This window comes from Aotus nancymaae, unplaced genomic scaffold, assembly GCF_030222135.1.
Source record: "Aotus nancymaae isolate 86718 unplaced genomic scaffold, 86718_ANA_hifiasm-v0.15.2.pri h1tg000028l, whole genome shotgun sequence".
Taxonomy (NCBI): domain Eukaryota; kingdom Metazoa; phylum Chordata; class Mammalia; order Primates; family Aotidae; genus Aotus; species Aotus nancymaae.
Genome location: NW_026988441.1, coordinates 27,327,447 through 27,381,579, shown reverse-complemented (window position 1 = coordinate 27,381,579; position 54,133 = coordinate 27,327,447). Strand labels below are relative to the sequence as shown.

Below are 54,133 nucleotides of genomic sequence, written 5' to 3'. Positions count from 1 at the left end.
TTTTTGTTTGTTCTTTGAGACAAAGTCTCGCTCTGTAACCCAGGCTGGAGGGCAGTGGCTCGATCACGACCATCTGCAGCCTCGATCCTGGGCGTCCTGAGCTATGCTAATAAAATAAATAAGCAGCCGGGTGCGGTGGCTCACGCCTGGAAACCCAGCACTTTGGGAGGCCGGGGCGGGCACATCACCTGAGGTCGGGAGTTCGAGAGCAACCCCGTCCTACTAAAAAATACAAAATTAGCCGGGTGTGGTGGCGCATGCCTGTAATCCCAGCTACACGGGAGGCTGAGGCAGGAGAATCGTTTGGACCCGGGCGGCGGAGTTGCAGTGAGCCGAGATCGCGCCATTGCACTCCAGCCTGGGCAACAAAAGCGAAACTCCGTCTCAAAGTAAATAAATAAAATAAATACGCAATCGTCGTGTCTTTCTGTGCCATAAAATTCCCTCTAGTCGAACCCAGCCCAGCCCTAGAGCAATCCGTTACTTCCGGGGCGCTCAGCCGGCTTGCAAATTCTCGGCTACGTCCCGATCTCCGAGTGCGTTCGGTTATTTCCGGAAACAGTCGGCAACTGGGCTCAAGTCCTACTCCTGGCTCTTCTCGGACCTAGGCTTTCTGCCGCAGGCCCTATCCCCACTCTACTGCCACCCTGTTTGCTGAGCTTGAGAACTCCTCACTCGCCCCGCGGAACCATCTATGCTTCAGCAATTTCCATAAGCTGGCGGTCGCCTCTGGGTCTGAACTCCCATGGCCTCCATTGGGCACTGAGCGCATTCGGTTCTTTCCTGAAACGCTCCGCGGTCTCGGGGATCAGCCTCAGTTGTGTCTGCAGCCCGAGAGTGTTCGGCCATTTCCGGGACCGCTCGGGCGTCTCTAAGCCCAGCAGAGCCCAGCCTGGGCGCTCTCGCTCGGCTACCTCCGGAAATGCTCGGCTGTCTCGGGGCGCCCTCTAGTCCGCCAGTCCCGCGGGATTACGTTCGGCTACTTCCGGAACACTCGGGTGTCCCCTCCCCTCAGGCTCCGCCTCTGCCTTGTTTCGCCCGCCCGGCCCGAATACGCTCGGGCATTTCCGCCGGGGGCGGGCCAGGCCGCTCGGAACCGTGGCGGCGGCGGAGGCGGGGATCCCGCGGCTGCGGCGACGGTGGCCGCGGTGGAGCCACGGGGCGGGCTCGGCTTGGTGTGACGGCGGCTGCGGCGGCGGTGGCGGCCGCGACCAGGTGAGTCCTGACTGGCCCTCTTGGCGGGAGGGGCTGGGAGTGTGCTTAAATGCGGGGCGCCCAGGGCCAGTGCGGGGCCCCGCTGGAAACCTGAAAGCAACCGCCAGGCTGCGTCGGGCCCCGCGGGAACTGGGGGGCCGCAGGGAGGGGGTGTCTCGAGCTCGGCTCCGCAGCGGTGCAGCCTCCCCAGGACGATCGGGGCACAATGGGGGGACTCCGTGCGTTCAAGATACCGGACCGGAGCCGCGGCCCCAAATGCAGGGAGGCCCTGCCTGGAGTGGGGCGTCGAATAGTATCGAGGGGCGCCCAGGCATTGTGCGGGGCAGAATGGGGTGCAGGAGAGCCGGGGGTCGATCTCACTTCCGGTCGCCTGGCCGGGCTGCCGGGTCCACGCAGATCCGAGTGCGCGTCCGTGTGAGCGCGGAGGCCCTGCGTTCACCCGGGGAGCCCCGAGCCCTGCCTGCCCCGCCCCTCCCGCCTCCCGTATTCGGGGAGCGCTGCTCCCGGGGCGCGCACACCGGGGCGCGGAGGCGGGTTTGCAGGCAGATGCAGGCGGTTTCCTGGGCATCCCCTCCCGGGCCTCAGTTTCCCCACCTGTAGAACGAGGGTAGCAGGGGCCTGGGAGTGGGTAAGTTGGGCACCCGAGTATGTGGAGCCCCTTCTCCCTGCTCGGACACCTCTTGGGGCTCCCCATGGCTGAAGGGTGCTCAGAGCCTCCACCTGACACCCGGGCCCCTTGGTGGCTGGTACCTATCCTTATAGTCACCCTGAATCTTTGACAGGCACCTTACCTGCTGCCAAGCCTTTGCATGTGCTGTACCCTCTCCCTAAGGCACCTTCCTATCCACTGTGATGACCCATTCAGAAAAGCACATCCGTCCTCCACCCTAGCCCCTTCGTCACAGGAGGACTGAACCCGCAGGGCTAGGCTGGGAATGTGTGCCCATCTCTGCCTCCCCAGGCTAGGGCTCCTGGGGAATGATCGGTGCCCTGCAGCGGGCAGCCTCCCCTCCTTCTCAGCTGCAGTACCCCCACCTTCTCCTAGTTCCCTGTCCCTCCCTGGGGCTAAGGCTTCTTTTGAGCACCTCTCCATCTGCAATTTTTTTTTTTTTTTTTTTTTTTTTTTTTTTTTTTTTGAGACAGAGTCTCTGCTCTGCCACCCAGGCTGGAGCGCAGTGGCACCATCTCGGCTCACTGCAACTTCCAGCTCCCAGGTTCCAGCGATTCTCCTGCCTCAGCCTCCCAAGTAGCTGGGATTACAGGCGCACACCACCACACCCAGCTAATTTTTGTATTTTTAGTAGAGTTGGGGTTTCACCGTGTTAGTCAGGCTGGTCTCGAACTCCTGACCTTAGGTGATCTGCCCATCTCGGCCTCCCAAAGTGCTGAGATTACAGGCGTGAGCCACCACGCCCGGCCTCTCCCATCTGCATTTTGCACCTACTCTGGGCCCCAGGCTGGAGCTCCCTGCCCCCGCCCACTCTCCCTCTGGACACGAGGTCCGCTTGCTTGGAGTTACCTCTAGGTCTTTGCTTGTGCAGGGGCCTCTCCCTGGACTTCCTTCCCTATCTCTTAGTTCAGCTGGCCTGACCCCTCCATGGAGCTCCCAAAGCAGCCGGAGGGGCCCCCATTTCATCCTCCCTGCCCTGGGTATATAGCCACCTGGCTCCTTCCCCGTCATGTCCATCTGGGTCTTGGAGTCCGAGGATCTGAGTATAAGTCCTGCCTTCCTCCTGGCCTACTGCAAGGCCCTAGATACGTCCCTGCTCTGAGCCTCAGTTTCCCCATCTGTAACAGGGGTGATGAAAAGCTTGTTTACTTTCTGGGTGCAGTGGCTCACACCTAGAATCCCAACACTTTGGAAGGTCAAGGCGGGAGGGTCACTTCAGCCCAGGAGTTTGGGAACAGCCTGGGCAACATAGCAAGACCCCACCTCTATTGAGGGGAGGTGGCTCATGCCTGTAATCCCAGCATTTTGGAAGGCCAAGGTGAGCGGATCACTTGAGGTCAGGAGTTTGAGACCAGCCTGGCCAACATGGAGAAACCTCATCTCTATTAAAAATACAAAAATTAGCCGGCCTGTAATCCCAGCTACTCAGGAGGCTGAAGCAGGAGAATCATTTGAACCTGGGAGACAGAGGTTGCAATTAGCTGAGATGGCACCACTGCACTCCAGCCTGGGCGACAGAGCAAAACTCCATCTCAAAAAACAAAACAAGAAAAAACCGGTTTACTGAGCATGTAGTATACCTGGGGCAGGTTCTTGGGAGCTCTACTCCCAGCAGCTCCAAGGGAAGGCTGGCAGCATACCCATTTTACAGATGGAGAAGCTGAGGCCCTGAGAGGGACCGGCCCCAGGATCAACCAGTGTGATTCAGGGAATTCCACATCAGGATTTGGGCCTGTGTCTGTGTTGGGGTGAGAGGAATCGGCCTGGCTAGCGCCACCCTATCCCTGTCTCCCTAGGTCGGCGTCCTCGGCAGGCCCAGCATGGTGGCAGTCTGCTCCCTTGGCTCCCTCGTCTGGCGCAGCCAGCAGAGCCGCCAGCCGTGGGTGCTGATGGCCCCCCGTGTGAGGGCGTGAGCGGCCTGCCCCAGCCCCACCCACCGATGGAGGACTTAGTGGCCCAGTGACCTGAGACCCCGCCACCAACCTCCTCCCACAAGTTGACGAATGGTGGACCCAGCAACCAGTGGCCCTTGTCAGGGTCATGGAATAATTTGAAGAGAGACATGAGCGGCCCCCGTGGTCGCCTGTGACTGCTGGAAGTAGAGGTCCGAGCACCCCAAGCCAACCCGGCGGACCCTCCCAGGCCCCGCTCTGGCCAATGGGGCCAGTGGGACTCCAAGCAGCCGCCTAAGCATCCAGACCCCACCCCACCCACGTGGCCATGGCAGGCCCTGAGGGCTTCCAGTACCGCGCTCTGTACCCGTTCCGCCGGGAGCGGCCAGAGGACCTGGAGCTGCTGCCTGGCGACGTGCTGGTGGTGAGCCGGGCGGCCTTGCAGGCACTGGGCGTGGCCGAGGGTGGCGAGCGCTGCCCACAGAGCGTGGGCTGGATGCCCGGCCTCAATGAACGCACACGGCAGCGAGGTGACTTCCCTGGCACCTACGTCGAGTTCCTGGGGCCTGTGGCCCTGGCCCGGCCCGGCCCTCGCCCACGGGGCCCCCGCCCAGTGCCTGCCAGGCCCCGTGATGGGGCCTCTGAGCCAGGTAAGCAGGAAGCCAGGGCCCTGGAAAATGGGGGTGGTCCCCTCAGACCCTTGGTCTCCTCTTCTGTCCAGTCAGGCAGTGGGACCTCTCCAAGGAAGGAGGAAAAAGGACATGCGATCATGTGACAAGTGTCGTTGCTACTGTCAAGTGCTAGGCTCAGCAGTGGACACAGGCCTGGTCCTGCCCTCATGACCTTCTGGTTCAGGAAGGGATGAGTGTGTTTAGGAGGTACCACCCGCCGTGAGGAAGGGGGCTTGCGTGGGAAGACCCGAGGGTGGAGGCTCCAGACAGTGGGCACAGCGAGGGCAGGGGCTGTGGGTGGAACTCTAATGGCGGGAACAGCCACCAGGCGGACCAGAGGGAGGAAGACGAGGGCAATGTGCGCTGCCCGGGAGGACCTGCTGGGGTTGATTTTGAGGCCAATGGAGAGTGTTCAGTAGGATTCAGAGGCTCAGCCTAGCTTCAGCCTACATTTTGCAGGTAGGGTCCCTTGAGGAACCCCTTTGGTGACCCCGATTTCCAAAATGAAGAAAGCCACAAAGCCCAAGGAGGTTGGGATGTGGGGTTGCTCAGCTGAGGCCACACAGCACAGAGGGGTGTGAGGACCCCACGTCCCTCCCCAAAGACCTTTGGCCGTCACCACTTGCCAGGGGTGTGCCAGGAGTGGAGAATTGGGCACCCTGAGCCCACTCAGCAATTGCTGTGTGATGGGCAGGGGGTGTGGGCTCTGGCCAGGGAAACCGAGGCTTGGGTTGCAAGGAGGAAGCCAAGGGGTGCCGCATGCCCAGCGCTGTCTGCTCCGACCCTCCCAGCAGCCCAGCAAGGCCGTATGTGCAGACTGGGAGGCCTGAGTGCAAGGCGGTCAAATGCCTCACCTGGAACCAGTCGGTCACCCAGGGAGCCCAAAGCCCTGGGAGGTGCCAGGCCTGCTTGGTGCCAGGCCTGCTTAATGCCAGGGTGACACTGCCCAAAGGCAAGCCAGAGTCCCCCAGCGCAGGGCAGAATAAGGGGGTGCTGAGGTGGTACGACGCTGGCCCGGGCCTCTGGCATCTGGTGTCTCCAGGACCCAGGCCTGTGTCCCGCCTTGGCCGAAGGAGCGGGAGGCGGCCCCGTCCAGGCTCCCAGCCAGAATCTGCCTCTCCCCCTGGTAACAGCCGCCTCCCTCCTCTGCCTGGCCTCTGTCCAGCCACCGTACACGGCCCCACCCTCTGAATCTTCAGAGTTCTGTGACTTCAGCCAGAACCCACCCCCTCAAGGCCTCAGTTTCCTCATCTGGAAACAAAAGGGTTGGCCCCTGGGGACGCTGGGACCCAACCCCTCGGGAATGTCCCGAAGTCACCTGAGCCCCACCTGGCTGTGCACCCACAGGGGAGGCTGCAGCCCCCCTCAGCCACAAATCATCACCTGTGAAGTGGGAGGGATGCGGTCCTGATGGGAACTCCCTCCCCGTTGTGCAATCCGATCCCAGGCGACTCTCAGGGCTGTGTCCCAACTCACCGGCCAGAGTGTCACCCACTTCCTCACCCCTCGGCCTTTATCATTTTTTTCTTTGGCCTTTTCGCTGCAGCTGGGCCTTTCTCCAGCTTGAGGCTCCACCTGGCCCATCACTCAGGGAGGCCCCGCAAGCCCCGGCTTGCCCCTGCTGTGTGCCAGGGCGTCCCCGCCGAGGGCCAGAGCTGCGTCCAACGGTGGCAGACAGTGAGCTGCTGAGGCCAGGATGCGGCGCACTAAAGGCCCTGTGGAGCCGGGAAGCCAGGGCTGGGAGGGGTCTGGGCTCGGAGGGGTTTTGGCTTTTCCAAAAGGGGAGAAAGGATTTTCTTTCTTTTCTACATTTTAACTGGGGGAGGAAAGAATTTTTTAGGAGCACAGTGATTGAGAAAATGGAGCACGGTCCTTGGAAGGAGGCTTTTCTGACCCGGGCGGGGATAGTTTCCTTTCCTTTCAGCCACTTTTGTGTTTGCATCAAGAAGGGAGAGGTGGACCGGGCGCGGTCGCTCACGCCTGTAACCCCAGCACTTTGGGAGGCCGAGGCGGGTGGATCACTTAAGGTCAGGAGTTCGAGACGAGCCTGGCCAACATGGTGAAACCCCATCTCTACTAAAATAATACAAAAATGAGCCGGGCATGGTGGCGCACACCTGTAATCCCAGCTCCTCAGGAAGCTGAGGCACAAGAATCATTTGAACCCAGGAGGTGGAGGTTGCAGCGAGCCGAGATCATGCCACTGCACTTAAGCCTGGAAAACAGAGGGAGATTCCATCTAAAAAAAAAACGGGGGGAGGCCGAGGCAGGAGGATCACTTGGGGCCAGGAGTTCAAGGCTGCAGTGAGCTAGGATTGCCTACTGCACTCCAACCTGGGTGACAGAGCAAGAACCTGTCCCAAAAAAAATAAAATTAGAGACAATGTTATTGGCCCATTTTTTATTTGAAAGAACTGAGGCTGTGGGGTGTGGTGACTCACACCTGTAATCCCAGAACTTTGGGAGGCTGAGGCGGGCGGATCACCTGAGGTCAGGAGTTCGAGACCAGCCTGGCCAACGTGGTGAAACCCCATCTCTACTAAAAATACAAAAAGTTAGCTGGGAGTGGTGGTGGATGCCTGTAATCCCAGCTACCCGGGAGGATGAGGCAGGAGAATCACTTGAACCCCAGAGGTGGAGGTTGCAGTGAACCAAGATTGCACCACTGCACTCCAGCCTGGGAGAGAAAGCGAGACTCCACCTCAAAAAAAGAAAGAAAGAAAGGAAAAAAGAGCTGAGGCCCAGAGAGGGCAGCTCCTGTGGCCAAGTTTGCGCAGTGGGCTGTGGTGAAGCCCAAACGTGCTGTTTGACTTTTAGTGGCTGCCGTAAAAAAAAAAAAAGTTACCACAAACTCAGTGGCATCAAACAATGGAAACTTATTTATTTATTTATTTAGAGACAGAGTCTCACTCTGTCGCCAGGTGCCAGGCTGGAGTGCAGTGGCATGATCTCAGCTCACTGCAACCTCTGCTTCCCAGATTCAAGCAAGTCTCCTGCCTCAGCCTCCCAAATAGCTGGGACTACAGGCGCCCGCCACCATGCCCAGCTGGTTTTTGTATTTTTAGTAGAGATGGGGTTTAACTGTGTTGACCAGGATGGTCTCGATCTCTTGACCTCGTGATCCACCCGCCTTGGCCTCCCAAAGTGCTGGGATTACAGGCGTGAGCCACCGCGCCCAGCCTCGGAAATTTACTAATTAATTATTATTTTATATATATATATATTTGAGCCAGGGTCTCTCTCTGTCACCCAGGCTGGAGTGCACTGATGCAATCACAACTCACTGCAGCCTGGAACTCCTGGGCTCAAGTGATCCTCCTCCTTCAGCTTCTGGAGTCCCGCCACCTAGGCTCACAGGCGGCACCACTACACCTGGCTTTTTTTTTTTTTTTTTTTTTTTTTTTTAAGACATGGGGTCTCGTTAAAGACCCAGGCTGGTCTTGAACTCGTAGTCCCAAACAATCTTCCAGCCTTGGCCTCCCAAAGTGTTGGGATTACAGGTGTGAGCCGCCACGCCCGGCCACAACAGAAACTTATCCTGTCATGTTTCTGCAGGCCGGAAGTCCAAAATCAGGGTCGTGCCCCCTGTGAAGTTTCCTTGCTTCCAGCTTCTGGTGTCTCCAGGCATTCATTTCTCTCGTGCATGGGTTGATTATTCCAACTCTGCCTTGGCTTTCTCTTCTTTTTTTTGAGACGGACTCTCGCTCTGTCACCAGGCTGGAGTACAATGGCGCAATCTTGGCTCACTGCAACCTCTGCCTCCCAGGTTCAAGTGATTCTCCTGCCTCAGCCTCCTGAGTAGTTGGGGTTACAGGCATCCGCCATCATGCCCGGGTTAATTTTTTTGTATTTTTAGTACAGATGAGGTTTCACCATGTTGGCCAGGCTGGTCTTTGCCAGTCTCAGCCTCCCAAAGCACTGGGGTTACAGTAGTGAGCCACTGTGCCCGGCCTATTCATTTATTTTTGAGATGGAGTCTTGCTCTGTCACCCAGGCTGGAGTGCAGTGGCATGATCTCGGCTCACTGCAACCTTTGCCTCCCGGGTTCAAGCGATTCTCCTGCCTCAGCCTCCTAAGTAACTGGGATTACAGGCGTCTGCCACCACGCCCAACTAATTGTTCTATTTTTAGTAGTGATGGGGGTTTCCCCATGTTGGCCAGGCTAGTCTCCAACTCCTGGTCTCAGGTGATCTGCCCACCTCGGCCTCCCAAAGTGCCGGGATTACAGGCGTGAGCTGCTGTCCTGGCCGGCTTTCTCTTCTTAGAAGGACATCAGCCAGTGGGTTTAGGGCCCACCGTGACACCAGGCTGGTCTCATGTGACATCTTTGCTTTCCTTACACCTGCAAAGACCTATTTCCAAATAACGTCACAGTCACAGGCACCAAGGCTGAGGACTTGAACATCGCATTTTGGGGACATTATTTAGTGCACTCCACCTGGTCTGTGAAGTTGTGTGAACTGGTATTTTAACCCAGAAAACTGTGTCCCATCAGTTCCGCCTCCCAGCCCCTCCAGCCAAGGTCATGTGGCCTCCTGAGGAAGGGAGTCCAAGGTGCCAGGCACTTGCCTGAGGTCCCTGCCTCACACTGCCCTGGCCGAGGTTCAGCAGACAGAGAGGGGCTGGACTCCTTCCAGGAACCCCACCAACATGTAACACCGCCACCACCCCCCGCCCCCGCTTCCTCCACCAGGCCTCACACTCCCCGACTTGCCCGAGCAGTTCTCCCCACCTGATGCGGCGCCCCCTCTTCTGGTGAAGCTTGTAGAGGCCATTGAACGGACGGGTGAGTTCCAGCCTGGCTGCAGCCCCCTGGATTCTGCTTGCTTACCTCTAGTGACAGGCAACTCATCCCCTCACAGGACCTCCAAGGTCACGCCGCACGGAAACGGGCTGAGCCTGGATGCCCTGGGCCTCTCTGTTGACTAGGGCAGAGTGACTCCCAGGGGAAGATGGGAAGGTGGACACGACCAGGCCACTGCATGTGCTGTGCCCTCTGCGAGACCTCCCTCCCCACCCCTCCCATGCCCTTATCTCTGGGCGTCAAAGAGAGACCTCAGGGGGCTTTGAGCGGCCAGCCCAGGCCTCACAGGGGGTTGGGGCAGCATTTGAGAGCTGACTTGCCTGTCCCCTCACCCCCAGGGCTGGACAGCGAATCTTACTACCGGCCGGAGCTCCCCGCACTGCGTACAGGTGAGGGGCAGCCTCAATGGGCAGTGGGTTGGGGGGAAACCTGGGGGCCCTAGTACACATCTGCTGGACATGTACCCCCTGCACCCGCAGACTGGTCCCTGAGCGACGTGGATCAGTGGGACGCGGCAGCCCTGGCTGATGGCATTAAGAGCTTCCTGCTGGCACTGCCCGCGCCGCTGGTGACCCCCGAGGCCTCGGCCGAGGCGCGCCGGGCCCTGTGGGGTGAGCCTGGAGGGGAGCCCGGGGGACGGAGGGGGCTGCAGCGGGCGGGTGGGCGCCGGGCCCGGCTCACCCTACCCTGGCCATCTGTCCGCAGAGGCCGGGGGGCCCGTGGGGCCGGCGCTGGAGCCCCCGATGCTGCCGCTGCACCGCGCGCTCACGCTGCGCTTCCTGCTCCAGCACCTGGGCCGCGTGGCCCGCCGCGCCCCGGTTCTGGGTCCCGCAGTCCGGGCCCTGGGCGCCACCTTCGGGCCGCTGCTGCTGCGCCTGCCGCCGCCGTCCTCACCGCCACCAGGGGGCGCGCCCGACGGGTGAGGGGCGGGGCCTTGGGTCCTTGCCAGCGGGGTGGGACCGGGCGGAGTTAGAGCGCGCAGGGGTGGAGTTAAGGGTGGAGTTTGGGGTGGGGTGGGCGGGGCTTGGCCAGAGCGAGCGGAGTCTAGACCCTAAGAAGGGAGGGGACGGGGTCCAGAGTGAAAAGCTGCATTCTCGTGATGATGAAGGAGAGGGGACCTGGGGCTCTTGAGTCGTGGGACAGAGGGCGAGGGGGCCTAGTCCTGAGGCATGTGGGTGGCGCCTGTACCTTCCCTTCTGCTCATGGCATCTCCGGTACTGCTCTCTTGCTCGCCTTTGTGTGAGGATTTATGGAGCACTTACTGCGTACACCTATGAGGGAGCTGGCCTCGCACATCTGCCTGTATCATCTCCCCCCGCCCTGCACGTACCTGCACATACCGCCTCGTATATACCCCGCATGCGTGCAAGCGCACGCTCAGTCCTGTGCACATGCGTGGGTGGACCGGCCCTACCCAGCCCTCACCGCACTCCCTTCTCCCTCAGGAGTGAGCCCAGCCCTGACTTCTCGGCGCTGCTCGTGGAGAAGCTGCTTCAGGAACACTTGGAAGAGCAGGAGGTTGCGCCCCCAGGTGAGTCCTCTGTATTGCTGCTCATTTCTTCCTGTTGGGGGACCGTGAACGTGGATCTCTGGGTGCTGCTGGCATCAGCAGGCGGGCTGCAGTGGGAGGCAGCCGCAGCACACAGTCGGTGCTCAGGACGCATTTGTTTTCCTGTCCCCCAGCGCTGCCACCTAAACCCCCCAAGGCAAAGCCGGTCCCCGCAGGCCTGGCCAATGGGGGGAGCCCACTGTCCCTGCAAGATGCTGAGTGGTACTGGGGGGACATCTCGAGGTAGGTTGCTGGCAGAGGGCCAGGGGCCAAGGAGGTGTGACAAGGCGGGCGGGGTCTCCAGGTGGCTCAGCAGCCCCAATTCGAGATGTCCCCACAGGGAGGAGGTGAACGAGAAACTCCGGGACACTCCCGATGGCACTTTCCTAGTCCGAGATGCTTCCAGCAAGATCCAGGGCGAGTACACGCTGACCCTCAGGTGGGGGCCTGTCCCTGCAGGGATGGCCGGGGGTCACAGATCACAGAGACTGGGAGCTCAGAGGGGGTGGGAATGTGTGGTGTCAAGGGTGGGTGGCTGGGCGCGGTGGCTTATGTCTATAATCACAGCATTTTGGGAGGCTGAGGCGGGCAGATCACCTGAGGTCAGGAGTTCAAGACCAGCCTGGCCAACATGGTGAAACCCTGTCTTTACTAAAAAATACAAAAATAAGCCGGGTGTGGTGGTGGGTGCCGGTAGTCCCAGCTACTCGGGAGGCTGTGGCAGGAGAATCGCTTGAACCCAACAGGCAGAGGTTGCAGTGAGCTGAGATGGCGCCACTGAACTCCAGCCTGGGCATCAAAGGGAGACTCCATCTCAAAAAAAAAGGGACAGGAGGATTGAGGGTCAGGTGCGGGGTCCCACCAGGTGCCAACACCCCTCTCCTCCCCCAGGAAAGGCGGGAACAATAAGCTAATCAAGGTCTTCCACCGAGACGGGCACTATGGCTTCTCGGAGCCGCTCACCTTCTGCTCCGTTGTGGACCTCATCAATCACTACCGTCACGAGTCCCTGGCCCAGTACAACGCCAAGCTGGACACGCGGCTCCTCTACCCTGTGTCCAAATACCAGCAGGTCCGTGCCAGCCTGGGAGCCAGGGAGGGTAGCACCTGGCCGGCCCCAGGCCTCAGTTTCCCAGGCAGGCCCGACCAGGCCATGCAGCTCCCCTGATTCCCCCATGTTTCTCCAGGACCAGATCGTCAAGGAGGACAGCGTGGAGGCGGTGGGCGCCCAGCTCAAGGTCTATCACCAGCAGTACCAGGACAAGAGCCGCGAGTACGACCAGCTTTATGAGGAGTACACACGGACCTCCCAGGTACTCCGGGCCTCGCACATGCGGGAAACCAAAGCTGGGAGCAGGACGACCAACCCCAGTGGCCCTGAGGATAAACATCCGGTTCCAGGTCACAGAGCAGGCACTTAGCAGCAAGGGTCCTTCTGAAAACGTAGAAATAAGGCCAGGCACAGTGACTCACGTCCGTGCAGCGGGAGGCTGAGGCAGGAGGATCAGTTGAGCCCAGGAGTTCAAGATCATTCTAAGCAACATAGGGAGACCCCTCAAGAAAAAAATTTAAAAATTAACCAGGTGTGGTGGTACGTGCTTCTAGACCCAGCTACTCGGGAGGCTGAGGTGGGAGGATCACTTGAACCTGGGAGTTTGAGGCTGCAGTGAGCTGTGATCATGCCACTGCACTCTAGCCTGGGTGACAGAGCAAGACCTTGTCTCTAAAAACAAATAAATAAAAACAGAAATAGGTGTATGAGGCCGGGTGCGGTGGCTGACGCCTGCAATGCCAGCACTTTGGGAGGCTGAGGCGGGCACATCATCTGAGGTCAGGAGTTTGAGACCAGCCTGGTCAACATGGTGAAACCCCGTCTCTACCAAAAATACAAAAAAATGAGCCGGGCATGGTGCCACACACCTGTAAATCTCAGCTACTCGGGAGGCTGAGGCAGGAGAATCACTTGAACCCAGAAGGTGGAGGTTGCAGTGAGCCAGGATCATGCCACTGCTCCAGCCTGGGTGACAAGAGCCAGACTCCGTCTTAAAAAAAAATAAGCTGGCCGGGCGCGGTGGCTCACGCCTATAATCCCAGCACTTTGGGAGGCTGAGACGGGTGGATCACAAGGTCAAGAGATCGAGACCATCCTGGTCAACATGGTGAAACCCCGTCTCTACTAAAAATACAAACATTAGCTGGGCATGGTGGCGCCCACCTGTAGTCCCAGCTACTCAGGTGGCTGAGGCAGGAGAATTGCCTGAACCCAGGAGGCAAAGGTTGCGGTGAGCCGAGATCGCGCCATTGCACTCCAGCCTGGGTAACAAGAGTGAAACTCCGTCTCAAAAAAATAAAATAAACTTTTTTTTTTGAGGTTTGTGGTCTCACCACGTTGCCCAGGCTGGCCTCAGACTCCTGGATTCAAACAAATCCCAGCCTCCTGAGTAGCTGGGATTACAGGCAACGGCACCACCCCGGCCTCTGTCCCCTTTTACTGATGTGTTAGCTGAGACTCTAAATGTCCAGAATCAGTTAGGAGCACTGTAGCCTCCAGTGACTTTGGCCGTGAGCCTCAGTTTCCCTGTTAATAGTTGTTACTTTGTTGGGGGTTGTTGGAAAGGTCCGTGGGACAATGCAGGGAAAGTCCCAGTGCAGCGTCTACGCCAAGAAGAAGCCTGTGAGCAGTAGCAACTAGATCTCTCATTCATTTTCAGTGGTGTTAATGGGTCCAGGTCTTTGTGGATACCTATAGGAAGATGTAAAGAAGGAGAGGGTTGGGGCGTGGGGTTTTGAAAGCTGAATAGGAGTTCATTTAGTGCAGCAGGAGTTAGAAGAATGACACTCCAGCTAGGCGCAGTGGCTCATGCCTGTAATCCCAGCACTTTGGGAGGCCAAGGCAGGCGGATCACAAGGTCAGGAGTTCAAGACCAGCCTGGCCAGTGTGGTGAAACCCCGTCTTAACTAAAAATACAAAACTTAGCCGGGCATGGTGGCATATGCCTGTAGTCCCAGCTACTCTGGAGGCTGAGGCAGGAGAATTGCTTGAACCTAGCAGGCGGAGGTGGCAGTGAGCCGAGATCGCACCACTGCACTCCAGCCTGGGCAACACAGTGAGACTCCGTCTCAGAAAAAAGAAAAAAAGAATGACACTCCAATAGAGGGAACAGCTTGAGCAGCCTCCATATCACAGTTGAGATGTGCCTTCACCCCTCACGAGGGCCTTTTGGGGAGTCCCAGGAGGTGCTGAGATGCACCCCTCCTCCAGGAGCTGCAGATGAAGCGTACGGCAATTGAGGCCTTCAATGAGACTATCAAGATCTTCGAAGAGCAGGGCCAGACTCAGGAGAAGTGCAGCAAGGAATACCTGGAGCGCTTCCGGCGTGAGGGCAACGAGAAGGAGATGCAGAGGTGAGTCTGGCGCCTCTGCCCCGCCCCACCCCACCCTGATCTGGTACGGTACCAGCGGGAAGGGAGGGAGGTAAAAGGAGGCCAGCCACCTGGAGGCGGGCGTGGTGGCTCACGCCTGTAATCCCAGCATTTTGGGAGGCCAAGGTGGGAGGATCGCCATGTTGGCCAGTTTCGAGACCAGCCCAGCCAACATGGCGAAACCCCATCTCTACTAAAAATACAAAAATTAGCCGGCGTGGTGGCAGTTGCCTGTAGTCCCAGCTACTAGGGGGACTGAGGCAGGAGAATCACTTGACCCCGGGAGGTGGAGGTTGCAGTGAGCCGAGATCACAGCACTCCAGACTAGGCAACAGAGCAAGACTGTCTCAAAAAAAAAAAAAGAAAGAAAGAAAGAAATGGGATTTGAAGGATGAATAGGAGTTTGCCAGAAAGAGAAATCAGAGGAAACAGCAGGGGCACAGGCTCAGAGGCTGGATGCACATAGTCTGGTGCAAAGTAGGTCCTTGAGAAAACCCTAGAAGCCAGGTGCAGCTCGGTGCTTCCCTGTGGCTCATTTTGGCAATCCCAGCACTTTGGGAGGCTGAGGCTGGAGGATTGCCTGAGCCCAGGAGCTTGAGACTAGCCTGGGCAACATGGTGAAACCTCATCTCTACAAAAAATATTAAAATATTAGCCAGTCATGGTGGTGCACACCTGTGGTCCTAGCTACTCCAGAGGCTGAGGTGGGAGGGTCACCTGAGCCAGGAATTTGAGGCTGCAGTGCCCTATGATAAAACCCTGAGGTCGGCCGAGGGCCGAGGCTCACTCCTGTAATCCCAGCACTTTGAGAGGCCGAGGTGGGTGGAATCACCTGAGGCCGGGAGTTCGAGACCAGCCTGATCAACATGGAGAAACCCCTCCTCTACTAAAAATACAAAATTAGCCTGGCGTGGTTGCACATGCCTGTAATCCCAAGCTACTCTGGAGGCTGAGGCAGGAGAATCGCTTGAACCTGGTGGCGGAGGTTGCGGTGAGCCGAGATCGCGCCATTGCACTCCAGCCTGGGCAACAAGAACGAAACTCTGCCTCAAAAAAAAAAACAGCCAAAAAATCCCGGAGGTCTCCTTGCCACCCCGCCCCTCCCACAGGATCCTGCTGAACTCTGAGCGGCTCAAGTCCCGCATTGCTGAGATCCACGAGAGCCGCACGAAGCTGGAGCAGCAGCTGCGGGCCCAGGCCTCGGACATCCGGGAAATCGACAAGCGCATGAACAGCCTCAAGCCGGACCTCATGCAGCTGCGCAAGATCCGAGACCAGTACCTCGTGTGAGTGGCAGCTCCGTGCTTCCCTGCGGCTCCCCACCACTGCAGCGGCACCTGGAGGTCTCTGCAGGGCCTCAGGCTCTCTCTCTCCACCAAGTGGAGACCCCTCCTCTGTCCACAAGCCCTCTTGCTCTGAACCAGGCCCAAAACGCGATTCCTCCCGGGCCCCTCCAAGGGTCTCCCGTAGGTCAGCCTCAGCTTAGTCAGACATAGGTGCAGTGGGAGTGTCACTCCCGTCCCATCCCATTTTGTGGAAAGTTGGAGGCCTTCCACAAAATTTCCTTCTAGGTCAGACGCGGTGGCTCACACCTGTAATCCCAGCACTTTGGGAGGCCAAGGCGGGCGGATGGATCACTTTAGACCATGAGTTCGAAACCAGCCTGGCCAAAACATGGTGAAACCTCGTCTCTACTAAAAAAAAAAAAAAAAAATTACAAAACTAGCCAGGCATGATGGCGGGTGCCTGTCATCCCAGTTACTCGGGAGGCTGAGGCAGGAGAATCACTTGAACCCGCGAGGCAGAGGTTGCGGTGAGCCGAGATTGCACCACTGCACTCCAGCATGGGCAACAGAGTGAGGCTCTGTCTCAAAAAATAATAATAAATAATAAATAAAAAAGCATGCTATGCAACCTCCCATGCTTGGTGGCTGCAGCAGCCCTGTCCTGGGTTCAAATCAGTTCAAATCCTGTCTCCACCCACCAACCTCCTAAGAAGCTCAGCCAGAGCCTCTGCCTCCCTCCTGGGCTTCAGGAAGGGTGCTGTCACATGCCAGGTGCCATGCTAGGCACCGTGCTCATCAGCTCATTTAGTCCTTCCCAAGCCCTTTGTAAAGTTTGCCCTTTGCAGCTGGGGAGACTGAGGCACGGAACCGACAGCTGCCCGGTGAAAAGGCCAGCGGTGCTGGAGTGTCACTGGTGATGATGAGGTGCTTGGGCTGGCACCTTTTGGGGGGCTCCACAGCTTTAACAGAGACAGAAAAATGGGGGGTATGGGGCAGGGTTCCCCCCAGAACTGGGGAGCCATCCTGGGTTCAGGCTGCCCTGAGCCAGGTCAGGCTGCCCTCTTGTGGCAACCGGGGATGTTGTACCCAGAACCCGCTCTCCTCAGCCAGATCCTGCCTCCCACTGGGCAGGCCCACTGTGGACTCAACAGTCACAGAACACCTTTCTTGTTCCTTCCCAGGTGGCTCACCCAGAAAGGTGCCCGGCAGAAGAAAATCAATGAGTGGCTGGGGATCAAAAATGAGACTGAGGAGTGAGTGACCACCTGGAGGGAGGCAGGGAGGGCTTCCCAGAGGAGGGGATCATTTGGGGTGGGTTTTGAAGAATGAATAGGAGTTTGCCAGGGAGGAAGAGTTGTCCGGGCAGCTGGGGAGCCTCGGAGGCTGGCAAGTGAGTGACCAGGGCTCCCCATGCTGCCCCCACCACAGCCAGTACGCACTGATGGAGGATGAGGATGATCTTCCCCACCACGAGGAGCGCACTTGGTACGTGGGCAAGATCAACCGCACGCAGGCGGAGGAGATGCTGAGCGGCAAGCGGGACGGCACTTTCCTCATCCGGGAGAGCAGCCAGCGGGGCTGCTACGCCTGCTCCGTGGTGTGAGTGGACCCGCGCTGGGGATCCCCGCGTCCCTCCCGGAGCTCTCATTGAATGCCTGCTGCGTGCCAGGCACGGAGGAAGGAGTCCCCAGTGGGGTCACTGGGGCCAGGGGAGTCTGGCGGGGAGGGAGGCCAGCCTCGTGACCCGCCCTCTCGTCTGCCCCCACAGGGTAGATGGCGACACCAAGCACTGCGTCATCTACCGCACGGCCACCGGCTTCGGCTTCGCGGAGCCCTACAACCTGTACGGGTCGCTGAAGGAGCTGGTGCTGCACTACCAGCACGCCTCGCTCGTGCAGCACAACGATGCGCTCACGGTCACCCTGGCGCACCCGGTGCGCGCCCCGGGCCCCGGCCCGCCGCCTGCCGCCCGCTGAGCGCCGAGGACCCGCCCCCAGCAGAGCCGCCCCCTGGTCCCGTCTGCAACGGAGGCTGCGGCGGCGGGGAGCCACAGAACGGACCAGCCATAGCCAGGGGTCCTCACTTCTCCGGCTCTGGCTCTTGTTTGGGGGTCCTCTCACCCTCTTTCTCTTTCCTTTTCTCTCTCACTCCCGCCCCCAATCTCCAGATCTCCCTCTGTCTCCTTCTCTCTCCCGCTCCCTCTCTCTCTCTCTCTCTCTCTCTCTCTCTCTCTCTCTCTCTCTCCCTCTCTCTCTCTCTCTCTCTCTGTCTTTCTTGGCCTCTGTCTCTCTGTCTCCATGTTGGGGGTCCTGCCTCCCCCACCCCGTATCTCCTCATCCCCCCAGGCATTGCCCTCTCCATGGCTCTGGTCACCCTGACCCTCTGCCCTGCCCACAGCAGGTTCCCCGGGGTCCCGGAAGCCCTTTCTGGCTGTACCTGCCATGTTTACAGAGGGCCCCTGGGCTGCGCGGCCCCAGCCTGGGCACCCCGATTTTTAAGCCATAGACCTGGGGTCAGGGCAGGAAGGAACTTGACTCCGCTGCTTCCGAGAACCTCGGCCATGACATTCGGGGCCGGGCGGGACCCGCCCCACAGACTCCAACTTCCCCTCCAAACCCTGAAGTGAAACCCGCCACCGGGTTATCCCCACCATGGGCCCGCTGCGAGTTCCCCAACCCCCGAAAAATAATTTAAAATAAACTCTTAGGCCGGGCGCCGTGGCTCACGCCTGTAATCCCAGCACTTTGGGAGGCCAAGGCAGGCAGATCTCTTGAGGTCAGGAGTTGGAGACCAGCCTGGCCAACATGGCGAAACCCCGTCTCTACTAAAATACAAAAAGTAGCCGAGTAGTGGCGCGTGCCTGTAATCCCAGCTACTCCAGAGGCTGAGCCGCGCGCAAGAATCACTTGAACCCGGGAGATGGAGGTTGCAGTGAGCCGAGATTGCGCCACTGCACTCTAGCCTGGACGACAGAGTAACCCTCCTCCATCTCAAAAAATAAATAGACTCGTGAGCCGGCCCCAACCCCCTCTTATCCCCCCGGAATCGTAGCTCCCCGTACTGGTGCCGCTGCAGTGGCCGAGTTGCGCCACTGCCCGCGGCCCCTCCGTCTACGCAGATTCAGGGCTTCTCTTCCATCACGCTGGGTTTTGATTCTATTTTTCCTTGACTGCAAAACCCTCTTTTCTCTCTTTTGGGACGAGAGCCCTGGTTTTCTACGCCGCCCTTGGCTGCCACACTGCCTGCCCGGCGAGCTGGGAGGCAGGTTTTGTACGGTACGTTGTTATTGATATGATATAAAACATCAAACGTCGTGGATGATTCTCTTGTCAGTGACTGGGCTTCACTGCCACCTCTGCGTGCGGGGGACCCTGGCATTTACGGGATTAATTAATGCCAAGCCACCTCTGAGGCCCGACAACCCCTTCCCTCCCCCAGTTTAGCTGCTCAAGCCCAGAGAAGTTGAGGCACTGCCCAAGGCGACAGGAAAGAGATTGGGACCCCAGACCCCATCCAGCCCCTCAAGTGCTTCCAAGCTGCCTCCCCGCCCCCAACTCCAAATACGAATCCCGTGGCAGCCACAGGCTACGTCCTTGGGAAAGTCATACCCCCTCCCTGATCTACAGCTTCCTCATTCATTCCCAAGTGACGTCAAAAGTCACAACCTTCCCATGCCACGTGGACGGGTCTCCCATGTCTTGAGATCCTCAAATTGTCAGCACCTCCGTCCAGCATTTGAGGTTCTCGTCTGACCTCTCCTGCCCCCATGCTCAGCCCGCCAGGTCCCAGGGGATGCTGAGCAGAGGCCCCGTGAGGGGGTTTTTTGTTTCTTTTTAAAGAGTCATGGTCTCGCTCTGTCACCCAGGCTGGAGCGCAGTGGCGTGATCACAGCTCATGGCTCACAGCCTCAAACTGCTGGTTTCCAGGCTCAGGCAATCCTCCCATCTCAGCCTCCTGAGTCACTGGATTACCGGTGCGAGTCACCACGTCCAGCTAATTGTTTTAAAATGTTTTTAGAAACAAGATCTTGCCGAGTGCAGTGGCTCACACCTGTCATTCCAGCAATTTGGGAAAAGCCAAGGCAGGCAGATCAGTTGAGATCGGGAGTTTGAGACCAGCCCGGCCAACATGGCAAAACCTTGTTTCTACTAAAAAGACAAAAAAAAAAAAAAAAAAAAATTAGCCAGGCATGGTGGCCCACGCCTGTAATCCAGCTACTTGGGAGGCTGAGACAGGAGAATTGCTTGAACCTGGGAGGTCGACGCTGCAGTGAGCCAAGATTGTGCCACTGCACCCCAGGCTGGGTGACAGAGTGAGACTCTGTCTCAAGAAAAAAACAAAGGTCTTTCCCTTTTCCAGATGGGTCTCAAACTCCTGGCCTCCAGCAGTCCTCCCACCACAGCCTCCCCAAATTGTGTAAGCCACCACAGGTAGCCGCATAGTGTCTTTAACCTGGACTCCTGTTTACCACCCTCCCCATCACACCCAGAATGCCATACCCTTGTCCCTTCAGCCCTCCCCACCCCTGGGGCCTCCCTGTCCTCTGTTCCTGTCCAGCCACCTCTCAGGGCCCAAGAAGGCTGAGCCTGGGACAAGTGCATGAACAAACCTCCCTTCTGACCTAGTCTACTGCCGGGACCTTGGGATGGGAGCTGCTTCCCTTACCTCAGGGGCCCCTAGCCTTGCGAGGCACTGTCCCTGCCATGCATCCTGCCTGGAGATGCCCCATAAATCACTCCAGCCCAGATAGTGCCTCTCACTGCGTAGGTGATCACAGGAGAAAGATCGCCATCTTCATGGCCCCAGCTATGCTGAGCTGGGGGTGGAAAAGAATATCCCGTGTGGCCTTTAAAATCACTCAACCACTGGCTGTGTGTCCTTGGCAAAATAGCCTTCCCTCTCTGATCAGCCATTTCTTTGTTACCAACTGGAGTCCATAGCCCCTACCCCCAGTCTCAACTAGATGCTTCTGAGGGTTCAATGATAAAATCGGTTGTGGGGATGGGTGTGGTGGCTCATGACTGTAATCCCAGCACTTTGGGAGGCCAAGGCAAGCGGACCACAAGGTCAGGGGTTCGAGACCAGCTTGGCCAGCATGGTGAAACCCCGTAAAAATACAAAAAATTAGCCAAGCATGGTGGCACGCGCTACTCTGGAGGCTGAGGCAGAAGAATTGCTTGAACCTAGGAGGCAGAGGTTGCAGTGAGCCAAGATCGTGCCCCTGGACTCCAGCCTGGGTGGCAGAGCAAGACTCTGTCTCAAAATAAATAAAATAAAATAAAATGGGTTGTGGGCCCACTCTGTGCCTGGCACCAAGCCAGAGAGCAATATATTGTGAGGTTACATTTATGATTTCTTCTGATAGGGCTGGTGCCCGGTAACTACTGGAAAAATTGTAGCAATTATATTTATTGTTATTTCTTCAATCCCACCTGGCATAGGGTAAGCATGAAAGTTGAGGCAGTGAGTCTTGGGGAGCCTTTGAGAAGGAAAAGGGCTTTGCCAAGGGTTTGGTCATCTGAGGGATGGGCTGGGGGACCATCCAGCCACTGGGACTTCAGGGAAACTCTGGCTCCCAAATCAGCCACTGTGTGTGGGTCTTCCCCACAACTAGAGGGGGGCACAGCTGGGACTCACCTGTATCTCCCCGCCAGGTTTGGGACATTTTCTTCTGTAGGATCTGGTGTGTCTTGCCCTGAATGAGGCCCTGCAGGGTCTGAATGTCTTAATCATTCCCCCAACACTCCTGCCTCCATCTGGGCCTTTTTTCTGGGGTACCGTCTCTGCCTTCACTGCCGGGGCCACTGTTCTATGCAGGCACCAATGCCCGATCATGCCATCAGGAAGCCCCAGCCTAGGACAACTCTCCCCCACCTGCCTCTGAGCCCTCCACGGTGATTCTGTCTCCCAAACCTTATCCTTCTCCCCATTACACAGAAGGGAAAGCTGAGGCTCCAACACTAAAATCCAAAGCCATGAGGAGTCCAAGCCACCCACCCCTACCCCAAACAGCACAGGCTGCCGCTCTCCCCCATGGGCACCCCTTGAAAGCCAGGTTGACCCCCACCGCCCACAAGCGTTGGACAGTGAAAAGAAGGAAGGCCAGTTGTCTTCACCCCAAGCCAGAAGTAGGGCTTGCGGGGTGGGGGCGGCTAGAGAAGTGATGTGCCACTCCCTGTGTCGGCTTCTGCTTTTCTGGCACAGCTGTAGCCAAGCCTGAGTCAGTCCCACGGGACTGCAGTGGGGGAGTCTGGAGTATTGGGGTTGGGAAGTTCGAGGGCGAAGGGGCCGGGGGGTTGGGGGTGGGTGTGAGGGAGGTCAGGGGCCAGGCTGGAGGGAGGGGACCTGGCCACACAGGCCTTGCCCACACCCAGACACGGTGGTGAACATTCAGTTACTCCCCCAACAGCCCAGCCTCCATCCCATCCCCGGCCTCCATCCGACGCCACCCCTGTTAGAGCACAGACTCCTCCGAGAGTGGGCCCTGGGCCTCAAGTCCCCTGGCCGCCCCCAGAAGGAATAGGGGTGTGAGGAGCGGAGACACCCCCATTTCTCTCGGCCTCTGTGTCTGTCTCAAAGGCCTCACCTCACCTCCCCTAAATTTACTCTTTCTCAGGGCTCACATGACTGGGCCGGGCTGACTGCCAAGGGGCCCCATGACCTCGTGACCGGGGACCCAGCACCTGGAGGGGTTGGGGTGAGATACCTAGAGGGAGGCGTGGAGAAGGGAGAGACGCTGGCCCGGGACCCGAGGGGAGGGGCACCGGGAGGCGGGGTCGGGCTAGGGGCGGGGCCGCCGCCTGCTTAAAGGCGCTCATTTCCCAGGCAGCCGCTCCCGCTGCCACACCTGCCCCCGCCGCGATGGCCCTGCCGCCGCTCCTGCTGCTCCTGCCCCCGCTGCTGCTGCTGCTGCTGGGCGTCCCCACGGCGGCGGTGCAGGCGTCCCCTCTGCAAGCGTTAGACGTCTCTGGGAACGGGCCACCCGTCAACCACAAGGTAGGGACGGCGACAGGGCGGGCCGGCTGGAGGGGACAGGCGCCCTGGCGGGACAGGCGGCTCCTCCTATGTCCCCAGACTTCACGGGGGAAGACCAGGGCCCCGAGGGGACGCTGTCCCCGCCGGGGTCCTGGAAAAACCGCGTTCAGTCCCCTGGCACGGCGGCCACACTCTCCGTGCCGTTTCGCTTTCTCATCCCGCTTCTGAGACGCGCAGCTGCCCCCACCCGCCTTGTCCCACTCAAGAGTTCATTGAGCGCCTACTGTGTACTTTCGGGGCAGGAGCTGGGGTCTCCTTCTGGGGCCCAGGGCACAGCCAGATGAGTTCAGCGGCGGGTCGAGGCCCCCGGCGTGCGTTCCTGCTGCTACCCCCGGTGCGCTCACTCCAGCCGGGCAGGGCTCGCGTGTCTCCGGGGCCTATTAGGCAGATTCCCTGGAGGCCGAGGGACTTGCTCACGGCTCCCGCCACCCGGGCCGCCTGCCACCCCTCCGCTGAAGCCGGAAGTTAGCACAGATTAGGTGCCGCCTCTATTCGGTGGGACTTGGAAAGGGTTCAAATGGGTCCCTCACTCCGCTCAAGGCCAAGGTCTTCGGGTAAAGTGGCAAGAGATGAGCATGCCCCGGCGCGGCGGCTCGTGTGTAATCCCAGCACTTTGGGAGGGTGAGGTGGGTGGATCACTTGAGGTCAAGAGTTCAAGCCTGGCCAGCCTGGCCAACATGGTGAAACCCTGTCTCTACTAAAAATACAAAAATTAGCCGGGTGTGGTGGTGGGCATCTGTAATCCCAGCTACTTGGGAGGCTGAGGCAGGAGAGTCACTTGAACTCAAAAGGTGGAAATTGCAGTGAGCTGAAATCACGCCACTGCACTCCAGCCTGGGCGGCAGAGCAAGACTCCCTCTCAAAAAAAAAAAAAAAAAAAAAACAAGGCTCGCCAGGCTCAGTGGCTCACACCTGTAACCCCAGCACTTTTGGAGGCCAAGGCGGGTGGATCACCTGAGGTCAAGAGTTTGAGGCCAGCCTGGCCAACATGGAGAAACCCCATCTCTACTAAAAATACAAAAAACAAGCAAACAAGGCCGGGCGCGGTGGCTCACGCCTGTAATCCAAGCACTTTGGGAGGTTGAGGCGGATGGATCACGAAGTCAAGAGATCGAGACCATCCTGGTCAACATGGTGAAACCCCGTCTCTACTAAAAAATGCAAAAATTAGCCGGGCATGGTGGCATTCGCCTGTAGTCCCAGCTACTCGGGAGGCTGAGACAGGAGAATCGCTTGAACCCGGGAGGTGGATGTTGCCGTGAGCCGAGAACGCACCACTGCACTCCAGCCTGGGCAACAAGAGTGAAACTCTGTCTCAAAAAAAAATGAATACCAAGTGGGGTTTAGAGAAGTAGGGAATTGCCCAGGGCTACACGTGCCTCACACCCCTTCCTAATCCCCAGATGGGCAGTCAATATCTGCGGAAGCGCCTCAAGGAATCCGAGGCGCAGCTCGTCAACGTGACCCTCTACTACGAATCCCTGTGTGGCGGCTGCCGCGCCTTCCTGATCCGGGAGCTCTTCCCAACGTGGCTGATGGTCATGGAGATCCTCAACGTCACACTGGTGCCCTACGGAAACGCGCAGGTGCGCGGGCACTGGGGAAACTGAGGCACGTGGGCAGGGGAGCAGGGAACCCAGTCTGCCAGCCAGCTCTCACCCTGCTGCCTTGCAGGAACAAAATGTCAGCGGTAGGTGGGAGTTCAAGTGCCAGCATGGGGAAGAGGAGTGCAAATTCAACAAGGTGGAGGTAAGCGGCGCCAGGGGCCCCTCGCCAGGGTGGGGGAAACGACGCAGTGCACAGGAGGCAACTGCGAGGGTGCCAGCTCTGTCTTCTGCCTCGTGGGTTCCCATGTAATCACATCTTTATTCCCTATCTCCTGGGTGGGCACCGGTGATTATTATGATTGGGTGTCAGGGTACCCTGGGCCCGCCTCATGCCCTCTCCTGCCCCCTCTCCGAACCCCAGGCCTGCCTGTTGGATGAACTTGAGATGGAGTCAGCCTTCCTGACTATCGTCTGCATGGAAGAGTTTGACAACATGGAGGAAAGTCTGCCACTAGTGAGTGACGCCCCTCACTCCGCACCAGGAGAGGGACGGGGGTGGTAGCCTTCCCTGCACCCAGGCAGACCCAGATTCAAGTCCTAGCCCTGACCATTGCTCTCTGTGCAGCCAGGAGAACAACCTCCCTTCTTTTTTTTTTGAGACAGGGTCTTGCTCTGCAGGCTGGAGTGCAAGTGGTGCGATCTCGGCTCACTGCAACCTCTGTCTCCTGGGTTTAAGTGATCCTCTCGCCTCAGCCTCCCTAGTAGCTGGGAAGAGGAGTGCAAATCACCACCATGCCTGGCTAATTTTTGTATTTTTAGTAGAGGCAGGGTTCACCATGCTGGCCAGGCTGGTCTCAAACTCCTGACCTCAAGTGATCCGCCTGCCCTGGCCTCCCAAAGGGCTGGGATCATAGGTGTGAGCTGCCGCACCCAGTCCCAGCCTCCCCTCTTGAAGCCTCCATCTTTGAATCAGAGGAGCATGAGTGATCATGGAGGACTTACTGGAGGAGGCATCTCTGAGCTGAGCATGGAAGGATGAGCAGGAATATGCAGAGACACAGAAGATGGGATATGGAGATGGTATAGGACAGGCCCCACCTACTTCCCCAGGGGATTGTGAAGAATGACTCCCAGAGGAGTGGCTCATCAGCTCTAATCAGTGTTCATTCCCCAAACATCTGAACCACCCAAGAGGCCCCACCCAGCGACACCCTAGTCCTGCAGGGTTAGATTGGGGCCGGAAGAGCGGCAAGGAGGAGAGGGCACTGAGGAGAAACTGCGGAAGGAGGAGGAAAGGTGTTTCCGGCAGAGGGATCAGCATGCATGGAGGCCCTGAGGAAAGTGAGATGCCATGGGGGTCAGAGGCAGCGGATCTGGTCTTAGGAATGAAACAAGTGGGCTAGGAGCAGCCCCAGCCCTGCTCCCAGGCCTCCACTAAAGCGTGCATTGAGCACTTGATGTTTGTGGCATTGTTGAGTGGCTGTGATGCCAACTGTACCCTCTTCTCAGTGACGAAACAGGCTTGGCTTAGGGCTGGTGGGGGACTGTTGAGGAGATAACAGGGAGGAAGCTGAGGCAACCCCCCTGCTCCTCCACCCCGCCCAGTGCATGCAGCTCTATGCCCCAGACCTGTCGCCAGACACTGTCATGAAGTGTGCGACGGGGGACCGTGGCATGCAGCTCATGCACGCCAACGCCCAGCGGACAGATGCTCTCCAGCCACCCCACGAGTATGTGCCCTGGGTCACCGTCAATGGGGTAAGGATCTTCTTAGCCCTCAGCTTGACACCCCTAGTCCCATGGAGTCAGGGATGGACCAGACAGAGGGACCAGGGATAATGGAGCCCAGAGTGGGAGTGATGGCTTTGCATAGGAAAAAAGGGCACTGGGGCTGGGGTTTTGAAGGGTGAGTAGGAGTCCATCAGGCAAAAAATGTGTGTATTAAACAACAAAAAACAAGAAACAAAAAAGAAAGTGTGTATTAATTCAATGTATTAAACATCCCTAGCCACCCCCGTTGGGACAGATGTGCCCACTGATTTGTGAGGTGGGAGGCGGGGGCCAGACTTGGGACCATATGTAGCCCTTTCTGGGCTGGAACCAGGGTACCTAGGTTGAGGCAGCTGCTGGGACTAAGCGACCCCTTGTCTTGCTTTGTGCAGAAACCCTTGCAAGATCTGAGCCAGCTCCTGGCCCTCGTCTGCCAGTTGTACCAGGTAAGCTGGGCAGGGAGCAGTGGGGTTCAGGTGGTGGGGGTGGGGTCTCCTTCTAGGACTCCAGCTCGTGGCCTTCCCCTCCAGGGCAAGAAGCCAGATACCTGCCCTCCCTCAACCGGCTCCCTCAGGAGTGTCTGCTTCAAGTGATGGCCGGTGCCCTGCAGAGCCGATGGAAGGCAGGTGGGAACCCAGCTCCCTGCCGTTTTTTCCAATCCGGACCCTTGTCACCTGCTGCTCACAAACGAAAATGTCTATGTATCCCATGAAGCCCAGACACACAAAATTCCACCCCATGATCAAGAATCTTGCTCCACTAAGAACGGTGCTAAAGTAAAACTAATTGAATAAACCCTTCCGGATGCTGTAATTTATTTGATGTCAGCCATTCTCCCTTCCCCAAGCCTGTGCAGTGCTGGAGCCTTGACACACCTTAGCCCAGGGAGCCCCCGTCCAAGGGATGCAGACCCAGAAGACATGCCGAGTCTCTTGGGGTCAGGGATGGGCCAAAAGGGATGGGCTGGGGCTAGAGGATCCCAGAGGGAGAGAAGTCTACATAGGGGAGAAGGGCATTGGGGCTGGAGTTTTGAAGGGTAAATAGGAGTTCATGAGGCAGAAAATGGGTTCATTAATTGCACAAACATCCCTAGCCACCCCCATTGTGCTGACCCCATACTGGGTAATATGGATTGAGACAGACTATGGGAACTGGAGCCAGACAAGGACAGAGGATGGGGCAGGGACACTGTCTGGGAAGTTTCTTTTTTGAGACGGAGTTTCGCTCTTGTTACCCAGGCTGGAGTGCAATGGCGCGATCTCGGCTCACCGCAACTTCCGCCTCCTGGGTTCAGACAATTCTCCTGCCTCAGCCTCCTGAGTAGCTGGGATTACAGGCACGCACCACCATGCCCAGCTAATTTTTTGTATTTTTAGTAGAGATGGGGTTTCACCATGTTGACCAGGATGGTCTCGATCTCTTGACCTCGTGATCCACCCTCCTCGGCCTCCCAAAGTGCTGGGATTACAGGCGTGAGCCACCGCGCCCGGCCAAGGGAGTTTCAGAGAATTTGTTCCCTAGTGGCGATGTCAGGGTGTTCCAGGAAAGCGGAAAAAAAGAATGTCCAAGACTCTAGCCACAGCAAAATCTGGAGCTAGAATGCCAGTCGTAAACACCCAAAACAGGAAGGTATATTATACTATATATATATATATATATTTTTTTTTTTTTTTTTTGAGATGGAGTCTGGCTCTGTCACCCAGGCTGGAGTGCAATGGCGTGATCTCGGCTCCCTGCAACCTCTGCCTCCTGGGTTCAAGGAATTCTCCTGCCTCAGCCACCCAAGTAGCTGGGATTACAGGCACGCACCACTACATCTGGCTAATTTATATATTTTTAGTAGAGACAGGATTTGGCCATGTTGGCCAGGCTGGTCTCAAACTCCTGATCCACCTGTCTCAGCCTCCCAAAGGGCTGGGATTACAGGCATGAGCCACCGCGCCAGGCCTTATAGGCTAGTTTTCAAGGGAAGGAAAGACCATGATTCTCATACTAATGTAAAATGAACACATGTTAAAAGATTTTTTTTTTAGTTTTTTTTTTTATTTTTTGAGATGGAGTCTTACTGTGTCACCCAGGCTGGAGTGCAGTGGCACAATCTCAGCTCACTGCAACCTCAGCCTCCCAGATTCAAGCAATTCTCCTGCCTCAGCTTCCTAAGTAGCTGGAATTGCAAGCACCCACCACCACGCCTGGCTAATTTTTGTATTTGTAGTAGAGACAGGTTTTCATCACATTAGCCAGGCTGGTCTTGATCTCCTGACCTTGTGATCCACCCGCCTCGGCCTCCCAAAGTGCTGGGATTACAGGCGTGAACCACTGTGCCCTGTTAAAAGATTTTATGTCCAGGCATGATGACTACACCAATAATCCCAGTACTTTGGGAAGCCGAGGTGAGAAGATTGCTTGAGGCCAAGAGTTCAAAACCAGCATGACTCTAGAAAAAATTTAAAAGTTAGTCAGGTGTGGTGGGGTGCTCCTGTCCTCCCAGCTACTCAGGAGGCTGAGGTGGGAGGATCGCTTGACCCCAAGAGGTCAAGGCTGCAGTGAGCTATGATTGCACCACTGCACTCCAGCCTGGGAGACAGAACCTGTCTCAAAACTAAACAAACACAAAAAGACTTGATTTAATTCTTCCTTTTTTGAGATGGAGTCTCGCTCAGGCAGGAGTGTAGTGGCGCGATCTCAGTTCACTGCGACCTCCTCCTCCCAGGTTCAAGCAATTCTCCTGCCTCAGCCTCCTGAGTAGCTGGGATTACAGGTGTGAGCCACCACAGCCAGCTAATTGTTGTATTTTTAGTAGCAACTGGGTTTCTCTATGTTGGCCACGCTGATTTCCAACTCCTGACCTCAAGTGATCCGGCCGCCTCGGCTTCCCAGAGTGCTAGGATTACAGGCATGAGCCGCCTCGTGTGGCCCCTAAAAATATCCTGAGGATTTGGATTGGCCAGGATCAAGCTGTACGAACCTGTAAGGCTGATCTGGCAAGTCAGATGTAAGTCACTGGTTTTTTTGTTTGTTTGTTTGGTTTTGTTTGTTTGAGACAGAGTCTCGTTCTGTCGCCAGGCGCCAGGCTGGAGTGTAGTGGCGCAATCTCAGCTCACTGCATCTCACCTCCTGGGTTCAAGCGATTCTCCTGCCTCAGCCTCCCGAGTAGCTGGGATTACAGGCACGCACCACCATGCCCAGCTAATTTTTGTATTTTAGTAGAGACGGGGGTTTCGCCATGTTGGCCAGGATGGTCTCGATCTCTTGACCTCGTGATCCGCCCACCTCAGCCTCTCAAAGTGCTGGGATGACAGGCGTGAGCCACCGCGCCCGGCCAACACTCTCAATGACTCTTAAATGAAAAAGGGAAAAAGCGTGTTGAGCGTTGTCTGTTTCCTTACAGACAGACTGGCCGTCTCATAGATGTTATGATCTTCCTTCAAGGAGGTGAGGCGTAATTCCGCGTCCTGCAAATACCTTTGTTTGTTTCTCTTTATTTTGAGATGGTGTCTGGCTGTTTTCCCCAGGCTGGTCTCAAACTCCTGGGCTCAAGCGATCCTTCTTGAGGATCCCGAAGTGCTGCGATTACAGAGATGATCGGCTGCACCCGGCCCTACAACCACCTTGATAATGAACTGGATTTAGTAACTTGGTTCCAAAGAGTAGAACGGGGAAAGTGAAAAGAATAACCTGGCCGGGTGCCGCGGCTCACGTCTGTAATCACAGCACTTTGGGAGGCTGAGGTGGGTGGATCACTTGAGGTCAGGAGTTCAAGACCAGCCTGGCCAACGTGGCGAAACCCCATCTCTACTAAAAATACAAAAATTAGGCTGGGCGTGGTGGCTCACACCTGTAATCCCAGCACTTTGGGAGGCCACGGCGGGCAGATCTCGAGGTCAGGAGAACGAGACCATCCTGGCTAACACAGCGAAACCATGTCTCTACTAAAAATACAAAAAATTAGCAGGGCATGGTGGCATGCGCCTGTAGTTCCAGCTACTCGAGAGGCTGAGGCAGGAGAATGGCTTGAACCCAGCAAGACTGGGTCTCAAAAATAAAAAAAAAAAAAAGAAAGAAAGAAAAGAAAAGAAATCTAAGCACACTATGCCATATTTTGTTGAATCAATATCTTTGTCCTGATAATAGGTTGGCTTGGTTACACACGTGTGTCTCATTTTAAAAGGTGGTGGTGGCTTCGGTAAGAGTTGGGAACGTATCTAAGTTAGGTCTCTAAATGGTATGAGCAGTCACGCGTTTAATGAGCATTGCTTCTTTCTTCGTCTCTTTCTCTCTCTCTGTCCCCCTTAACCTCGCTTTCCTTCCTTCCTTTTTTTTCCTTTCTGTTTTTGAGACAGAGTCTCTCTCTGTCACCCATGCTGGAGTGCAGTGGTGCGATCTCAGCTCACTGCAGCCTCCGCCTTCCGGGTCCAGCTAGAGTAGCTGGGACTACAGGCATACGCCAACACACCCGGCTAATTTCTGAATTGGTAGTGAAGACGGGGTTTCGCCATGTTGCCCAAGCTGGTATCAAAGTCCTGGGCTCAAGCGATCTGCCCGCCTTGGCCTCCCGAAGTGCTGGGATTATAGGTGTGAGCCACAACGCCAGCTCTTCCTTACTCGACAGGACTGGCTCTGTCACCCAGGCTGGAGTGCAGTGGCACAATCATAGCTCACCGTAGCCACAACTTCCTGGGCTCAAGCAATCCTCCTGCCTCAGCCTCTCAAGTAGCTGGGACTACAGGTGCTCATCATCACTCTCAATGTTTGTTAATTTTCACAGAGACAGGGTTTTGCTATGTTGCCTGGGCTGGTCTCAAACCCCTGATCTCAAGCCGCCCTCCTACCTGGGGCTCCTGTAGTGCTGGGATTATAGTGCTGAGCCCAGCACCATGTATCTTTAGTTACGCTATAAAAATTCACAAACGGCCGGGCGCTGTGGCTCAAGCCTGTAATCCCAGCACTTTCGGAGGCCGAGGAGGATGGATCACTTGAGGCTAGGAGTTCAAGACCACCCTGGCCAACATGGTGAAACCCTGCCTCTAAAAAAAAAAAAATAGCAGAGCGTGGTGGCTCATGCCTGTAATCCTAGGTACTCGGGAGGCTGAAGTACGAGAATCGCTTGAACCTGGGAGGCAGAGGCTGCAGTGAGCTGAGATCGCGCCACTGCGCTTCAGCCTGGGTGACAAAATAACACCATGTCTCAAAAATAACCATCCAAGCAAGCCAGAAAAAACCCCACTTATGAGTCTCTCCTTTACTTTTTAAAATTAATTTATTGTCAGACTTGACATCCATTAAGCAAGTCACCTTTTTTTGTTTTCAGACAGGGTCTCACTTTGTCACCCAGACTGGAGTGCAGTGGGGTGACATCACAGCTCACTGCAACCTCTGACTTCAGAGCTCAAGTGATCCTCCCCGCTGAGCCTCCCGAGTAGCTGGGACTACAGTGAGAGCCACCATGCATGGTAAATTCTTGTGTGTGTGTGTGTGTGTGTGTGTGTGTGTGTGTGTGTGTGTTTGAGATGGAGTCTTGCTCTGTCACCCAGGATACAGTACAGTGGCACAATCTCGGCTCACTGCAACCTCCGCCTCCCAGGTTCAAGAGATTCTCCTGCCTCAGCCTCCCGAGTAGCGGGATTACAGGAGCACGCCATCACACCCAGCTAATTTTTTATTTTTAGTAGAGGCAGGGTTTCACCATGTTGGCCAGGATGGTCTCGAACTCCTGACCTCGTGATCCACCTGCCCGGCTCCCCAGACTGTTCTTGAACTCCTGGCCTCAGATGATCCACCTCCAATCAGCCTTCCAAAGTGCTGGGATGACAGAGCTGAGCACCGCCCAGCCAAGCAATTCACGTTTATTGCATGTGGTGTTCTTATTTAATTTATAGTTTTATAGTTTACACTGTTACCACCTTCCACATCTAAAGACAATGTAAGCCTGTTTGACTAGTCTTAATTTACATAAGTGCATGTGGGTTTCTAAAGCCAATGAAATAAAGCTCCTTTACAAGTTGATCTTTAGGAATTCCATCAAGAGGGAGAAAGTGTTACATACCTATAAAATAAATATATAAACATAGACTGGTGCAATCACGGCTCTTACAGCTTTCATTTAAAAATTACAGCTATGAGGCCGGGTGCGGGGGCTCACGCCTGTAATCCCAGCATGTGGGAGGCTGAGGCAGATGGATCACGAGGTCAGGAGTTGGAAACCAACCTGACCAACGTGATGAAACCCCGTCTTTACTAAAAATACAAAAATTAGCCGGGCGTGGTGGCACGTGCCTGTAATGCCAGCTACTCAGGAGGCTGAGGCAGGACAATTGCTTGAACCCGGGAGGTGAAGGATGCAGTGAGCCGAGATCACGCCACTGCACTCCAGTCTGGGCGACAGAGCAAGACTCCCTCTCAAAAAAAAAAAAAAAAAAAAAAAAAAAATATATATATATATATATATATATATATATATAGCTATGAGACAGGTGTGATAATACAAAACTCAATAGTTTAAAAAAAAAATGGTGGGCCCAGCTCAGGGTTCACACCTGTAATCCCAGCACTTTGGGAGGCTGAGGCGGGCAATTCACCTGAGATCCAGAGTTCGAGATCAGCCTGACAAACATGGAGAAACCCTGTCTCTACGAAAAATACAAAATTAGTCAGGCATAGAGGCACATGCCTGTAATCAGCTACTCGGAAGGCTGAGGCAGGAGAATCGCTTGAATCCGGGATGCACAGGTTGCAGTGAGCCGAGATTGCACCATTGCACTCCAGCCTGGGCAACAAGAGTGAAACTCTATCTCAAAAAAAAAAAAAAACAGTTGGGCATGGTGATGTGCGCCAGTAATCCCAGCTACTTGGGAGGCTGAGGCAGGAGAATAGCTTGAACACAGGAGGCAGAGGTTGCAGTGAATTGAGATCGTGCCACTGTACACCAGCCTGGGTGACAGAGCAAGACTCAGTCTCAAAAAAAAAAAAAAAAAAAAATGATAGGAACCAGCCAGGCATACAGTGGCTCACGCCTGTAATCCCAGTACTTTGGGAGGCCAAGGTGGGTAGTTCACAAGGCCGAGGAGTTCGAGAAAACCCTAGGTAACGTGGTGAAACCCCATCTCACTAAAAATACTAAAAATTAGCTGGGTATGGTGGCGCACACCTGTAATCCCAGCTACTTGGGAGGCTGAGGCAGGAGAATCTCTTGAACCCAGGAGGCGGAGGTTGCAGTGAGCCGAAATTGCACCACTGCACTCCAGCCTGGGTGACAGAGCCAGACCCTTTCTCAAAAAACATAAATAAATAAATTAGGCTGGGCGCGGTGGCTCACGCCTATTCCAGCACTTTGGGAAGCCAAGGTGAGTGGATCAACTGAGGTCAGGAATTCGAGACCAGCCTGGACAACGTGGTGAAACCCCATCTCTACTAAAAATATAAAAATTAGTGGGGCTTGGTGGTGGGCGCCTGTAATTCCAGCTATTCGGGAGGCTGAGGTAGGAGAAATACTTGAACCCAAGAGGCTCACTTGCAGTGAGCCGAGATCACGCTGTCTCAAAAAATAGTTCTAAATTTATATGAAATCACAAAAGACCTAGAATAGCCAAAGCTGTCCTGAGCAAAAATAATAAAAACTGGAGGGATCCCATTACCCAACATTCAATTATACAACAGACCTATAGTAACCAAAACAGCGTGGTACTGGCACAAAAACAGACACGTAGACAAATGCAACAGAACGGAGAACCCACAACAAAATCCACTGTACATCTACAGTGGATTCATTTTTTTTATTATTATACTTTAAGTTCTGGGTGCACGTGCAGAATGTGCAGATTTGTCACATCGGTATACACGTGCCATGGTCGTTTACTGCACCCATCAACCCGTAATCTACATTAGGTATTTCTCCTAATGCTATCCCTCCCCCAGTGCCCCACCCCCTGGCAGGCCCCAGTGTATGATGTCCCTCTCCCTGTGTCCATGTGTTCTCATTGTTCAATTCTCACTTTCTTTCTTTCTCTTTTTTTTTTTTGAGACGCAGTTTCACTCTTGTTACCCAGGCTGGAATGCAATGGCGCGATCTCGGCTCACCACAACCTCCGCCTCCTGGGTTCAGGCAATTCTCCTGCCTCAGCCTCCTGAGTTGCTGAGATTACAGGCACGCACCACCATGCCCAGCTAATTTTTTGTAATTTTTGGTAGAGACGGGGTTTCACCATGTTGACCAGGATGGTCTCGATCTCTTGACCTCATGATCCACCCACCTCGGCCTCCCAAAGTGCTGGGATTACAGGCGTGAGCCACCGCGCCTGGCCTTCTTTCTTTCTTTCTTTCTTTTTTGAAATGGAGTTTCACTCTGTTGCCCAGGCTAGAGTGCAGTGGCCCGATCTCAGCTCACTGCAGCCTCCGCCTCCCGGGTTCAAGCGATTCTCCTGCCTCAACTCTCCTGAGTAGCTGGGATTACAGGAACATGCCACCTCGCCTGACTAATTTTTGTATTTTTAGTAGAGACTGGGTTTCACCATGTTGGTCAGGCTGGTCTTGAACTAGCATCAAGCAATCCTCCTACTTTGTCTTCTGAGAAAGTGCTGGAATTACAGGCATGAGTTACTGAGGCCTGGCAAAATGACACGTCCCCCTGGGCAATAGCAGAAAAATGGGTTTCATAAAGTAGAAACAAATAAGCAGAACGATACATAAACAACCTGATCAACGTTGGGCGCGGTGGCTCAGGCCTGTAATCCCAGCACTCTGGGAGGCCAAGGCGGGTGGATGACCTGAGCCCGCAAGTTCCAGCCCAGCCTGGTCAACGTGGCGAAACCCCATCTCTACTAAAAATACAAAAATTAACTGGGTGTGGTGGACCTCGCCTATGATCCCAGCTACTCCAGAGGCTGAGACAGGAGAGTTGCTTGAATCCTGGAGGCAGAGGCTGCAGTGAACTGAGATCACGCCACAACACTCCAGCCTGGGTGACAGAGCAAGACTGTTTCAAAAGAAAAGAAGGAAGGAAGGAAGGAAGGGAGGGAGAGAGGGAGGGAGGGAAAAGAAAAAGGAAGGAAGGAAGGAAGGAAGGAAGGAAGGGAGGAAGGAAGGGAGGGAGGGAGGGAGGGAGGGAGGGAGGGAAAGAAAGAAAGAAGAAAGAGGGAGGTGAAGTCCAGGCGCGGTGGCTCACGCCTGTAATCCCAGCACTTTGGGAGGCCGAGGCGGGTGGATCACGAGGTCAAGAGATCGAGACCATCCTGGCCAACATGGTGAAACCCCATCTCTACTAAAAATACAAAAATTAGCTGGGCATGGTGGTGCGTGCCTGTAATCCCAGCTACTCAGGAGGCTGAGGCAGAATTGCTTGAACCCGGGAGGCGGAGGTTGTGGTGAGCCGAGATCGCGCCATTGCACTCTAGCACAGCACCTGGCGACAGAGCGAGTCTCTGTCTCAAATAAATAAATAAGTAAATAAATAAAAGGTTTAAATTGGGGGGAGGAAGAAGACCATCTTTCTACTTGGTAGAATTATTTGCATGTTGATAAGCAAAAATTATTTTTCGTATTATCAGATATGGCTACAAAGTTTATTATTTATATACCATGGAATCCGAATCAGAACGCTGGGCATGGTGGCTTACGAGTGTAATCCCAGCACTTTGGGAGACCAAGACAGGTGGGTCACTTGAGCTCAGGAGTTCCAGAACAGCCTAGGCAACAGGGTGAAACCCCGTCTCTACTGAAAATATAAAAATTAGTCAGGCATGGTGGCACATGCCTGTAGTCCCAGCTACTAGGGACGCTGAGATGGGAGTCAGAGGTAGTGAGCCAAAATCGCACCAATGCACTCCAGCCTGGGTGACAGAGCAAGACCCTGTCTCAAAAAAAAAAAAAAAAAAAAAAACTTAGAAAACTATAAAGGGTATCTTCTGACTGGGCAAAATTTTGTTGTCAAAAGCCGTATTGTAGACCGGCGCAATGGTTCAGGCCTGTAATCCCAACTTTGGGAGGCCGAGGCAGGTGGCTCACTTGAGGTCAGGAATTCAAGACCAGCCTGGCCAACGCGGTGAAACCCCATCTCTATAAAAATACAAAAAATAGCCAGACATGGTGGTGGGTGCCTGTAATCCCAGCTACTCAGGAGGCTGAGGTGAGAGAATCGCTTGAACCTGGGAGGCAGAAGTTGCCGTGAGCCGAGATCGCGCCCCTGCACTCCAGCCTGGGGGACAGAGTGAGACTCTGTCTCAATGAAAAAAAGCCACACTGCGGTTTTACTTTTGCAGACCAACAAATGGCATGATTGTGTTTCAACAAAGTTTTGCTTATCCTGTGACCTGAAATTATATTAAATGCAAATTTCTATGCATGGATTTGGATTTTTTTTTTTTTTTTTTTTTTTTTTTTTGAGACAGAGTCTTGCTCTGTTGCCAGGCGCCAGGCTGGAATACAGTGGCGCAATCTCGGCTCACTGCAATCTCCGCCTCCTGGGTTCAAGCGATTCTCTCACCTCAGCCTCCTGAGTAGCTGGGACTACAGGCGCATGCCACCATGCCCAGCTAATTTTTGTATTTTTCTAGTAGAGACGGGGTTTCACCATGTTGGCCAGGATGGTCTCGATCTCTTGACTTTGTGATCCTCCCACCTCAGCCTCCCAGAGTGGGGTTTGGGTTTATGATGGGCCCATCCCCCTGGGCCTCTCATAGTACCCCATGCCAGAGCAAACTAGCCCCAAACCATTGCCTGGCCTCTGTGACCGCAGGCTGCTGGCACTGAAGTGGGCTACACAGTAGAAAAAATAAAAATAATCATAAAGTAAAAAAAGAAAATAAATGCAAATTTCTGTGTTCATAAGTAAAACTTTATTGAAACATAATCATGGCATTTGTTGACAAAAAGAGTGAAACTGTAAAATACTCTCTCTCTTTTTCGTTTTCTTTGAGACAGAGTCTCACTCTGTCACCCAGGCTGGAGCCGTCTCTGCTCACTGTAACCTCCACCTCTCTGGTTCAAGAGATTCTTGTGCCTCAGCCTCCGGAGTAGCTGGGATTACAGGTGTTGGCCACCACATCTAGCTAAATTTTGTATTTTTAGTAGTGATGGGGTTTCGCCACATTGGCCAGGTTGTTCTTGAACTTCTGACCTCGGGTGATCCATGGGCCTCGTCCTCCCAAGCTGCTGGGATTATAGGCCTGAGCCCCTATGCTCCGCTGGCTCCCACCCTGTGGAGTGTACTTTCATTTTCAACAAATCTCTGCTTTTGTTAACCTTTTTTCTTTCCTTGCTTTGTCTGTGAGCTTTGTCCAATTCTTTGTTCAAGATGCCAAGAACCTGGACACCTTCAACAGGTAACAGCCCACAGGCAGTAGTTTGCGACTCATTGAAAATCATTTCTCAGGCCAGGCACAGTGGCTCACATCTGCCATCCAAGCACTTTGGGAGGCTGAGGCGGGTGAATCACTTGAGGTCAGGAGTTCGAGACCAGCCTGGCTAACATGGTGAAACCCTGTTGAAGAGGGAGACCCAGGCATCTCAGATCAACTTCCCCTTTTCATTCCTAAGACTGTAAACTTCCCCTTTTCATTCCTAAGACTGTAAACCGAAGCCATTTTCATATGTAATTCCTAAGACTGTAAACCGAGACCCTTTTCATATGTTAAGCTATAAACCTAAGATTCTTCCACGTGTAACATCTAAAGCATAAGCCCATATAAAGATGGAACCTTCCTTTGTTAGGGGAGCTTGGCTGTTAGGCAACTATGCCACCTTGCTCCTGGCCGAATAAATTCCTTCCTCCTGTATTCGGTGTCCAAGAGATCCGTTTCCCGCGGCCGCTCCTGCTACACTGTCTCGACGAAAAATACAAAATTAGCTGGGCATGGTGGCCCATGCCTGTAATCCCAGCTGCTTGGGAGGCTGAGGCACGAGAATCACTTGAACCTGGGAGGCGGAGGTTGCAGTGAGCGGAGATCGGGCCATTCCACTCCAGCCTGAGGTACAGAGTGAGACTCCGTTTCAAAAAAAAAAGGGGGCCGGGCGCAGTGGCTCACGCCTGTAATCCCAGCACTTTGGGAGGCCGAGGCGGGTGAATCTCAAGGTCAGGAGATCGAGACCATCCTGGCTAACATGGTCAAACCCCATCTCTACTAAAAATACAAAAAATTAGCTGGGCGTAGGGGCACATGTCTGTAGTCCCAGCTATTCAGGAGGCTGGGACAGGAGAATCGCTTGAATCCGGGAGGCGGAGATTGCAGTGAGCCGAGATCGTGCCTCTGTACTCCAGCCTGGGAGACAAAGCGAGACCTCGTCTTAAAAAATAAATAAAGAGGCTGGGTGTGGTGGCTCACGCCTGTAATCCCAGCACTTTGGGAGGCCGATGCAGGTGGATCACAAGGTCAGGGGATCGAGACCACCCTGGCCAACATGGTGAAACTCCATCTTTAAAAAATAAATAAAGAATAAAAGAAAAAGTATTTTTTCCCCTTCGGGAACGGTAAAATTAGGATATAATTTTTTCTGCAAGAGCACAAATTTGATTGGAAGAAGTTAAAGCGCATCGTATGCCCAGAACAGTGACTAACACTAACTGTACCCCACCCCAAGTTCCATGAATCTTTTTTGCAGGATTGGAGTCCACCTTGGTAGTTGTCTTAGCCACAGATCACAGCCCTTCTGGTTAAATCCAGGAGAATGTGGAAATCCGTAGGGCAATCAGGCCAGAAGGCGCTGTAACTGCCTAAGATTGACCAACCCCAACGCAGGAGGCGGGACGACAGTCACTGATTTGCCAGGGTGACGACGGTCTGCGATTGGCCAGTGCCGTCCTGGGCGTGTCGGTAAACGGGGCTGCGACGGTTTCCCATAGGCTGGCACAGAAAGGGGCGCGGCAACAAGAGTACAAAGTTACCAATCGGCATGCGTGACGTAACGCAATTCTTTTTCCGATTGGTCCGTGAAGCTCGGGAGGGCGTGTACAGCTTCGTTCGGAGCTCAACCTTGGGATAGAGCGCCTGCCTTTTATTGGCCAATACTCTTCGGGGCGGGCAATGCGGCGCTCTGAGGCTGCCTGCGATTGGTTTACGCGGCGCGGCGCGGGGCGGGGCTGCGGACCGCAGATCCTTATGCGATTGGCCGGAACGCCGGAGGGGCGGGCAATTTGGGATCGACGGTGTCTCGCAACTGGTCCGCGCAGCGGGAACGGAGCGGCACGCCGGTTCCTGGACTTCCGGGGACGATGGCGCGGGGCAGCTGGGGCCGGCTGCACCGCCTGTTGTCCGCGGGGCAGCGTCTGTTCCAGGGGCGCGCTCTGCTCGTCACCAACACGCTGGGCTGTGGCGCCCTTATGGCGGCCGGGGACGGTGTGCGCCAGTCTTGGGAGATCCGCTCCCAGCCCGGCCAGGTTTTCGACCCGCGGCGCTCCGGTGAGGACGCCACACTGCTTAGTCCTTCACCCCGGGCGACCTTTGATCCCGGCACCAGACCTGCGGGCCGTGACCCCTGACCCATGACCTCAGTCCCCCGCAGGACCTTGCCCTTACCGCGCCTCTCCCCGGGTCTCTGTCTTCCCGCAGCCCTGGGACTCCATCACCTCCCAACCCCCGGGGGTCTCTGCCCGCTACTTAGGAGCCTCTGGAGCCGCGCCTGCTGGTGGGGCTTGTAGTGGAAGAATGCACGGGTGGGCTCTTCCTGTTTTCCTGGTGAGGCTGAGGCTCGGGGATGGCACTGGGCTTACCCAGGCCTTAGCCAGGGAGGGAGGGAATGGACTGGGGAATTACCCGGCCCGACCCAGCCCCCTGACTTACACTCTCATATAGCAAGCATGTTTGCGGTGGGCTGCAGCATGGGTCCCTTCCTGCACTACTGGTACTTGTCGCTGGACCGCCTATTCCCTGCATCTGGCCTCCGAGGCTTCCCAAATGTCCTCAAGAAGGTCCTCGTGGATCAGCTGGTAGCCTCTCCCGTGCTGGGCGTCTGGTACTTCTTGGGTAAGGAGCCTCCTAAACCTCGGCTTTTCCTCTCATAGGTCGGGAGGGGTAGAGCCAGCTTTGTGTTAAGAAGGTTGCAGAGGTGCCTTTCCGATGTGCCCCGTGTTTGGGTGGCCCTGGACTAGGAGCCAGGTCACAGTGGGGACAGGACAGACCCGGCCGATGTGAACGCTGGCGAGTGTAGGAGAGACCACGACAGTATGTGATGGGGCCGCCCTGGGCGAGAGGTTGAGAGCATTTCCCAAAAGAGGGCATACTCAGTTGAGACGTGAAGAGGGAACCGGCGGGCAGAGAGAACAGCTAATGCAAAGGCCTGATGCCTGAAGGAAGAGGAATTGAGGCTGGACTTCATGGGGTGCAACCGTCCCAGCCCTAGGCTCGGTAAAGACAGCAAAGACAGCGGTATTCATAGAGGAGTCGCTCATTCTCCACCTCCCAGCCCGGCTTCCTGGTCTGTGATCGAAAAGTAATAAAAATGCCTCATCTTCAGGGTGTGTCTCCTTTGGGGCACGTGTTTGCATGTTTATAACCTCTCTCTCACTGGGACTGACTTGCTCTGTTTTATCCCTACACCAACCACTTGATTCTCTGTCTATCCCATCTGAAAGTCCCTGTCTCTCTGTCTGGGGTGGGGGCTCTCAGGGGTCCAACGCCACCCCCGCCATCGTGAGCCCATCTTGTCATCTCAACAGTACTTCCTGGCTTCTAACATTCTCATTTCTTGGTTTCCTTCCCAGGCCTTGGCTGCCTGGAGGGCCAGACACTGGGTGAGAGCTTCCAGGAGCTGCGGGACAAGTTCTGGGAATTCTACAAGGTGGGAGCACCCGCCCCTTGCACATGTCGGGCCCCGCCCCTTCATGGCTCTGGCCCCGCCCCTCATCGTGCCCCGCCTCTCCCCGTAGGCCGACTGGTGCGTGTGGCCTGCTGCGCAGTTGGTGAACTTCCTCTTCGTTCCCCCCCAATTCCGAGTCACCTACATCAATGGCCTGACGCTGGGCTGGGACACATACCTGTCCTACTTGAAGTACCGGGTGAGTATGGTGGGCATACCAGGCACTGAGGGGACTGCTCAGGGGGATACAGGGACGGGTAGGACAGGGCTCAGGAGGGACCGGAAGGGATGAACCAGGCTTCTGACCAGATGCCTTGTCTTGTGTGGACAGAGCCCAGTTCCCCTGACACCCCCAGGCTGTGTGGCCCTGGACACCCGAGCGGACTGAGCTGTCTGCCCTCTGGGACGGGATGCAAGACTGACTCCTGGCGGACTACATGCTCTGCCAGAAGGGGCATGGGTCCCTGCAGCAAGCTGGGGTCCTGGGCTGCATCCCAGCATCCCTCCAGCTCCTGAGCACTGGACTGAGCTGCCCTTTCCAAGCTCACTTCTGGAACTCAGTTTCCCCAGCTAGAACACCCCTGTGAGATGGATGATCATCCCCTAGCCCTTCTCAGCAGGAGCCTCATGTGACCTGTGACCAAGATGTCCCATCTGCAGCACGGGGCCCACCCAGCCAACCAGCCCCAAGCACCAGCCCCGCAACACTGCCATCCCGGTGGCTCTGGGCCAAGCCGCCAATCGGGAGCTCCCTCAGGTCCTGCGACTAAGGGGATGTGGCCCATCCCCTCAGAGCAGGCTCAGGCCTGGAGTTGGCCCCCAAAAGTTTCAGGCAGGGGTGGGAAGCCTCTGGGTTTCTTCCCTGGTCGTGAGCTGTGGACAATCCATTAAATTCTTTGTCATGTAATTGAAACTGCTGGCTGGGTGCAGTGGCTCACACCTGAAATCTCAGCCCTTTGGGAGGCTGAGGTAGAAGCATCGCTTGAGGCCAGGAGTTCGAGACCAGCCTGGGCAACATAGCAAGACCCTGTCTCTATTTATATTTACAAATAAAAATAACAAAAGCAAATGCTGTGGATGACCAAAGCCAGGGTGGGCAGGGCCCGGTGCTCACAGGGACACGCGTGGTCCATTCGCTTTATTGGATGTATGTAGTGTTTCATGATATCTCCTAAGGAACTGGGGGGCACGTTTGACACTCATGAGGTCAGAACAGGTCCGGTGGGCAGGGGGGTCCCAGGGTGGTGAATACCCACAGCACACCCCCCACCAAAAGAAAAAACTTGGGGGAGAGGAGCCTGGCAGGCCAGACTCTGACCCCCATGGTCCGCACGGGGAACCCCCCAACAGCGGCCTCGGCCCACCGCAGCAGAGCCGAGGGGCTGGCAGGCCTGGCCACCTCCCATCGCCCGATCAGCCTGCTCTAGGGTGTCATCTGGCCCCCTCTTCACAACCGACAACTGTGGATGGGGGTGAATTTAAAAAAAAGGCAGGGGGGTGTCAGGAGAAGGAGAGGTAAGTTCACGAGGCCACGACACACCACAGCTGAGCGGGGAAAGGGTTATATGTACAGGACGGGCAGGGCTGGGGTCGGGCAGGGGAGCCCAGGCCCCCGCGGGATGTCTTCAATAAATAAATAGCTACAATAATAAATAAGGGTGGCGGGCTAAGTTGGGAGTGGGGGTCTTGTGCCCGTGGCTGGTGGGGGCCGGGTCAGGCCTGGGGAGGTGGGGGAGGTGGGGAAGATGGGGAAGAGGGGCAAGGGGGCGGGGTGGCTCTCAGCAGGCGCAGTCCTGGTGCGGCGGCACCTGCTGGTCACTGAGCTGTGGGCCCTGCTTGGCGCCTGTGACCGCAGGGTCCGCCGTGTCCAAAGACTCCGACATCTTCTCACAGATGACGTCCACCAGGCGCTCAAAGGTCTGCTTGACGTTAATGTTGTCCTTGGCGCTTGCCTCAAAGAACTCGAACCCTGTGGTCAGGGAAGGCAGGGATGAGGACCCTGGCCACGCCCCACGCCAACTCCTAGAGATGCCTCTCTGAGGAAAGGGAACACCTGGAGAGTCTTGTGCCAAGCAACTTATTGAAGGTACTGACAAGTCCTGCAGGGAAGCCACATTGAACTGGGTCGACTGCATTTCCTTTTTTTTTTTTTTTTTTTTTGAGACAGGGCCTTGCTCTGTTGCTGAGGATGGAGTATGGTGGTGTGATCATAGCTCACTGCAGTCTTGAGGGCTCAAGTGATCCTCCACCTCAGCTCCTAAAGTGCTGGGATTACAGGCCTTGAGCTACCGCGCCCGGCTTCCTGTCCTTCCTAAAATTGTGTCTCACTGTCCTTAGAGACCTGGCAAGATATGCCCAGCCCCATGCACTGGGCCTGGAAGCCCTGACACTCAGATCCAGCCGTGACCTCCCCCTGCTCACACACCCTCTGTGGCTCCCTATTGCCCTCCAAAGAGTCCCAGCCTCTCAGCACATGGTTGAGGCCCTCTATAATCAGTGACATTTCCTCCAGCTGATCATCATGTTCCAGTCATGTGCAACTATTACCAAAACACACAGGATCTTTCTCACCGCAAGCCTTTACCCAAGCTGTTTCTTCTGCCTAAAACACCCTTCTTCCAAGCACTAGAGTCCACTGCCCGCCTCTCCAGGAAGCCTGGCTCCTGCCATGGGCTCCTCCTGCCCAGGTCCCTCCCTCCACCCCAGAGGTCCCTCGAGGCACCCCTACCTGCCTCTCAAACCCAGCAACACCCAACAAAGCGTCGGACGGTGAGTATCAGAATAAACCTTTAACTTTCTGCACAGTGAACTCCTACACAGCCCTCAGGGTCCAACCCAAATGGCTCCTGGATGAAGGCAAGTTTGCAGAACGTGTGAATGAATTACCTGGCTTAGCTGTAAGACCTTGGGTGCTTGCCCTCCCCTCTCGGGACCTCAGTGTCCTTTTTCTAGCCTTGTGGGTCTCTGGCCTGGCTGGGCACTCACCAAGGTGGTCAGCTAGCTGCCGGCCACGTTCTGACGACACCACCCGCTCATCCTCCATGTCACACTTGTTTCCTACCAGCAGCACCTGGGCATTGTCCCACGAGTAGGTCTTGATCTGGGTGGACCTGCAGGAGGCAGCGATGGGGACAGATTAGGGTGTCGAGGATCCCAGCTCCACCCTGACGGGCTGGTGTGGAGCCTGCGTCCTTATCCCAGGGAAGAAGACCCTGAAGCTCGGCCCTCCATCCTCCCCACCATCCTTTCCCCCCATGTGCCCCTCGTTCACCCCACTCCAGCCCCCAATTGACCTATTATTGTTTGTGTGTTTGGGGTTTTTTTGAGATGGAGTCTCGCTCTTGTTGCCCAGGCTGGAGTGCAATGGCACGATCTCCGCTCACTGCAACCTCCGCCTCCCAGGTTCAAGTGATTCTCCTGCCTCAGTCTCCCAGGTAGCTGGGACTACAGGGGCGCACACTACGCCTGGCTAATTTTCTCTATGTTTAGTGGAGAAGGGGTTTCACCGTGTTAGCCAGGATGGTCTTGATCTCCTGACCTCGTGATCCCCCAACCTCAGCCTCCCAAAGTGCTGGGATTACAGGTGTGAGCCACCGCGCCCAGCCGTGTCATGGGCTTTTTTTTTTTTTGAGATGGAGTCTGGCTCTGATGCCCAGGATGGAGTGCAGTGGTGCAATCTCAGCTCACTGCAACCTCCGCCTCCTGACTTCAAGTGGTTCTCGTGCCTCAACCTCCCGAGTAGCTGGAATTACAGGTGTGCACCACCACTCCCTGCTAATTTCTGTATTTTTAGCAGAAACAGTGTTTTACCATGTTGGCCAGGCTGGTCTCGAACTCCTGACCTCAAGCGATCCTCCCACTTCGTCTTCCCAAAGTGCTGGGATGACAGGCGTGAGCCACTGCGCCCGGCCCAACTGACCCATTATTGAACATGGCAGGCTCCGTCCTTCATCGTAGCCTGTATCCTGCCAGTAACACACTTTTCCTCTCTCTGGCAATACTGCCACCTCTTCCAGGAAGCCTTCCTGGAAGTGCCAGCTTCCCACATCTCCCAAGAACTCCTCATATGCTCTTTCCTCCCCCTGGGTGTTTATTCCAGAAAAGTTACCTGCTTTTTTTTGGAGACAGCCTGATTCTGTTATCCAGGCTGGTCTTGAACTCCTGTATGCAAGCAATGCTCACCCACCTCAGCCTCCTGAATAGCTGAGATTACCAGATATGCCACTACACCCAGTGAGAAAGCCCCCTTTTCTTTTCTTTCCTTTTTTTTTTTTTTTAGAGACGGGGTCTTGCTATGTTGCCCAGGCTGGTCTCGAACTCCTGGGCTCAAGCAATCCACTTGCCTTGGCCTCTCAAGTGGAATTATAGGCATGAGCCACCCAGCCCAGAAATCTTCTTCTTTTTTTTTTTTGCCAATATATTTTTTTAATTGCATTTTAGGTTTTGGGGTACATGTGAAGAACATGCATAGGTACACACATGAAATCTTCTTTTTTGAGATGGAGTCTCGCTCTGTTGCCCAGGCTGGAGTGCAGTGGAGCAATCTAGGCTCACTGCAACCTCCACCTCCCAGGTTCAAGTGATTCTCCTGCCTCAGTTCCCCAAGCAGCTGGGACTACAGGTATGAGCCACCACGCCTGGGTAATCTTTTGTGTTTTTAGTAGAGGCGGGTTTCAGCATGTTGGCCAGGATGGTCTCGAACTCCTGAGCTCAAGATCTGTCCACCTTGGCCTCCCAAAGTGCTAGGATTACAGGCGTGAGCCACTGTGCCTGGCCCAGAAATCTTTTTAAAGAGTTTTTACTTCTGAGCAGAAAATTGCAATGTTTGCCACCTCTAACCTATGCCAGCTCTCCTTAACGTCTCTGTCTCCACCCTACACTTGCAGCTATTTTTTTTTTATATGTTTACAGTTTTACTTTTCTATCTGAAATCCTTCCCTAACCCCTACCTTTTATTTATTTATTTATATTTTTTAGAGACGGAGTCTCACTCTGTCACCCAGGTTGGAGTGCAGTGGCACAATCTCGGCTCACTGCAACCTCCCCCTCCTGGGGTTCAAGCGATTCTCCTGCCTCAGCCTCCCAAGTAGCTGGGATGACAGGCACCCACCACCATGCCCGGCTATTTTTTTGTACTTTTAGTAGAAACAAGAGTTTCACTATGTTGACCAGGTTGGTCTTGAACTCCTGACCTTGTGATCCACCCCCCTCGGCCTCCCAAAGTGCTGGGATTACAAGCATGAGCCACCACGCCTGGCCTATTTTTTTTTTTTTTTGAAGCAACTTTGTCTCAGAGACGATAGTCCCAGAATGAGTGTGGAAGGCCAGGAGCAATGGCTCACGCCTGTAATCCCAACACTTTGGGAGGCTGAAGCGGGCAGATCACTTGAGCCAAGGAGTTCAAGACCAGCCTGGGTAACATAGCAAAACCCATCTCAACTAAAAACACAAAAACTTAGCCAGGTGTGGTGGTGTGCGCCTGTAGTCCCAGCTACTTGGAAGGCTGAGGCAGGAGGATTAATTGAGCCCAGAAGGTCGAGGCTGCAGTGAGCCCTATTCGTGCCACTGGACTCCAGTCTGGGCAACAGAGTAAGACCCTCTCTCAAAAAAAAAAAAGAAAGAAAAAGAGTGAGTGGGGTTTACTCACCAGTCCTGCACAGCATTGAAGGATTCTTCATTGGTGATGTCATACATGAGGATGAAGCCCATAGCGCCCCGGTAGTAGGCGGTGGTGATGGTCCGGTATCGCTCTTGCCCTGCTGTGTCCTAGAGAGGAAGAGATGAAGGTCAGAGAGGACCCACACGTCAGGCCCTCGGAGAGGAAATGAGCTCTGATAACACCCAGTTCAGCCCCCCGGGAGAAGTAGGAGCTTGCTCAGGAGCACAGTGTCAGGAAGAGCAGGCTGGGTCACAGTGCTCAGAGTACATGAGTGCTCCATCATCCCACAGAGTCATTCAACAAACATGTCCTGCGCCGGGTGCCGTGGCTCACACCTGTAATCCCAGTACTATGGGAGGCTGAGATGGGCAGATGGCTTGAACCCAGGAGTTCCAGACCAGCCTGGGCAACAAAGCGAGACCCCATCTCTACAAAATAATATAAAAATGAATGCGGCATGGTGGCTCACAGCCGTAGTCCCAATACTCAGGAGGCTCAGGTAAAATGGTAGCTTGAGCCCAGGAGGCAGAGGTTGCAGTGAGGTGAGATCACGCCATTGCAGTTCAGCCTGGGCAACAGACTGAAACCCTGTCTCCAAAAACAAACGGGGCCAGGCGCGGTGGCTCACGCCTGTAATCCCAGCACTTTGGGAGGCCAAGGCGGGCGGATCACTTGAGGTCAGGAGTTGAAGACTAGCCTGGCCAACATAGTGAGCGCTGTCTCTACTAAAAATACAAAAAAAAAAAAAAAAAAATTAGGCATGGTGGTGAGTGCCCATGGTCCCAGCTACTCAGGAGGCTGAGGCAGGAGAATTACTTAAACCTGGGAGGCAGAGGTTTCAGTGAGCCAAGAACTCGCCAACATACTCCAGCCTGGGCGACAGAGCAAACACTGTCTCAAAAAAAAAAAGAAAAAAAAAAAAAGCTGGGCGCGGTGGCTCACACCTGTAATCCCAGCACTTTGGGAGGCTGAGGTGGGCAGATCATGAAGTCAGGAGTTCGAGACCAGCCTGACCAATATGGTGAAACCCCACTGGGCCTGGTGGTGCCCACCTGTAATCCCAGCTATTCGGGAGGTTGAGGCAGGAGAATCAATTGAACCCGGGAGGCGGAGGTTGCGGTGAGCCAAGATTGCACCATTACACTCCAGTCTGGGTGACAGAGTGAGACTCTGTCTCAAAAAAATAAAAAATAAACAAACATGGACTGGACGCTGATCTTTGCCACACCCTGAACTGGACACTGGGGACACAGTTGTTAACAAACGGGCAGAAATCCCTGCCTTGCTAAGTGACACCCCAGTGCGAGAAACAGAAAATAACAGTGTAAATGTATCCTATATTGGAGGGTGACAAGGACCAAGGAGAAAAATCAAGCCATCTTTTCCAAAGATGGAGAGAATAGAACTGTAGGTTTAAAACTAAAGGGAGCCGGACTCAGCGGCACGCGCCTGTACTCCCAGCTACTTGGGAAGCTGAGGCAGGAGGATCGCTTGAGCCCAGGAGTTCAAATCCAGCTTGGGCAACAGAGTGAGGCTCTGTCTCTTGAAACTAACAAGGCCAGGTGGGTTGGCTCATGCCTGTAACCCCAGCACTTTGAGAGGCTGAGGTGAGAGGATTGCTTGAGCCCAGGAGTTCAAGACCAGCCTGGACAGACTTAGGCAGACCCTGTCTCTACAAAAAAGAAAAAAAAATTAGCAGGGGTGGTGGTGCACGCCTGTAATTCCAGCTACTTGGGAGGCTTAGGTGGAAGAATGGCTTGAGCCCAGGAAGTCGAGGCTGCAGAGAGCCATGATCATGCAACTGCAATCCAGCTTGGTGACAGAGCAAGATCACCCTGTCTCAAAAAACAAACAAAAAAAGAGAATGGTGATGAAGTTGGCTGGGCTCGGTGGCTCACGCCTATAATCCCAGCACTTTGGGAGGCCGAGGCAGGTGGACCACGAGGTCAGGAGTTCAAGACCAGCCTGATCAACATGGTGAAACCCCATCTCTACTAAAAACTACAAAAATTAGCCGGGCATGGTGGCAGGCCCCTGTAATCCCAGCTACTTGGGAGGCTGAGGCAGGAGAATCCTTGAACCTGGGTGGCAGAGGTTGCAGTGAGTCAAGATCACGCCGCTGCACCCCAGCTTCTGAGGCAGAGTGAGACTCCATCCCAAACAAACAAAAAAAGAGATTGGGGACCAAGGTCCACCTGAAACCTCATACATGGAAGAACCTGAAGCACCAGGATTAGGCACTTATGGGAGAACACAGGTGCTGTCTGTGTCTGCCCCGGTACACAGTACAGACTTGATGAACGCCCAGTGTGTAAGTGACTCCAGCCAGGAAACAGATAGATGAAATTGGGGCTGCTTTTCCAAAGATGGGAACCCGACCGAGCCGGGAGGGAGCCCTCCAGCTGGGACCCACCCAGATCTGCAGCTTGATCCTCTTGTCATTTCGATAGATGGTTTTGACCTTGAAGTCGATGCCGACGGTGCTGACGAAGGCAGGGGTGAACGAGTCGTCGGCGTAGCGGAAGAGGAAGGACGTCTTGCCCACGCTGCTGTTGCCGATGATGAGAATCTTGAACATGTAGTCGAAGTTCTGATCCGAGGACTCCTTCTGCCCATAGCGCGAGTCTGTGGCGGATGCCATCTGGGGATACCGGGTATAGCAGAGCCGTGAGGGGGGCATCCTCCATCCTCATGTGTACAAGCCCAGGCAGAGGATGGGGAGAACTCCAGAAAGGGGCCGGTGTATGGAGACCACACTTATCCCATCAGGAGCCCCAGTATTCATTAGTGGTGCTCCCAGCAGAGGGCAGCCTGTGACCTTGAAATCCTGAACGTTTCAGAAGAGGGGCTCAGAGGGTCGCGGATGGGGACACCCCCGCCTTCCAAGAGGCCTGTGCCCCAGGTGGGGCTGTAACCTTAAACCCAGGGCTGAGCCCAGAGGGGGTGACTGCGGCTGGCCCCGCCCCCTATCAATCTTTCATGGTCTCAGAACAGGGCCTCGCAGCCGCACGTGCACACGCGCGCATGGCCCCTGGAGCACGCGCATCTGCAGCCACCTCTCCCCAAACCTCCAGGCCAGAGAGCTCCGGCCAAGGCTGCTGCATCATATGATACAGGCGGGGCATGCACACGCTCACGTGCACACAACCTCAAACACGCTCATCCGTACATACAGGAGTGTGTAAACGCACTGGGGTGCACAGGACAAAGACACAGACACCTGCTTGCACACTGATTCGCCTATAGAAATGTGCAAACCACCTGTGCGCACAGGCCCCTCCACACATGCAGGCGTGTGCACATCACCCACAGGGACACGGATCCCCGTGCTTGTATGCAGAGACACGCATGCACAGGCGGTTCTTCACACATCTTTCTCCACACGCGTGCAACATGTACACACTTAGGCCCGTGGGGGTCACACGAGCATGTCCAGGTACACACGCAAGGGTACACACAGACCCGCTGACACAGGCGGGCGCGCACACGCGTGTGCACACCACGCGCACGCGCACGCAAGGGGCTCCCGCGCGCACAGCTTCTCGCAAGGCCCTTGCCTCCCCTCCCCCTCCGCCGCAGAGCAGGGGGGTTGGGGGGGTAGTGGTGAGGATCAGGCAGGAGGGGGGCGCCCGGGCCCTACCCATTCCCAGCCTCGCGACCGCCGCATCCTTCCCCTCATTCAACCCGGCCAACCTCGTCCCGCACCTCCACCAGCCCATCAGTCAAATGAAGGTTATGCAGGTGCTCGGAGCCGAAGCACGCCCGGCCGCCCAGGAGCTCACCTTGTCCTGCACCGATGCAACGGCGACCCTAGCGGCGGTGACTTTTCTGGCGGTGGCGGTGGCGGTGACGGGGCCCCCTGTGCGTTGATGTGGGGCTGCGCGGCGGCGGCAGCGGCTCAGGCCCCTGCAGTCCTCGGTGACGTCCTGCAAAGGGAGGGGCGGGGCCTCACATGCAGTTAAATTCGTGACGCCATCCGGAGGCGGAGCCGCGCGCAGAGATGTGGCCCATTGACGCACGCAGAGCCAGATGGGGCGGGGCTCCTGCGAAGATTGACGCACAAATGGGGCGGGCCTAGCGTGTGTATTCACTGGGGGTGGGAGCGGCGCGGGGGCCGACTCCGCCTCGGGGAGGCTTAAGCCCTCGAGCGACGGGCCGACTAGCCAATCAGCGATTGTATACTCCCTCCTCCTGTCCAATGGTGGCTTCTGGGCGATTGAAGGGCCGAGAGGCTGAGACCTTGGCTGAGCCCGGGTCTTCGAGGGGCGGTTCCCTTCCCTGCCCGCGCCCAACCCAGGTAGGGGACTCGAGGCCACAGTCTAGACCAAGGTGCTGTGACCTCTGTTAAATGCCCCCGACTCCCAATTGCAGAAACGAACAACCGAGGCCCAAGAGATGTTTTATGCCCTCACATATATGGGGTTCAAAATAAATGCAAAAGAATAACCAGGGATCAAGAGGGGCCCCTGTCCCATTCCTGAGGCGTGAGACCCCCAAAGAGGGCGGGGCTAGTGAAGACTCCACCCCTCCCCCGTTTCTGAGATTTAAAAAATAGAAAGAAGAAATAGAGGTCAACAGAGCCACCCTTCTCCACCATTCCCAGAAAAGGAGGAAGGAGCGGATGGACTCTCTGGGAACCCCCTCCCCTCCCTGCGCCCCATCATCAAGAGGAAAATTCGAATAAAAGATTTAGTAGGGAAGGAGAAGCAACCTGTCCAGGAAACCCCTTAAAGCCTGCGGTAAATGCCCCGGGAAGCCTCCAGCCCTTCAATGCTAAGGTCCAAAGACCCGGGAGCTGGAAGAGCCCCTCCCTCCATTCTGGGAAAGCAACCTCAGAGAACGGAGCCTTTTGGGAGCTAAGATGCTCCACCGTGTATTCCTCCAAATCTTCAGGGAAAAAACTCAGAATGTGGGGAGGGGAGAGGAGCCCGAAACCCCAGCCCCCATTCCGGGGCTCCTGCGCCCCCTACTCCAGTTTTCAAACCCTCCAGGCGTGTGTGGCCCCCAGAAGAGTCCTGATCCCCTAGATTCTCCCCCTCCCCCTGCACAGTAGGCGGGGCTGGAGTGGGGTGGGAGGAAACTCGTTCCTGTTTATAAAAAGCTCGCCAGCTGCGGAGGCGCCGAGAGACCAGAATAACTTAGCGCCTCGAGGCGCAGCCGCCGCCAACTCGGTCCCCAGCCCGCCCCCAGCACCCTGGAAGTACTGGGACGCCCCCCCTCCGCCCCGTCCCCTCTCCATTTGCATTTGAGAAATTTTTGTTTTCTTTTTAGGGTAACATATTTGCTCCCTTCCCCACCCCCCACCACCACCACTAGGACTATAAAAGTGTCACGAATCCACTGCGGAGAAATTGGGAACGTTCAGAAAAACAAAAAATAAAATAAAAAGAAATCCACCTCCCATTCTCCCCGCCCTCGCGCCCACGCGGACACCCGCAGTCCAGTTCGCGCTCTGTGGGGGGCTCCAGGGGAGAGGGTCCAGGCCCGGCCTGCGGCCCCCTTGGAGGGGAGGAGATTTTAGGCTGCTCAGCTCCCTGATTGCCCAAAGGCACCCTTCCTACATGGGTGGCGCTCTCAGAAATACCTCCTGCCTGTTTTTTTTCCCAGGAAGGGAAAAGTCAGCCACAAGAACGTGCAGAAGCTTCTGTCACTGACTTAGTATTTTAAAGTAAAAATAGCCGGGTACGGCGGCTCACGCCTGTACTCCCACCATTTTGGGGGACCAAGGCGGGAGGATCGCTTGAGCCCAGGAATTGCAGACCAGCCTGGGTAACATAGGGAGGCCCCATCTCTACAAAAAATTTTAAAATTAGCTGGGTGTGGTGGTGCGTGCCTGTGGTTCCAGCGACTCCCCAGCCTGAGGTAGGAGGATCACTTGAGCCCGGGAGGTCGAGGCTGTAGGAAACCGTATCGTGCCACTGCACTCCAGCCTGGACGTCAGAGTGAGACCCTGTCTCAAAACTAATTACTTGGCTGGGCGCCGTGGCTCACGCCTGTAATTCCAACACTTTGGGAGGCCGAGGCGGTTGGATCACCTGAGGTTAGGAGTTCGAGACCAGCCTGACCAACATGGTGAACCCTCGTTTCTACTAAAAATACAAAAATTAGCCGGGCACGGTGGCAGTCGCCTGTAATGCCAGCTACACGGGAAGCTAAGGAGAATCGCTTGAACACAGGAGGTGGAGGTTGCAGCGAGCCAAGATCACGCCACGGCACCAGAGCAAGACTACGTCTCAAAAAAAAAAAAAAAAAAAAAACCCAGAAAAAAAATACTTAATTTAAATTAAAGAAGAATACAAGCCCTTGATTGTCCAGAGCAGCATTGGGCTCTGGAATTAGAAATGGATGAGCTAGGGAAGGGGCTGTGGGGTTGGGGCATTTTCTGTGTGGCAGGGGAGACAGAGCCGGTGGGAGAAGGGGCTGTGCTTCCCTGCTGGCCCCACTCAGAGGAAAGTCTAGAGGCCTCCCTGAGGCCACACCCGATATTCTGCACTACACAAATAAAAATAAAAATTTGGCCAGGTGCGTTGGCTCACATCTGTAATCCCAGCACTTTGGGAGGCTGAGGCAGGAGGATTACTCCTTGACCTTCAGGTCAGGAGTTCAAGACCAGTCTGGCCAACATGGCGAAACCCCATCTCTACTAAAAATACAAAAATTAGCCGGGTGTGGTGGTGCCTACCCCGGGAGGCTGCTGGGGAGGCTCAGGCATGAGAATCAAAAGAACCAGAGAGGCGGAGGCTGCAGTGAGATGAGATCGCGCCACCACTGATCTCCAGCCCGGGTGACAGAGGGAAACACTGTGACACACACACACACGCGTGTGCACACACACACACAGTCAGGCATGGGTGGTGGCTCACGCCTGTAATCCCAACACTTTGGGAGGCTGAGGCAGGCGGATCACCTGAGGTTGGCAGTTCGAGACCAGCCTGACCAACATGGAGAAACCCTGTGTGTACTAAAAATATAAAATTAACTGGGTGTGGTGGTTTATGCCTGTAATCCCAGTTACTCGGGAGGCTGAGGCAGAAGAATCGCTTGAACCCGGGAGGCAGAGGTTGTGGTGAGCAGAGATTGCACCATTGCACTCCAGCCTGGGCAACAAGAGTGAAACTCCATCTCCAAAAAAAAAAAAAAAGTATCCCAGATAGGGAGGGAAGACTTCTCAGGGACGAAGACACTAACTTAAAACCCCATGGGTGAGGCTGGGGGCTGAGAGAGAAGTATTCCAGGTGGTGGGCACAGCTTGTCTGAAGGCCTGTGGTGGGACCAGGCTTGCAGTGTGGGCAGAGTAGGTGCAGTCAGTGAGGGGAGAGGGGCAAAAGCCTGTGGCTGAAATTGAAGGGGAACATACGAATATTCATTTATAAAAAATATGAATATTCTAGGGTCGGGTGCAGTGGCTCACGCCTGTAATCCCAGCACTTTGGGAGGCCGAGGCTGGTGGATCACTTGAGGCCAGTAATTTGAGACCAGCCTAGGCAACGTGGTGAAACCCTAGCCGTATGTGGTGGTACACACCTGAAGTCCCAGCTACTCAGGAGGCTGAGGCAGAAGAATCACTTGAACCAGGGAGGTGGAGGTTGCAGTGAGCTGAGATCATGCCACTGCACTCCAGCCTGGGCGACAGAGTGAGACTCTGACAAAAAAAGAAAAGGAAAGAAAAAAGACCAGGTGCGGTGGCTCACACCTGTAATCCCAGCACTTTGGGAGGCCGAGGTGGATGGATCACAAGGTCAGGAGTTTGAGACCGGCATTACCAACATGGTGAAACCCCATCTCTCCTAAAAACACAAAAATTAGCTGGGCGTGGTGACAGGCACCT

The 54,133-nt window shown here is 55.5% G+C and overlaps 4 protein-coding genes and 1 non-coding gene across 6 annotated transcripts; 4 read left to right on the top strand and 1 right to left on the bottom strand.

Moving 5' to 3' along the window:
• Positions 1–3,765: 3,765 nt before the first annotated feature.
• PIK3R2 (phosphoinositide-3-kinase regulatory subunit 2) lies at positions 3,766–17,486 on the top strand. 2 transcript variants are annotated; one of them, XM_064381635.1, is made up of 15 exons: positions 3,766–4,427; positions 9,142–9,234; positions 9,591–9,641; positions 9,732–9,863; positions 9,958–10,171; positions 10,698–10,783; positions 10,936–11,044; positions 11,142–11,240; positions 11,693–11,873; positions 11,989–12,114; positions 14,064–14,206; positions 15,334–15,510; positions 16,692–16,763; positions 16,939–17,109; positions 17,279–17,486. In XM_064381635.1, exons 1-15 carry the CDS (start codon positions 4,106–4,108, stop codon positions 17,484–17,486), a joined length of 2,184 nt encoding a protein of 727 aa, XP_064237705.1. In that variant the 5' UTR covers positions 3,766–4,105. The 2 variants fall into 2 exon arrangements, with proteins under 2 accessions (XP_064237705.1, XP_064237704.1); XM_064381634.1 differs by lacking the exons at positions 3,766–4,427; positions 9,142–9,234; positions 9,591–9,641; positions 9,732–9,863; positions 9,958–10,171 and adding an exon at positions 10,407–10,423.
• A 4,863-nt stretch (positions 17,487–22,349) lies between these two features.
• Positions 22,350–26,675, top strand: IFI30 (IFI30 lysosomal thiol reductase). The gene is made up of 7 exons (XM_064380705.1): positions 22,350–22,506; positions 23,949–24,131; positions 24,220–24,294; positions 24,514–24,606; positions 25,698–25,850; positions 26,255–26,308; positions 26,393–26,675. The coding sequence occupies exons 1-7, from the start codon at positions 22,372–22,374 to the stop codon at positions 26,453–26,455; spliced, it is 756 nt and encodes a 251-aa protein (XP_064236775.1). The 5' UTR covers positions 22,350–22,371; the 3' UTR covers positions 26,456–26,675.
• A 9,811-nt stretch (positions 26,676–36,486) lies between these two features.
• Positions 36,487–36,621, top strand: LOC135276869 (small nucleolar RNA SNORA42/SNORA80 family). Its single transcript, XR_010344423.1, has one exon. It is a non-coding gene; the product is annotated as a small nucleolar RNA SNORA42/SNORA80 family (small nucleolar RNA).
• Positions 36,622–39,001: 2,380 nt separating this feature from the next.
• Positions 39,002–42,311, top strand: MPV17L2 (MPV17 mitochondrial inner membrane protein like 2). The gene is made up of 5 exons (XM_012443564.2): positions 39,002–39,250; positions 39,644–39,814; positions 40,552–40,628; positions 40,717–40,845; positions 40,978–42,311. Exons 1-5 carry the CDS (start codon positions 39,064–39,066, stop codon positions 41,032–41,034), a joined length of 621 nt encoding a protein of 206 aa, XP_012298987.2. The 5' UTR covers positions 39,002–39,063; the 3' UTR covers positions 41,035–42,311.
• Positions 41,733–50,235, bottom strand: RAB3A (RAB3A, member RAS oncogene family). Its single transcript, XM_012443563.3, has 5 exons — positions 50,088–50,235; positions 48,719–48,946; positions 46,294–46,412; positions 43,632–43,756; positions 41,733–42,615 (listed from the first exon to the last, which is right to left on the bottom strand). Exons 2-5 carry the CDS (start codon positions 48,944–48,946, stop codon positions 42,425–42,427), a joined length of 663 nt encoding a protein of 220 aa, XP_012298986.1. The 5' UTR covers positions 50,088–50,235; the 3' UTR covers positions 41,733–42,424.
• Between the last annotated feature and the right edge of the window lie 3,898 nt (positions 50,236–54,133).

Excerpts from the sequence above, each read along its gene's own strand:
- RAB3A (XM_012443563.3), bottom strand. The coding sequence starts at position 48,946 with ATGGCATCCGCCACAGACTCGCGCTATGGGCAGAAGGAGTCCTCGGAT. Across the intron at positions 46,413-48,718 it reads GGATCAAGCTGCAGATCTGG|GACACAGCAGGGCAAGAGCG; the intron begins GTGGGTCCCAGC and ends CTTCCTCTCTAG. Across the intron at positions 43,757-46,293 it reads TTCAATGCTGTGCAGGACTG|GTCCACCCAGATCAAGACCT; the intron begins GTGAGTAAACCC and ends TGCCTCCTGCAG.
- PIK3R2 (XM_064381635.1), top strand. The coding sequence starts at position 4,106 with ATGGCAGGCCCTGAGGGCTTCCAGTACCGCGCTCTGTACCCGTTCCGC. Across the intron at positions 11,241-11,692 it reads GAGTACACGCTGACCCTCAG|GAAAGGCGGGAACAATAAGC; the intron begins GTGGGGGCCTGT and ends CTCCTCCCCCAG. Across the intron at positions 15,511-16,691 it reads ATCCGAGACCAGTACCTCGT|GTGGCTCACCCAGAAAGGTG; the intron begins GTGAGTGGCAGC and ends GTTCCTTCCCAG.
- MPV17L2 (XM_012443564.2), top strand. The coding sequence starts at position 39,064 with ATGGCGCGGGGCAGCTGGGGCCGGCTGCACCGCCTGTTGTCCGCGGGG. Across the intron at positions 39,251-39,643 it reads TTTCGACCCGCGGCGCTCCG|CAAGCATGTTTGCGGTGGGC; the intron begins GTGAGGACGCCA and ends ACTCTCATATAG. Across the intron at positions 40,846-40,977 it reads TGTCCTACTTGAAGTACCGG|AGCCCAGTTCCCCTGACACC; the intron begins GTGAGTATGGTG and ends TTGTGTGGACAG.
- IFI30 (XM_064380705.1), top strand. The coding sequence starts at position 22,372 with ATGGCCCTGCCGCCGCTCCTGCTGCTCCTGCCCCCGCTGCTGCTGCTG. Across the intron at positions 25,851-26,254 it reads CCTGGGTCACCGTCAATGGG|AAACCCTTGCAAGATCTGAG; the intron begins GTAAGGATCTTC and ends TGCTTTGTGCAG. Across the intron at positions 26,309-26,392 it reads TCGTCTGCCAGTTGTACCAG|GGCAAGAAGCCAGATACCTG; the intron begins GTAAGCTGGGCA and ends CTTCCCCTCCAG.